Consider the following 72,089-nt stretch of genomic DNA (forward strand, 5'->3'; position numbering starts at 1 on the left):
TTGGGGAAGAAAGTGTATATGTGTGTGACTTGTACACACCAATATTGAATAACTGTTAAAATCTGAAGTTGAAAAATATTTGTTGTTTTTTTGAATATATGTTTGTACATGTGTATGTTTCAGGCCATGATTGCAAAGCTAAAATCTCAGTTGGAGGCAGCGCAGAAAGCCAAAGAGAACCACGATGCTCAAAGGAAACTACAAGAAACGGCTAAATCAAAACAGGTCAGTAAATACTATGTTTAAGTCATTGTCATTGTCAATCATTGTCTTACAAATGCATATTTTTGGAGTTGTTTTCCACCGTACTGATATCTACACAGTGCTGCTTCAACATTATAATATATATCCATAACAAACGCAGATCTACATTTATGTAAGGTTTTGCTTTAGTTACTTGTATACATTTCCAGACAAGGGGTGGCTGTAGCTCGGTGGGTAAGGCAGTCGTTCACAGTCGTTCAGTGGTTCGATGCCTGGTTCCAGCTATAGTTCGAAGTGTCTCTGGGTAAGACACTGAACCCCTAACAGCCCATTCCCCTCCCCAGCTGTGCAGTGCCGATCCAAGCCCGATAGAATTTGGGGAGGGCTGTGTCAGGAAGGGGCCCCTGGCGTAAAAACTGTGACAAATCAACATGCGGACAATGATCCGCTGTGGCGACCCTGAACTCACTGGATAACCTGAAAGAACAAAAAAATTCCAGACACATGCACACCTGTTGAATATGGATTCATGAAAGCTCAAAACCTACATAGATGTAAGCACATGGAAAGACACGGAGCTTTGCACACAGCCTTTAAACTAACAAAGTTGTGTGCACAAACAAACACACACCCTTAATCTTCCTGTGACACATGTCTCTCCCGCAGTGTAAATGCTAATCTAAACACTCATGCCTCTGTCTTCTCTAAACTTCACACATACACAATGCATTTCTGCAGCATCCATCTCTCTCAGCATGCAGCAGCCAAGAAGAATGCCTCAGAAACAATCATCTGCAGATGAATTGAAACTCTCTCCTGTTATGTTTGTTTGCTTTTAAAAGGAATTTGTTTGAAGTCTTTTTATAGCTCCAGTCTCATGTCTTGCTGTATGGAAACTGCTTCTGTTTGGCGTTTTAGCAAACCCTAATGGGTAACAAATGTCCTTTAGTGTTCTGGTGGCATTCTCCTACCAGAGGTCATTCAGAGTATGCTTCCGTGATTGTGTATGTATTTTGAAAAAGAGAGCAACAGCTCGAGAGGGAGACAGAGAGAATATTTGTGCCATCTTGTCTGTGTCTGTAGTACGAGCAATTAACAAAGAGCGATGACTGTGCCCTGACATCTCAGCACTGTGTTGTCTCTTCTTACTGGCATTGCTTGTGTCTTTCCTGACTTTGCACAAACATGTCCATAAAACTGGCAGCATATTTCCGACATGAGCAGTCTCCAGACAACTTTATAAACACATATAAAGCAGGTTGCGATTATTTATGTAACCTGTATATCATTATTTGTAAGTTAGGCCAGATTCATCCCTAGTAAGGTTATCCTGTCCACATTAAAAGATTAAGGTGAAATCCTCAGTAAGGTTTGGGAGAAAATGTCATAATTCTTACTACTGCACTTATATGCTGAAAGGTACTTCAGTCCTCTTAGAGACAGAGTGCTGTTGATTTGCACTCATTTGAGATCCTTCCAGTTTGTCTTGTTATGGAAGACTTCTGGCTTTCCTTCACTATTCACTGTTTTGACACTTGTTGGTTGCCTTGCTGCTCTCAGAGCCTTGAAGGACCTAACTATGCTGACTGGAGCAAAAGAAATATTCTCTTCTATTGTATTATTTTGACAGTCCATCTTACTTAGTGTCTCTTGTGTTTTCGGCGGCTTTATCCTCGTGCTTGTTTCTTCCGACCGTCTTTTCAAAGTCTACTTTTTTTTTTCTATAGGCTACCAGTCAGCTAAAGGCTCAATCTAGTCAATCTCCCGAGAAATATTCTAAGTGAATGCTACATAAAGTCATGAAATGAAGTGTCCTGATTTCATTTTCTGCAAAAATAAAGAACAGTTTAAACACATGCAAGTCAGATTTTAATCTTGGGAAAACATGGAGTTGGTGAATTAAAGTTGCAGTTTCATCCAAATATTTTACTAGTGGGGTTTTTCAACAGGCTGCAAGATTTCTGGTTGATCATTTAATCAAAGGTTCCTTAATAAGACAGGACATTTTGTTAAAATACAAAGTACATTTTTGAGGAATTCTTTACCAACACAAACAAAACTGATGATGGATTTGCTGTGTTTTGTTTTTCAGTTCCAAAGTCTCTCCACTGAAGACCAGGAAGTCCTTCTGTTCAGAACAGACGAATCAGGCAGGGCCTGGCCAGTCAAAGCCGCCTCTGGACCTCAAGAACCACATGGAGGACGACAGAAGAAGAAACCAGTAAAGAAGGGATGGGGGTGGTAGTAAATTTAAAAATAAAGTAAAAATGGAGGAGAGGTTTATACAAGGGAATAAAAATTTTAATATACTGCTCCAGATGTAGTAAAAAAAAACCTTGAACTAGCTACAAATTTGGACAAAGACTGGAACGGTCCTGCACACTGTTCATAAGACACTCTCTAATGTCTCATCCTCTGTTCTCTGTTTGCCCACTTCTGTCTGTCAGCACTCATCTGTCCTTGTTGTCCATGTTTCATCTTCACCCTCTCTTTCCTATATTGCCACAAAGGTCTCTCTCTTTATCATCTCTCTATAATATGATATGAATAGATTTTAAGATTGTGTCCTTTTCATGCTACAAGTTTCCATTCTCTTTAAATTTATTTTATTTTTTTCCCCCGTTCATGACCTTTCCTTGCCTCATATTTGTTTTCCCCTCACATTCCTCTCTTTTTAGATTGAGACCCATTCTGATGGACAGCGTGTGCGCTACTTCCAGGATGATGACAGTGTCAGTCTGCGTGAGATGGTGAGGCGGGAGAAGATGAGCTCTGCACAGGATCAGAATGCTCTTTATTCCCGCATGGCTGCCAAGGTAAGCTGATGGTAGTTTTACCCCAACTTTGCCCTGAACACAGTTTGGTAACAACAGCAACAACCAAGGGTTTTGGTAATAATTCCTATTATTTTACCAAAAGTTAAATTATTTGTTAAATTCTTTATTACCCAACCTTAGAGCACAAATATGAGTCTTACTATTGTGAAACAGAAGAAATGGAATTTGTGAATTTTCAAACTTTTGTCTGTCTCTACATTTATGTTTGTCCATTTGAAGTAGATTTCATCTTCTGCTCTTTACTGTGGGACAGGCTATAGTCACAACACAAACACGTCAATGAATGAATGAATGAATGATTGAAGACCATTTTGAGCTGAAATTAGGTATGTGTGACCAATACAAAAACAACTAGCCTGCTTTGTTCTTCTTTATCATAAACATCATTTAACAATAATCACGAGTACAACAAACAGATATCCAGAGACTGCCCTTTATATGCAATCAAAACATTTGGCCTTGTGGATTTTTTTCTAATCATGTTTCTACTTTTCTATAACGGCACAAAACAAAGACACGTGCTAAAAAATCCTTCATTAAATATGACACTGCAAAAAAAACAAAAAACAGTGCACTGAATAATAAATTTTGTATGGCCTTTTAAAGGGTTAAAGACCCAAAAATGTAATTAATATTTTAATGTATATTTCAGGCTGATGTAGTTATAAAAGATTGACTTGTTTAAAGTGGAAAGAAATATTAATATATGACATTTTTACAGCAGTTTTTGGGAAAGTGACTTTTTTTAAAAGGACCTCTTAAGGGTTAAACTGATGTCACTGTCAGTTACAAAAGGGTAAAACAAAGGATACTTTAAATGTTTGAAAGCACTGTAGGGTGTTGACTGACAGCAGCATAATCAGTGGCCTGTGCTTTTTAAGATGAGAAAAAGAAGTGCTTGAACTATTTCTTGTTGAGTTACAATGTGGCCAGCGAACTAGATTCTTTACAAGTTAGTTGTGGGTTTTACAGTCACTAATGTCAGTACTGCTCAAGTTAGTACCAGCATCATAATATCTACTTAACATGACCTTAGGGAAACCTTTACTTAATGTATATTTTTTAGTTTTACTTTGGTTTGATCGATACTGAAAGCAAGGCTTGCTTCCATGGAGCTATCAAGTGGTCCATTTTTATCACTTAGAGATATGAATATAAAATAAAGTAGAAGCATTTAATTAGCTTTGTTTTACAAATGTTTTGTAAAGTAAAAGTACCAGGTGTCTTTCTAACATAATTACTGTGCATTTGTTTATAGCATTTGGTTTATTATAATATTATAATGCAATTAAGTAGAAACCGGTTGTTTTATGTATTTTCCAGTTGCTTCCTGTGTTAATACATAAAAATGACCACGTTACTGGAATATAATCACCTATGGCCTTGTTATAACCAAAATGTGACACTTTGCCCCTCATTAAACTCTTACCACTGTGCTGTAATTCCATTTCCAGTTGACATTTGTCTGGTGATAATTAATTTTTCTTTTGTATCTCCCCGTATTCAGCTCTTCAAAGACTGAGAACAAATAAAAACATATATGCAGTAGGTAGCCGGCTTTCCTATGTAGCAACCAGCCACGCCCAGGATCAGATCAATTCATATTTAAATTAACACTTCGGGGAAATTACAGTGTGGTCAGTGCCCCACACACAGGGTGGTTTGTTGTCTGTTTGATCAATCAGATTTGATAAATAACAGACATACTGCATGGTGAAGAGTCTTTATAGATTTTATGCGTGTTTATGTAAAAATTAATCTGTCTGCTCTGACATCGGGTCATCTCTCATTGTGGCTCTCTGTCCTCCACTGCATGCTTGAAATAAACGTACACCAACAGATGGGTAGTTGCAGGTAGTCTCTCTCTCTCTCTCTCTCTCTCTCTCTCTCTCTCTCTGTCTCTGTCTCTGTCTCTGTCTCTGTCTCTGTCTCTGTCTCTGTCTCTCTGTCTGTAGGTTAAAATGTCACAGCAGGTAGTGTCCTGACAATTGTGTGTGTGTGTGTAGGAACATTAATAAACAAAGGGATGGAGGAGTTGCCATGCCTATTTAAAAAAAATAATTAACAAAAAGTAGCTCTTTCTCTGTCCTCACTCACAGACACGAAAATCTCACGCCTTCACTTGTATATGTGTGCATGTCTTGCATGTGTATAAAAATACACACTCACATTTTCTGCACCTACTAAGAGTGACACTAAAAATAATTCTACAGTTACTATGGCAGGACATCTATAAATACCATTTCTAATCACAGCTATAGATTTACATTATGATCTGCAAGGAAGAGGGAAAACTTATTTTACCCATCTCTACATCACACTACTCTTCTCCTCCTATCTCTCCTTTGATAATTATGTGTAAAACCCTTTTATCTATTGTCTAAACTTTTCTCTGTTTTGTTCATTGTCCTGCTTTTGTCTCGCTCTTTTATCCTTGTAAACCTTCTCTCACCCAGAGTATAGCATCTTTAAAAATAAACATCTACACAAAAACTGCTCAGTCATTTGGCAAGAAAGGTTATTACAGTTAGAGAGTTGACATTTTTCTATAAAAACTCATCTGTTGGTTGGAGCTTTTAAAAAATGTAAAGAGGAGCTTTATTTGGACAATTGTGTTTTTTTAAGTGGTAGGGCTATAAGATGTCAGATTGTTCCTGTGTCTGTCCCACCAACTGTCCACACAAAGATAAATTCACAACTACTGGCCCGCTGCTGACCAGGGTACTATAATATTCAGGTAAACAAATAAATAATTAGCCACAGCCACGTTCAACCCAACAGTCTAATGCAATCCAATACAGCAGCGCTGCCATGAATTCTACTTTTACAACAATATAATTTCTCAGGTTGAGAAAGGTTATAATGCGTTAATTTAAGCATGTGTTTATTATTGAGGTCATAGTGGGTAGTGGGGTCATACTGGAGTGCATTAGAAGAAGAGGTGGTTCAAATGTTTTGGCCCCCTCATTAGTTTTAAATAGAGTGGCTGCTAAGACACTGCTGGAATATTACCCACATTTTTACACATTTATTTTTCTTTTTACTCAACCTGATGTGTTGTTCAAGGGTGTTAACCAATTGGATGCTGTGTTCTGCGCTGAAGTTAGCTAAACAAAGGTTGTTTAATTTTTAGACTTTTTTTAGCTGGATGTAGTTATTCATCAATAATTGTTACATATATTAGGTTTGTTCATTTTTATTTGTTTTTATTGACATGCATGCTTTCTCTTAACATTTGCTTTATTCTCCAGCACCCCAGCTTCCTCCTCTTTACTCAACTCTTAATTATCCTAGAAACATGTCCTTTCTTCAATGCTTGTTTTTGTTATTTCACCGAGATTTGATGTTTTGTTGCCTTCCTTCTCTCTCCCAGTGTTCTCTCTTCCTTTCTGTTTTTTCTTTCATCCTTAATGATATCACAGTTTTATTCTAAAGCTCTACTTGCTCTCTTCTCTTCCTTTTTCATTAGGCTTTCTCTTATTCTTACAACTCTGTCCCGTTCCATTTCTTCAGCCAGCAACAAACCTCTTGTCATTATTTTTCTTTTGTACATCTTTTCATCGCAGTTGTCACTAGATAAGATTTAATGGTGTTTCACCAGTGCACAGTGTGGGAATGTGAGGCTGCACTGACATTTTGACACAGGTGTGCTTAGACAAATCCGACACTGAAGTAGAATAAAATAAGTAGATCCTGATTTTGTGCTGTTTACGTAATGCATAAGCATATTACAGGCAAGTCAGGATCCATAACTCTCAATTTTTTATTGGGGTGGCCAAAAACAACAAGTTCCTCTAATAGGACCAAGATGGCCACAAAGAACACAGTATATTATTAGCTGAGACCTATGTAAATAAAAATCATCTATATTGAATCCGAGTACTAACCACCTGTGTTAATCAACATTTAAGTACATTTACTCAACTACCACAGTGAAAAACAACTTTTATTTTAATGGAGCATTTCCATATTGTTTTTTCCTAAACTTTACTGTGAAAAAATATACTTTCTATTCCACAATTTTATTTGACAGCTTTACTTATTAGTTATTTTACAGAGTCCCCTATTATTTATTATTTACTAGATACTTTCTTTTCCATATTATGTAATTATTACTTTAATTTGAGTAAATAATTAAGTAAAGGATTTGAAGTAATACTTGTGGTAAAGTACTTTTTTTAGACACTTGCACTCACTATAGTATACCATCATATACTCTAAAAGTATAGTATACCACCATAGTATCTATACTATAAAAAGTATAGATAGATAAGAGGTATAATTGTTTGTGTACTTCTGGCATCTCTTCTCTTGTATTACTATCATATTAAACCTAATGTATTTAATTAGTCTACAGTGTGATTGGGCATTTGTTTACAAAAATATTAAACTGTGTGCTCTCGGACAAAAGGCGCTGCTGCACACTCCTACACACACACACACACACACACACACACACACACACACACACACACACACACACACACACACACACACACACTCTCACTCTCTCTCTTCCTCCCACACTGTAACTAAACTAATCCAATTTTCACTCACACACTCACTCCTACACTGCAAGTCATGCACACACACTTCATCCATGCTTGCCTCTCACTCTCACACACAGATCCAACTTGTTGCCTGGTAGCCATGGCGACAAGACTCGGATGTAGAAACACCAGAGCTTATTTTCAATGTCCTGCTTCATACTGTTAACACACAGCAACCATGTTACAGGGTTGTATAATTACACAGCACAGTATGAATTATTTATACTTATTCCCTTATAATTTTTTGTTGGATAAAGATGCATCAGACTTTACTGGGACTGCTCACACTTCTGTATCATAGAGCCTCACTATCTCCACCTCTTCTCCTGCTTTCCCTCTAAATCTCATCACCACCACTTGTACTCCACTTGACTCCCCAGATGATGGGGAAGACTGATGGTGACAACTACACGCTGGATGACATGTTTGTGTCGAGTGCAGCACAGCGGGAGGGTGACGGGAGGGAAGAGGAGAGGATGAGGAACAGAGCCATCGGGGAAAGCAGGAGGCTGGCTGCTTCCATGGATAAATGCCATCACTGCTTCAGCAGCCAAGAGCTAAAGAAGCACCTGATAGTTGCAATAGGCAGCAAGGTAAGGCATTATGAATGCAAGGTTGTGCTCCTCTGTTGCCTATTTAATAAATTTAATAAACAGATGATTTGATTAATCAATAAATAAATTATTCCCTGATGGTGTTCCTTTTCCGTACCTGAAAAATATAAAATACAGCAAATACAAACTAAAATTGTTGGCAATAAATATTGTGTCAGTTGGCAGATATATTAATTGACAAATCATTGCACCAGTAATTGGAAGACTACAGATTTCAGGTTTTTGGAAAAAATAGGATATAAAAAAATGTTTTCATCTACTTGTGTCCAGGTGTACTTGAGCCTTCCTGCAGGCGTGTCAATGACAGAGGGCCATTGTGTCATCTGTCCTCTCCAGCATCATTGCTCTGGCACTGGATTGGATGAGGATGTTTGGTCAGAAATGAAGGTTAGCCAGTCAGTGCTGTCTAACCATGCTATTGTAATCTGAATGATATTCTGCTTGAATGTACAAAAGCTTCTTTTTTGCTGCCAATAAAATGTCCAATTTTACTTCTTGCTGATCCTGTTGTCCTCAGCTTTTCCGGCAAACCTTGGTGCGCATGTTTGAGTCCCAGGAGCTGGACTGTGTGTTCATGGAAACACACATGAACCTGCGCAGAAAACAACACATGGTCTTAGAGTGCATCCCACTACCCCGAGAGCTGGGCGATATGGCACCCATATACTTTAAGGTCTGTGTGTGCCATTGGGTGTCTTGCCATTCTTATTTTTCATTTTGTAAAGTCTTGTATAAAAATCAGATGAAAGTCTCAAATGTAGTAATCCAGCTGTTTTGCGTGTCTTCAGAAAGCTATCATGGAGTGTGATGAAGAATGGGCCATGAACAAGAAGATTGTTGATCTCTCTTCCAAAGACATCCGCCAAGCAGTATGGACTTTTCATCTTTCTGTCTTTCTTTCTTGCCTGTTTTCTATAATATTTCCTTTTAGTAATTCTCTCATGTCCACTGTTTCCCATTTTCTGTCATTGTATTCTTTAATCCTAAACAATTAACAAATTGTAAAAAATGTTTTAATTTCCCTTCTAGGTTCCACGAGGTCTACCTTACTTTGCTGTAGACTTTGGACTCCAAGGAGGATTTGCTCATGTTATTGAGAATGAACAGAAGTTCCCCCATTACTTTGGCAAGGTGCGTTCTTATATGAGGCTTTGAGAGTATGTTTTTTTTTTTTTTTTTTTTTAGCCCGTAGAAGCCAGTGTGAATTGGTTTGAGGAATATCACAAAACTTTACTGTCCATGTGTGACCATGCATGGTTCACAGCCTAGACTGCTTTAGACCAATAGTCAGGAATTTGAGGCTGTTCACAGTGTAAGTTTATGGAATAAGAAATAATGTTGAAAATTATTACAGGAATATTTGGATATGATCAATTCCTCTGTCTATCACAGGAAGTAGTTGGAGGTATGATGGACTTGGAGCCACGACGTTGGAGAAAGTTGATAAAAGAGAACTTTGATGATCAGAGGAAAAAAGTCCTGCAGTTCGCACAGTGGTGGAAACCGTTTGACTGTACTAAGAGTGGGGCCTAGCTGGACACACTCAGAAAGCCACAAACTTTTCGTTTTTTTTTTTTTTTTGCTGTAGACACAAACACACACACACATACACTCTTGAGGTTCCCAGTGACGTCAACACATTGATAAATGGTAAATGACAGCTTATATAGCAATTTTAGCCAAAGCGCTTTAAAATGTTGATCCCATTCTCTCTCTCTCACACACACACATACACACTCCGATGGTGGTGGCTGCCATGCAAGGTGTTCACTTGGCCCACAGGGAGCAACTTGGGGTTCGTTGTCTTGCCCAAGGATACTTTGACACATAGCTGGGACTGGGCATTGGATGCAAGCGATCCAGGCACTAATACTCTTACAATTTAGATGTTAATGTAACATTTCAACTAAAATGTGGGGATATTTTACCTTATATAATAAAATGTGATTTTTGTACTTATTTGTGTGTTACAAAGGTAATAGTTTCATTTTACCCTCTGTCTACATAAAAAAAAAAAAAGCCACCAAGGCCTAAATCTCATCTGCCAGTATTAAAATAAAATCTAATCAGCCTAGCTTATGTGTATGTATTATTGGCATGTAAATCACAAATTATACTTTGTGTGTTAAGATTTACAAAAAATGTTCTTACACTGTTACATGCAATTTAAAAGTTTAAAAAACATATTTCACTCTATAAAAAAATCCTCAAAAAAATGGCAACATAACGGCCCTTCATCTCTGCTTTATTGGTGCAACTGAAATATAGGTGCAAGAGAGTGTTTTGTTTGTTTTCTAGAGTATGCATTCAAAAATATGCTATAATGTTTCACCATTACTTTTATGCTGCATTTAGCTGGGCTGGTGTATAGTGGAAAAGCTGCCAGTTTTTAGTGGCCTATGCATGAGACTGTCTTATGTCCTTATGTTTCACCAATACCACTGTCCTACTCACCACCATTGGGATTTAATTTCTTACTCTGTGGCCTCATGATCTTTTGCTGCTGTCACTTAACTCTAAGAGGTTTCAGTATCACCACAGCCAGATGAGCAAGTGTATACACATGCAGATATGTTGTAGAATCACAACCCTCACACTAACGCTGACACACATCCACTTCTCTTATGAGCAATCAGCCATCTTTCCACAGCATGGAACCTCCTGCGTCCTTCTGGATCCCAATCTACCCATTGAGTCACCAGGCCCCTCTCCACCTCTATTTGTCACTCCTTAAATGTAATTTGCAGTAGATACAGAAAAAAATCGCCCCACTTCAATCTTTTAATTTTTTAAGTGTGGAGTCTGTTTAATAATTTAATTTAACTTTGGTGTATGAGAAGTGTTCACAAATAGCTTTGGCACAAGTGTAAAATGCTGCATGTGCATTCTTGCACATTATAAATCTAATGTAATTTATAACAATATGTTAGTCGCAGGGACTATTAAACTGTGGAACAATCACCAGATAATAATTTTCATCCTTTTTTTCTGAATTCAACAGGTAGGTCAATGGATCTCTAAAAAGTCTCAAAAAAATTTGGATTACACTGTTTTACTTCCTTTTTTTTTTATCAGTTATCAGTTTATCGGCTGCCCAATCTTTAAATATGATCCTTAAACATGTAAAGGACTCTTACTTTATTCTGAAAGGTGCTGTAAAAAAGTTATGTATTTTTCTGTAGTTGTCATTTTAATAACTGGCTAATTAAATAAACTAAACAATTTTGGTCAGTCGATCCAGACTAGTGTTTTATGTAGTTAATACATTATGTAGCCTGTTGTTTTAGACTGTAGATATGTAAAAAAAAATTCTTTTGTTAGACATTATTATTTTGTGGAACTGCTATATCAAAGTGTCCATATATTTCAGAATAAAGAAACACATCACCCAGTGACACCACATTTTGGATTCAGAGGTGTTCTGGTGAATAAACCCCATTTTTTGCTGGTTTTAGTCTTTTTATAGAATTAGTTGATGATAACAGTCTCATAAGTAAAAAGTTTTACAATAAAACAGTCTCATCCTATAAACGTGTCAGTCATTTGACTGGTGAATATCACATTGGAAAAGGAACAGTCTGCAAAGATGTCATTTGTATATTTTAACTGGTAATCTCATGTTATATTTTGATAAGTCTTAGAGTATTTTGTTTTATCTTGTTTGTTTTAAATGCTTCACTGCAGTTGTTATAATCAAATTAACAAATATTATAAATAATATACTTGTTACTCCACTACATTTCCAATCAAAGTTGCGTCACACGTTACAGTCACATTACTTTACACATTTCATAATAAACTACTTTTTCTTTTTTTAATGACAACAATCCACTAGCCGGACAGAAACTGGCTTCACTAAACTAGGCACAGGTGGGCAAACTCATGTTTTGGTCAAACAATGTGATGACCAGCTCCAAATGTTTCCTGAACTTGAACCTGGTGTTACCTACCTCTCCTTTTCTCTGTCAGAGAGGTGATATGTAAACAGTGCTAAGTGAATGTTGGGTGTTACTGCGCTGAGGCCTGGGACAGAGCGAATTGATTGATGGGATTTTTTTCCCTTTCCTTATGATGGTAGGTGGCCGCGTGCGCTAGTGCGCAGTGGGATTACTTTGGACCATTCACTGTGTTTACTTTGAATAACTTAGGTATAAATAATAAAATAATGCTACAAGATAACCAAAGAGCTTTACACTCACATTTTCTTCTTGGTAAGGGTTTTATGTGATTGATAATAATAGTACTATTAGTACCATTAATTAGTTAACCCCCCCAAAAAAAACACAAAGTACGCTGGTCCAAAGAAAGGGACAGGGAGCAAAAAAATTATACAAGTAAATTTACTTTTAATACTTTTAAAAGTAAAGGTAAAAAAAATATAAATTATGTGCTTACTTACATTTACTACTACTACTCCTAGTCAGTAGGTACTTTCACTGGGGTACATTTTTGGCTATTTGTACTTATACTTAAGTACAAATGAGAAGTTTATCTTAGAGTACTTTATCAACCACTACCTAACTGTAGCTTACTTAACCCTGAGAGGGGAATGAAGGTTACCAAGCTGGTGTCCAGGAAGTCCGGCAATCCACAGGTTGTCTCTTAGCTTACAAACCTGATGGATTTTGAATTGCATTTCATAGTACAAGTACATTTTATCTCGTTTCATTTTCAATATTTCTGTTCCGTAGGCAATTGTTTGTAAATGTTGCTTTTACATTATATTATTTGTGTTTAATTTAATTGTTAATGCAGCAATTACGTCCCATATAATTAAGGCCATGTTTGAGTTAATAGACTTTCAGACTATAATTCATCATACACTGCTGCCTTTTAATATATGGTTTCATTCCTAAAAATAACACTTGCCTTATCTTGCCTATTTCCTCTACTACTAAGTACCTCAAAGTTATACCTAAGTATAGTTCTTACAGTTTTCTTAAATGCAGAAATTATAATGGGTATTTTTATACTGACCTAATTACCTGAGGATCTGACTCTTTCTTCTACTATTACCTCTGAATTTTGTTTAAGTTTAAATCTTCAATTAAAAGAGCTTAAATGCATTCAAATGCTGACTGAAATTAGGAATAATCAAGTGGGCTGAGAATAGGTAAGGTCACACCAGGCTACACCAATCAACCACAAAAATAAATTAAGTCTTTAAAATCAGCCTGACTTTTACAAACAGACCCAAAAAGACCTCGTGGCCAGATGATGCAGCCTCTTTAATTGTCTCTTCTTTGTTTGTGTCTCAAGTTCAACACTTCACCAGTGACCATGACCATGGACCAGAACCTGGTTCCTCTACAACTTCTGTAAGTGACACATTCCTAAATGCAAACGAGTATAATCAAACTTGAGCTGCTGTTTGTATCTTCAAACACACTCCATCTTCTATCTAATGTATCTCTGAGTTGATTTATGTAGAAATCCGCAGGTGGTTTGTGGGATTCCAGTGGACTTAATCAATCCCAGCTCTGCTGCACTTCCACTGGAAAAGTGAGCTCAAAATGGCAACACCAATATCACTATAATGAGCCTCTTGTAATGGGTTGTAATGTACAATAAAGCACAGACACAAACGAATGAATGAAACCCATGTACTGAACTACACACTTTTACACACAGCGGTTATGTGTGATGAAGGTGAGTTTGAGAAACATGCAGCACAGCATGAACAAACCTGGTTGGTCAGCTAAGGATAACTATGTATGTAGACTCTGCCAACACACACCTCAAACATGTTTCCATCCTACAGCAGATAGAGGAAACACAGTCGACGCATAGTGTGTTGTTTTAATCAGCTGGAATTAAACTTTTGTTTAATTAGGCGTTTTAAATGTGTTGGCTTTGTGTAAGGCAAAAAGAGAAAGAGACAGAGACAAAAACCTCCCACCACTGCTGAAGGTGAGCACATCTGACTGTGGAGCACAGTGTTTCCATGAAAATGTGATTTAAAAAACTGTAAATAACATTACAGTACATTTCATAACTTTCACTATAGAGTATATATAGTAACATGTGAAATAGACTGAATTCTGTATTTAATTACATGACGTTATGACAGACCTGATTTTCACAGCAGTTTTTGGGGTTTACACTATAAATTATTTGTTCAACAGTGTTTTTTTGCTGAGAAAGACTTATTGTACAGGATCTATTGTACATTTATTATACATACATCTTTAAAAAAATTAAAACAAGAGCGTGGAATGAAGGGGGAAACTGAAATGTTATACTGGTGTGGTCAGACTGGGGCGCAAGCTCAAAATATGGTGGTACATTTGGAAAATGACTTCAAAGGTTTTAAACTCAAATTTAAAAATTCTCTTCGGATAAACTGTTTAGTAATAGCCTAATTGTGTGTTTAGTATCAGAATACAATTCAATAAACTATAATAAAATAACAAATAGTAAATAAAATAATAAATAGTGCTACAAAATTCTATTATATCAGAACATATAAACCCTGCTTAAATATACATAATAAATATTTTTTTCATTTATAATGATATACCCACCTTGTCCCACCTTGACTCCAGGCCACCCCACTGCTCAGACTCCTGACTCGGAAGATGTGTATTCACTAGGAAATGTTCTTGTATCTATCCTCTGACTTCTGCTGCTCAATAATCCTTTTTTGTAAAGATCTGTTTCCACTTTGACATGAAAGTGATTTCTTCATTTCTTTATTTTTGTCCAAAAAAGACAGATAGAATTGATCATTATTTAGTGTTAGGGAGAAAAAAGGTAAAAACCTTTCTATACCCAGAATGTCAAAAAAGCACAAGTGCCAGAATCAAAATATGTTTAAAGATCAAATCATATTGTGACCATTTTCAGTAAATTCACCTGAATCTGTAATGCAACTTTCAGTGTCACACAACTTTGCTAATCATTGCTCTTATACCTGTTTGTTCTTTTGAAACACTTCCTTGTGACTGAACATAAGGTTATTTATGTTGAGCATTGACAGAAAGTAATAGCAGCACAGTGGCATGAAGTGATTTATAGTTATGGCCAATTACATTGACTGCGAGCAGATATATGACTGAGACAGTAATTTCTCTTTCTGTACCTCTTCCTCACACACACATACACTATGTCCTTTTGTGGTGTAATTTTGCAACCACTCACACTAAGCTCCTTCATTCTCTGTACCCTCATTCATTTCTGTCTTACACAGTCATTCTGCTTCAGTAGCAGCAGGAGACACATTTTTGACAAATTTTGGACATGACCAACCTGCTAAAGCATAAATACCTTTCACAGGCCTTGACAGGAAACCTAAAATACGCAAACACTGGTCAGTGTTAGGAAGCAATGTGTGTGTCTGTGTGGAGTAGCAGGCTCATTAATAAATGATCCTAGTTGATGAGAGGTCACCTGGTTTGACTTACAGAGTTTAACAATTTCTTATCTTCCTCCATTCAGCAACTACTCGTATTTCAGCTTTTGATTAACTGAACTCTGTTTAATGTAGTTTTGTGTCTGTCCCTAATTTTCAGGCTTGTACCTGAAATGACAATGTAAATCTGTCTGTTAAACACTAATTAGTTTGTCCCTCACACTGGGGGTTTCAATAGTGTCATGGAGGAGAAGGGGCAGCATGGTTGCTCTGAGCAGTCTGCAGCTACACAGCCCCATACACTGTAAAATGTGATACTCTGTTTAATTCTCAGTATTTTACTCAAGTAAAAGTACTAAGCAGATCATCAACTCCACCAAGAAAACAATGTATTTTATCATTACAGCATAAGATAAGGCCTGTTTACTACAATAAGGTAAACATTTTCACCTGAGCTCTAAATTAGTAATACATCTGACTTAAAGTGAATTAGTAGAATGAGACTATTTTCTTTGTTGTACATTAATTTTCATTTCAAAAACCCAAAATAGAAGACAATTTAAAAAATGCTCAATACTGTATGTGTAAAGGCTTAGTTGCAATACTGTTATACTATTATTATAATACTGTAATATCGAAGCATGCCTGTCTACAGTGTCTTATCATGGAAAGGTTGGCAGTGCATGCAAGACTGCACTGACATTTGAACTTGACTGACTGACTCTCATATTCAAAAATGATGAATTAGTCAGTTGTGTAATAATAATAAATATAAAAATCCACATCACATGGTCGACCACGCTAAGCTTACCATTTTACACGATAGCACAGTTAGTGAGCTATTGCCCTGTCTGCACTCAGCTATTTGTCAGCTCAAGACAGTCCCTCAGCTACTGTTCTTATCTTCTGTGGAACATTATTTATTCTATTGTAACTTTGGCTTTATTAAATGTTCACATTATTACTGATGGATGGCATACCGATTGCAAGGAGCAAGTGACCAGATAAGAAAAGAGAAAGGGAGACAGACACTGTGTGTTGGAGTGTGTTTGTGTGTGTGTGTGTGTGTGTGTGTGTGTGTGTGTGTGTGTGTGTGTGTGTGTGTGTGTGTGTGTGTGTGTGTGTGTGTGTGTGTGTGTGTGTGGGCGCGCACACGTGTGTTATGTCAGTACAGACTATGTGTGAGAGAGCTAGAGGGGGAGAACAAGCCAAATTCTATGCAATGTATTGGGGTCATGCTGCTCCAGAAAGTCAAATGAATTAGTAGACACCTTCAGGAAACCACACTGTGATGTGTGTGTGAGCACATGCATACACTTACACGATGCATCATGACTGTTTCAGTGTCTCTTTGCTTGTCCCTTTGGGGCCCGAAATGAACAGACATGCTCTGCCAATCAAGGTCAAGGTCATGGCTGTGATTAGTGCCAGACATGAGCATCATCCTGTCCTGTGATGGCAGGCCACAAGCGTGTATCCCTGCTGCCAGCTCTGGTATCTGCCTGTGAGGCCATATTTGTCCTCATATACCCATGCTGAACACATCTGGTGTATTTCCATGAACTTGGCTCACAGGCCATGTGATTACAGTCAGATGTTGCTTGATTGTCCTTTCCAGGTAATTAATTCAAGAACAATTATCTAAATTTAGCCTGCCAACAGTTGTAGGAAACTTCGAATGGCACTGTATAGAAATAAAGAGCAATATTTACCCAACATTTTCCAAATAGACAAATTTTTTTCCATCAACAAATAAAACAATCCTGATCTATCCTGACAAGTGCAAACAGGAAACTGCATGTAAATACTGCGTGCAAATAGTATGGTCAACGAGTCTAACTAGGAAAATTATTGATTTTCTTGATCTACACATAGTGTATATTTTTTAGGATGTTTTTGGGGCAGAAATCGGGTAACAATAGCTTTAAAACACTGTGAGTGGGCAGTAGCATACATGATCTTCCAAGCAACAATTTATTAGAATTAGGTCAAATTTTGCAGTTAGTGATCCACACATAACCTACTTCCTTTCTGTCAACTCCTCTCATCTCTTTTTTCAACATTACATTCTTTCTGTTAATGTCTTTCTCCTTCTGTTTTCACGGTTGGTCCATTTCTACGTGACTCTTCACTTTTCTTACTTGTCAAAGTGAGAAAGTCTACATTTAGAGCATCAGTCAGGTCAGTGAGGGATTTGACAGGGATTTGATATTAAACCTGCTATTCCTCTCTCATCTTCATAACCTTCTAACCATTGACCATTAGAAAAGCTTTCTGGCCTCCACAGGATAATCATTCAATGAAAATAAAATAGGGTGGGCCTACCTCCTCTTGCTTCACCCCTTTACACAAACTGAAAGAATGCAAAGACGCTTTTGACATTTGCTAAAAAGGTTTGCAGTGTGACATAGGATAGATGGGATTTTTTATTTATTTAAGTGGAACTAATTAATGGGTGTAATACCAAAAACCGATTGTCTGCAACACAGGCATCACGATGAACAGCCAGTGTTAAACACAGCACGACCACAAAAAGCTGATAATGTCTGAGGATGAAGATAATACACCCATAGGTATGAATGGCCCTAAAATTAGACTTTTATTATATGTATCTCAGAAAAAATACTAAGGTCGTGAACAGCTGCCTGACACGGTGAGATCAGGACACCAACTAATAAAAAATTTTCGACTGAACAATCCCACTTGGCTTCTTCCTCAAGCTTTTAAGCGTATAACACGGTCTTAGTAAGCTGATAGTGTTTACCCAGTTGTTATGGAGACTAATAACATGGCTGCTGTTGTGACTGGCTAAAGTGGTGGATTAACCTTACCCTCATCAAACTTTACTTCAATAAAAAGCAATTTGCATGCAATGGCTGTAGGACTTTTGGGGCAGCTGAAGTTCAGAGAACTGTAAAGTTAACCTGGGCTGTAGGGAAAGGGAATGCAGAATGTCTCTTCAAGGTACAGTGAAGAAAAGGTTTTAAACAGTGGTGGACCAAATGTTAGAGGGGTGAGCTTGTGGCGGAGAGGTTGCAGCTTCTGTCCCCATCCAGGGTAAAACCCCAAAGCAGTGTTTGTTCCCTCCTTCACTAACACCGCTTTGGTGCCCTTCAGCAAGGCCCTCAACCCCCAATTACTCCAGTGGGGCTGCTCAATGGCCACAACTGTGGTTGTGCTGGAGAGTGTCCAGGTGTTTGTGAGTTTGTGTATGTGAGTGTTCCTGAGAAGGAATGGAGACCTGTCATGTATAAAAGTATATACAGAACTAAAATGTGTACTTAAGATGTTTTAAACAAGCACATAACACCATAAGCGTTGGTTTTTAAGGTTTATGTCAAATGTTTATAGGCAGGTGGGGTGACTGGGAGTCATGACCTCTGTACTTTTAAAACCCTGTGCAGAAAGCACATTGAATACATTTTTTTAAACTTGCGAATCGGGACAGAACATGTTGTCATGATGCAGACTGCCTACACGTGCTGATTATTGCTGCGCTCCTTTTAATGTCGCAATGTAGCTCAATCCTTTAAAATACATCGTCACTTTTTGTATCTCCATCCACGGTCATGTGTTACCGGTCAACCACCGCGCAGAGCAGCGCGAGCTCGCTCTGATCCGCACACCCGGCGCGTGCTGTTGTTGACTGCCCGCGCGAGCTTCTCTCTCTCTCTCTCTCTCTCTCTCTCTCTCTCTCTTTCTCTCTGTCTCTCTCTCTCTCTCTCTCTCTCGCTTCTGCCACCACAGTCCGAGCAGTGACCACGGGAGACGTGATTGAAGCCGAGTTGCAGCGGTGCGAAGTCTCGGCGAAGGATGGATGACTGATGAGAGGACTGCTGCTTGGCGGACACACAGGAGAAGCGCTGCCGCAGAGGACGGGAGAGGGAAGCGCACACATCTGCCGCCACTTTGGGGATTTCTCTCCGGAAAAGTCGGGAGAAAAAGAGAAGACGCCACATTCCTCGGATGCCAAGATTCACGGTTTGCGGGAGGAATAAAACATGTGTCGGAATTACCGCGGTGGACGACATTTGTCATTTTTCTCTTTTGCAGTTTTGACAGTTACGGCTTTAAAATAAAACCCTCATCTGAAGCATTCTTTTCAGGGTGTCTGGCCTCCCATGGACGTGTTTTAGGAGGCGATACCCCCAACTCTTCTTACTCCCCTTACATAAATGTTTGCGTGCCATTAGTGCTCTCGTGGTTGACCCCCCCGCCCCCCGCCTCTGAATACGTTGCTTAGTCTCAGACGCATCTCATCTGCACATAGACACGCACAGAGCTGGATGTTGTCGCACGCATATGCATTCATAATTCTATACAGACAGACCTCACCCCCTCACCCACCCGAACCCTTCAGCACCCCTTTCACCCCCCCCACAATCTGATGACTCCCCGGTGTAGAGGTGGACGTGGTACGGAACCGGCTGTAGCATCATCATCGTCACCATCATCCTCAACACTACCATTGTCATCATCAACATCCTCCTCCTCTTCCTCACTACCATCACCACAACCACCACTACCATGTCCTCGTCGCGCAAGATCTCCTCCGAGTCCTTCAGCAGCTCAGTGGGCTCGGACTGCGGGCTCGAAAGCCCCGGGGGAGACGGAGGGGACGGCGGATTGGAGCCGGCAGAAGAGACCCGAGGCTGCCCGTTTTCCTCCTTCTCCTCCTCTCAAAGAGCGTTGCTCTGGAACGGCCGCAGTACCGCCGAGAGGTCGGCGTGCCCGGCGGGCGAGGACCAGCAAGGACCAGGTGGACCCCACAAGAGGGTCACCAGGAGAAGACGGGTGAACCTGGACTCGCTTGGCGAGAGCCTGAGGCGGCTGACCTCACCCACGGTAGGAGTCCAGTTCAGTATGAAGAGCTCACAAATATCATAAAAATAGACCTACAGAAAGTTGCAGCTTATCTTGTTTACAACATGCTCATTTTGTTAAATAGATGCATAACAAGTGCTGAATTGTAAACGCAGTATCTTATAATATAGGCCTGGAGTCTAAATGTTACCTTCTGGTTTACCATTCATTTGTTGTGAATTCGAATAAAATACCTATGATAAGGTACAGTCAGTCATTATCGATCTAATCAATGTCTGCTGGTACACCGTACAGATTTTTTGAGAAACAGTCAATAAGATCCCCCAAAAGCAATAGGCATCTATTCCACTTAACACAGCTGTCCCCAAAGCCGTTTTAAGACCAGGAAAAGACAGCATTTGTCCACCATAGCAGGATTCACCATAATCCCAGGCAATGTCTTTCCTCATAGCCTATCATGATATGATGTGCACTGTGCTGTCTATGAAAAAGCCTCTGTTTCATCCTTCACCTCTGAATCATGCCTGATTATATAATAAATATGTTGTTGTGAGGGATAGAGAGAGAAATGAAGCTCATGTCGTGTCATTGTACGTAATGATGTGCAGAGTGTGCACAAAGGGGCCGTGTCTGTGTGTTTCAGTTCTTCCTGCTTTTCAGTTGTACTACAGGCTGAAATTTAATAATGCAGCTACTATAACTTAGCAAAATTGTGATGAATGGTGTGTGATTAGTCATATTTTGTTGTATGGGCCTTTGTGATGGTATACCATGTTGAAGTTAAGTACATCAGAGGCGGCCAAGGGCCACCTTGGTGCCGGTCCCGAGCCCAGATTAAAGGGGAGTGTTGCGGCAGGAAGGGGGTCTGGGATAAAGCTCATGCCAAATCAACGTGGGGAACACCGCTGTGGGAAAGCTGCTGATCTTTTTTGTTTATGTATACATCAAAACAGCAACACTAGCATCTCAATGTAACTGTCTTGCTTAACCACCTGTAGAATGTAATTCTGATGATATACATATCTGGTCTCATTTGCTTGTTCAGTGTTTCAAACTTTCTTTTCTGTATTAATTTGCACTGTTGTTATTTTCATGCTGTGCATGTAGACCAGAGTCAATGGCTTTAGGCTTGTCCCTTCAGGGGCCACCAGAGCGGGTGATATAGTGTTAAAATATTTTGCTAAATTCACTTCTTATCTGTATAGAATTTAAAATTTCCAGTTGTGATTTCATTAAAAAGTTATTAAGTTTAAAAGAGGTGATTTATATGTCACCAGATTGAGTGTATAAAGGCCTATCGGATGTAAAGCCATTTTTGTCCCTTGCTCATTGCACCTAAACTCCACCAAGATACCTAAATATGTTTTTGTGGCTCCAGTAATGACCAAAATGGGACTGAATGTTGAACAAATAATGCTTGGTTGACACTTTGTCCATGTATTTCTTAAACTCCATTAAAACAAACAGCTAAAGCTGTGGTCCATGTGATGGAAAGAAAACATTTATTCACAAAACTGAAGGAGTCAATGTGAATGCAGACAGATAGGGCTCTTGATGGATAGATAGATAGATAAGCAAGTTTTCTTGTGCTGTAGTCATCGCCTCTAATCGGTGAATATTGAGCTCACATGCACCACATCTATTTATGTTGGTTCCCGACATTCCCCAGTGCTGTGAGTTCATCAGACTACAGGGGGTTGTGGGAAAACAGTGTGTTTTTGCAGATTACAAATTCTAAAACCCTGTGGTCCCATTCCTGTGAGAAATACACGTAGCAAAGAATTTGGTGTAGGAGAACAGTATTTGCCAATGTTTTTGATGCTGAGGCACAAAATGCGCAAATTATGAAATTCAGCAGCACAGCTAAAAATCTGAAGTTGGTACATATGAGAGTGGGTCACTGAGAGCCAACTTTAGCTTGCGAGCTTTAGTAGATCTGTTAAAAAAGATTAGAGGAAATGCATATAGAGTATATTGGGATATACGGCATTTATACTGTATGTAGCTAACATTGTGGAAAAGTGTGTATTTATGTGTTTGCACGGAAGCAAGTGTTTCTTTCCGCAGATACAAGGGTCATTGTTGTGATTTGCTGTAGTCACACACAGACAGGAAAAGGGTGAATTATCTAAGGTCTTTGAATATTGTATGAGGGGTGTTTGTGTGAGTATTTTAAGCTGGACCGTGATAGAGCTGTTAAGTTTGCACACTTTAATTTTAACTGTACTTGGAAAAATTTTAATTTATGTCGTAAATAGGAATATATTAGGATGTAATTGTGCATTGATGGATTTTAACTTCCCTTTGACTTCCATATATTAAAATATTTCTCTGCTTCTAGCTGAAAAACTCCTCCAACGTTTTTCATCCTTAGGAGTTCAGATGATGTCATTTGTTGGAGCCCTGGAAAAGCAGGCCTACCCTGTTTACAAAATACATAGTGTGAGCAATGAGATGACATCATCTGAACTGAAGTATTCCTTTAAAGCGATGTCATTTGGAGGCGTTTCTTAAATAGAAGCAGAGAGATATTTTGATATAGTGAAAACTGAGGGAAGTTTAATAGCATTTTTTAACACATATTACTCAAAGTAGAACCAAAAGAAGAAAGTTCAATATGAATGAAGACGTCCTTTAAATGTGCGCAAACATTTACGTTCTGCTTTTTTCATCAGAATACTTTATGCTGTATGTCTACACATTTTCCCTATTTTTGCAGAAATTTCTCCACTCGTCTATAAGTTTACCAGGTCTTTGATGTTTTCAGCTTGTATGCCTTTTATGAATTTGGTTATTTGGCTTGGAACTGGCGTTTTTAAAATGTAATGGAAGAAACTGATCTGCACAACTTTCAGTGTTTTAATTCCTACCTGAGAATACTTCAAATTCATAATCTATTAGTCAATATTTGTGAAAACAACATACCAGTATACCACATGTAATCAGAGATTTGTAAGACAAACTATAACTTACTCAAGGCAAATTCTGTATGTTAATGAGCTAAAACACCAATTTTCCCTCCACTCCAGCTTCACTCTAACCTCTCTATAACAACCTCAGTACGAATCATAAAAAACCCTACGTGATATAATTATTTTTTTAAGCTATCATGCTTTAAACTATTGATTTGTTGAATGTGTAGCTGTCATTGTTACATGCTACAGTATTTTGAATGTATTCCTATAATAACTACTTCAAACTGTGACCTACCTAGATAGTAACGCTAACAAATGCACTGTAATAAACGTAATCTTCTGAATCCTTTACTGTTTTCATTCTGGCCCCCAATTGCTTAACTTGTTACAGTGATGCCGACATGTTTAGGTCATGCATCTATTTCACCTTACTTTACACTGGTTTAACACACATTTGTCTTAAGGGATTTAGTGTAAGTGCATTTGGCTTTTTTTTTTAGGGAAAACAGCTTGATATAGTCAATAATTTTGCCTAGTCAAGGAAAATATTCACACTGCACGTACAATGCACTGCTGCGTTATACTCCAAACACTGCAATGCTTCATAGCCACATTAAATGCTGTTTATGCTCAGAGACAGCCTAAAAAAACCTGTCGTAAAGGAGATTGCAACAGAATTGCTTTCTTTGTACCTGCTTTATTATTGCCTCCTCCCTGACAGAGAGGCCTGATGTGTCTCATGCTGGGATTTATCTTGCAGGGTCTCATCTGGTGCATGAGTTTCTGTTTTCTTTAATAATTGTGGTAGCTTTCCAACTGTGCTAAAGCACCAGTACCTATAACTCTGTGATCATAGACCCCACCAGTTCATGCTAATGGAAATTTGGAGGACGGTGAAATAAAAGGAGGTCAGGAGGAGCTGGTCCACTGTGCTGTGTGCGTGTGTTGGAGGAATCAGTCAGTCAGATAGACAGGGAGAAAACAAAGCTAAGGATGTGACGAAACCTCACATGGAAAGTTAGGCATAGAAGCAGACGAAGAGAAACTGAGAAAGTTTTGGGTAGATTTTTGCTCGCCTCCCGAGGCAAAGAAACGGAGCAAAAAGACCCAAACAGAACAGTGAGGGTTTGGATAAAGAAGATGTGGACAAGAGAAAAGCAGGACAGAAACAAAGAAAAGTTTGGTTCTTAAAAGAAAACTTTAATTTTGGCTGGACACCATATAATTTGAATCCAAGAAATTGTCACCACCATGTTTCCCTGCTTTCGTCATTGCCATGATTACATAATATTTTTTAAAATCTGCAGTCAGCTAAACCCATTGAAGTTATTAAAATGATTCTGTTGTTCTCAGAAAAGACGCTGTGTCTTTAACAACTCACCCTAACAAGATTAGATTGGTCTACTGGCTAAAAACCAAACGTACCATCTAAGCACATTGTGTATGTGACTGAGTGAGATTAATGTGTGGTGTGGTATCATGGTGTGTGTGTACAGTAAACATGCCGGTAATTGCAACAATGTAGACTAATGATGATGTATGTGTATGGTATGTTTGCACATGTGTGTGTATGTGTGTGTGCGACTGATAACAGTTTTCGCCTGTGTGTTTGGTCATGTTGTAGAATCCAGTGTACACACATTGTAATGTGCATGTTCTGTGGTAAATGAGTAGCTGAATCAAGGACGCAGTAAGAGGAGATTTTCATGAGAAGCACCAATTCTGTTTTGTATAAGAACACACTTAAATACTCGAGACATTCACACAAATGTGTAAGTGGGGAATAGAGAGGTGGCTGGGAGTAAAGGCATGTTTTTTTCTCAGAAAAAGTCTGTGAAAATATTCCACACTGGGCATTTTTACCTGTCAGGTCTGCATAGTTGTTTCTATGAAGTGCCCGTTCCTCTGCTGTTGTTGTAAAAGTGACATGCAGCTTGCTGTACGGTTGCTAAAGGTGAAAATAGTTTTGTCTAAACAGCCACTGTTTCATGCAGCTCTGGCTGCTAAAATATTCTCAGTTGTTAGTGGTGTTCAGGATATGGAAGCAAATGCAACAACAAGCCAACATCACAATGTTAACCAACTATTTTAGTGCCTAAATTAACAAAACATTTACCATAAATTGTCGCATAAAATCCAAAAATTAAATCAAATGGTCCTGTGGGTTATGTCCGTGTTGGAACAAATAAACTATATGGCCCTTGGAGGACACATTGCGCTGACCAAACACTCACCATCTCACCATTTTTTCACATCATTTTGCCCTACAATCACACAATTCAGTAGCCTCTATTTCTCTGCATGATAAATATATTTAGACATAACTACAGAAACAACACCATGAATGGACATAGAAATATACATACTAATTTTTACTCATACTCATACATATTAATCTATATCAATACTCGTCTAATATTTTTACCTCTGCTTACAGACACAGACTGTTCAGGAGGCTTTACAGCGAACGCTGCAATACTACAGACAACAAGAGATCAGGTATGATCACATGCTGCTTCTTTATATGACTACTGTCCTATTTTATTCATTTCCATACTCAGTCTCTCTCTCTCTCTCTCTCTCTCTCTCTAACACTTGCTGTCTACCTGCTGCCTTATCCTAGCACGCCCGTCACTCATTTTCTTCCCTTTGCCTCTATTTTTCTCACTTCTCAGTCTGTCAATCGGTCTGTCACACATGTACACCTGTTCAGCCTGTGAGCCTTTCACAGCCTGTGCTGCCTCCCAGTCTTCTCCCTCTCTTTTCCCTTCAAATAGGCAGACACACACACAGTAGACACACTCTCTCACCTCTTGTCTGTGCCTCTCTTTCACTGTCCCTCTATGTCAAAACAGTCCAACTCATTCATCCGGACACAACAGGTACTAACATTGTCCATGAGGCACATACTGCATACAAACACAGACACTGGACTGGGATTTCTGTTTGGATTTTATTTTCCTCATGCTTTTTGTCAAGTAAGTTTTCTCTGCTTGAATGATGTACAATGGAACAGACACTTGGTTTACCTTAGTCAATTCCCACACTGTAACAAATTAGTCTCTTTTGCGATGAAGAAATTAAAATTTTGTTACACTGGCCTCTACACTGGTTTGTGTCTCTTTGGCCCAGTGGGTGGCTTTGGACTAAATTATTGAGCATTACCAAAAATAATTTTAATAATACTTTATTCTAGGTCTGTGTACATGTTGATATTCAATTCATAGTAGTATTTTCTTGGCAAACTTTATTGTTATATACAGTAAGTATCCGAAACCTTTCTCAGAAGCTCCCAGCATGAAATGGTAGCTTCTGATCGTGTTTTTATGCAGACTAACCCAAATGACTGGTAACAGCACTGGTGTCAGGTTGTAAACAGTCAGATTTTTTCTGACACCCAAAACATCCTGTTATGAGCAAATTAGTGATGATCTCATGGATAATCATGGCTCATCCTAGTCTGTTCGGTTTGTGTTCTTTGACAGGTGTCAGGAAGTTGGCCCTGAAGAAAGGCGAAAAGAGAGGAGAGAGGAAAAATGCTCATTTCTAGAAAATTCTGGTTCAGAGGAAGATGTCCTACAAATCCTACAGTACATGGCCACCATACTGGGTAAGTACAGTATGTGAAGTAAAGTATGACATTTATACAGTAAATTACTGTGTTTGATAGTGAGAAGGGTGAAATGTGTGGGTGTTCTCTATATTGAGTTGATTTGGTAGTGAATGTGTGTATCTTTCCTTCAGTATTGGTATTTTTTTGTGTGTGTGTGTGCATGTGTGACACACACACATGAATCCATCCTCCAGAGGGTAGACCTCTAACACACAGAGACTTTTAAAGAAAAAGGGAAATACAAAATCATAACCTAGGTAGCAGGCATGTACACACAAATATGCAAATATTGACACATGCAAACGCATACACACACACACAACCCCCCCCCCCCCCCCCCCCCCACACACACACACACACACACACACATACTCTGTATGACTCATTCTCAAGGCTTTTACTGTCTTTACGGTCTAACAAAAACACACACTCACACACACACACACACACACACACACACACACACACACACACACACACACAAGTTGTCCTGTTGAGTCACTAAGCAAAGCTTTGTTCTTCCTCTGTACAATCAACATCTCCTTCTGCCTCTATATACAGTAGTGTCTTTTACCACCATCTTGTCGTGCATCAACACTGCAACTGTATTTGTTCAATTCTTTTGAATTTTTTCAAAAATCTTAAGACCACATACTCCAAAACACAGACCAAATTTGCTCTTCGCCATCCATTCAATTTGTGCTCGGACTCTATGTTTAATTATAGAAGGTGTTTTAGAAGAGCAGCAGCTTTTTGCACAACCAAAACTTGGGACTGTTTTTCATCAGTAAAGAAGGACTCACCTGGTGCAGTTGATTGTTCATCCACGAGTGATGCTAAGCATGTAGCCCAGGAATTTGCATCCCTACTGTCATCTTCCAGCTCTTTCTGGGGAATCCCAAGGTGTTCCCTGGCCAGATGGGATGTATAATCCCTGCAGCATGTTCTCGATCTGCCCTGGGATCTCGTCCCACTCCAACTCCCATGTATATGGAATATGTCCAGAGAAAGACATCCAAGAGACTTTACTCCCAGTGACCGTGTCTGTCCCCAAATCCCCTCAATTGTGTCATTTCAACTGGATTCATAGTTTAACTCCAAGTTCCTTTGAGCTCAACCTTCCTGCAGTGTCTTCAATTTCATTTTTTAGTCATTACCCAAATCTCGTGGCCATGAGATCGAACATGATGTACATCAGCACCAATAAACTGACACCAGTAGTTGTCAGATTCACGCTCCCTTTCACCTGTACTGCTCTAACTATTTTGTGTTAAATTATTTCAGTTTTGGCAGGCTTAGGCAGTTTGTGTGGTTGTGCAAATCTACAAGAAGGCCTCCCAAATTCTTTATCATCGTGTACAGATTAGAATTTTTGTGGTTCCCTTCTATTTTTTGGTGCAAGCTTTTATTTATATTAAAATGTTAATTTTCATTTGTCGGTAATCCTTTAATCCAATTTTTTCTTCAGTTTATATTTAGTCAGTGGGCATGTGGCATGATTATATTAACTTATCAATATTCATTATTTTAGGAAAGCTTTGATGTGCCTAAAATTACTCTTTCTGAATTTAAATCTGGCCCAAAATATATCTAGAGCTAGGTTTTATGTAGAAGATGATTCTAACAGGAAATCATTATGCACACTTTCTGCATTGAGAAATAACACTGAAAGGCAGCAAAGTAAGATGCAAGTCTGTTCAATATTTGATAATGCATTTCTTCATTGTGTTTTTGACTATACTCATATGGGTTGGTTGGGTGTCAGTATCACTGATTATGACTTTTAGAATTTGTGTGTTTTGCATCACCTTTCTTCTAGGAGTACCCTTCTGTGAGCTGCGAGAGCATTTTGGGGAGGAATTCTTTGGACTCTGCTTTGAAGAAAATGAACGAGTACTTCGGGCTGTAGGTGGCAACCTCCAGGACTTTTTCAATGGCTTTGATGCCATTTTGGAACACATTCGCACCTCCACAGGGCGCCGTGCCTCATCAGAGAGTCCCTCCTTCCAGTGCAAGGATCCCCACGAGGAAGAGAAAGGAAGAAGAAATTTTGACAAAGTTGGAGAGCGAGGAAAAAGAGATGGAAGAGGGAAGGTGTTGCTCCTTCATTGTTTTAACCCTGCCCCTGTTGTGGGATTGGTCATGCCAGGGTTGATCAGAGCAGTTGCCAAGCGGATCTTTCATTCAGAAGTTGAGGTGGAAGAAGTGCCCCCTCTTACACCGTTGCTGCCCAATGAAGATACAGAAAACACAGACGGTGACTCCACAACCCCCACCCCAACTGCATCCCCCACTGCCTCACCCTCCTCATCTCCATCCCCTCCCTCTCCTTTCCCAACCTCTGTTCCATCAGTTTGCATGTCCTTCCAAATCCAGGAGACATGCCCTCCTTCCCTCTCCTCACTCCCAAATGCAGCCTCTGTAAGCACTAAACGCCCCCCCCCCTCACTCTCCACCAACCCCAGTGATCTACGCATTGGTCTGGCCACATTTTGCCGTGCCTTTCCCTTTCACCTTGTCCTGGGGCCTCGGATGGAGCTTCTGCAGCTAGGAGAGGGATTGAGACGGCAGGCACGCATTGAGCCTCACCGGAGCCTCTCATTCAGGGACTGTTTTGAGATTGTCTCACCCAAGATTGAACCTTCCTTCCATGGCATCCTGCTGAAGCTCGCATCTCCATTTACCATCCGTACCAGACCTGATATCACACAGGGTGGCACCAAAGAGAAGGTAAAACTATCATACCTTGACACACTGTGGCTAAAATTCTTTTTTTCAAAGCACATGTTACCAAAATTATTCTAATAGCCACCGTCACACAGTTTCTGTTCAGACTGCCATATATTGAACCCTTAACTGCTCTGTAAACTGAAACAGTAATACATTTATCGAAAAGAAGCAAGTCATAATTGTTTAGCCCCATTGAAGTTGATCAACGATAAATGCTGGGGTATGGAGTTCTTTTGTGTGTTTAACATAGTTGGACAACAACAAGTGGTAGATGTACTTGGGAGAGACAATTTATGGTTCTGCTTGATAATTGTATTGCAAACACAATGAAATCCACCAGTTTTATTGCAAAGGTAATTAATTCATAGTTTGTTTCTCACTTTTCGCAGTCACAGTCAAAATAGAGACCTTAAGAATTTACTAATCTCTGTGCTGCTATATTGTCAATCATGAATTTGGAGTGTTTTATTTAAAGATGCAGTACATCCCAACTTACACGGGTGTACAGCATGTTGTACCCTATTTTTGGTCTTTGAGTAGCAGTGTTTCCTACCTACTGGTAAAATTTGAATGCACCAAATTAAAAAACAATAAGGAAAAATCGAACTGAAAACTATTCCACTAAATGTTGCTCCACACCCCCAAGCCTGTGATGTTTTAGCATGGGAGCTCTAAGTCTTTATTGACTGGATAGTCTCCACAGCCTGTCAGCTACAACACCAAACACCCTGATGCTGAATAGAACTCACATAGAAGAGATTGATCCGTCTAGTCACAACACATTGCTGTGTGTTTGTGTACTGTACTTATGAGTAAAGCACTGTATGTCCTTGGCTTTAACAAACACATTAAACACAATAATATATTTGAAGAAAAAAGTTGTGATACATTTTTATTTAATCAGACTAAATTAAGTGTACAGTTACTGAGTGGATGTGGACTGGTGGAGACAAGTTGTATTGAGGGGAAGCCGATAAAGGAGCCAACTGTCTTTCAAACTAACATGATCTACACACTCCTCATGGAAATTGTATAAATTAAAAAGAAACAACAAACAACCCTTCAACATTAAGTATCATTTAATCTCTGGTATTTTAACATCACAGTTGGAAAGGACACTTAAATGGACTTTCTGCAAAGATACTGATGCTGATTCTCTGAGCCCTTTATTTATTCCTCCTGGTTGTAGTGAGTGGTTGTTTTTGCACTGTTGTTTTTTTCTTCCCAGATTTAAGCATACTGTTGTGCGCTGACTTTGTGCTTTCAACTTAGGGCTAATTCTGGTGAGATTCTTGTGTATTTGAGAATGACCACCAAACAGTGCTACTGTATGGTGTAAATGTGAATGTGAATGGTTGTATGTATGTGTATGAATTTCTTTGTTGGCCTTGAGATAGACTGGAGACCTGTCCAGGGATTACCCTGCCTCTTGCATATTCACAGCTGGGATAGGCTCCAGACTTCCTTGACCCAGGACAAAGAAAATGAATGGATGGATGGATATGAATGTTAATGTATGCAATATATGAAGATCATTATGATTTAAGCATTGTTTTACTTGTGTCATGCTAGTAAACAGCTGTGCCAATTACAGCAGTGTCTTACAAAAATGGCTTACCTAACAGTGATAGCTTACACTGACAGGAAAATTACATCATTTTATGTATTATACACAGTGGCAAGACATGAATTAACAGCACCACAGGTCTACAGCCAAAGACAGATGGTGTGGTTAAAGGTCCTGTCATGTTTTCCTTTCCTTTCTTATAAGGGGCCAAGTAAGAACAACAATCAGCAAATAAATACAAGGCATATACATTTTCAAATACCATCCTACAGATACCACAACAATTACACACCTTTCAAGACTTTTGAAATATGAAAACAATTTATTGTTCAAGTAACCAGTATGATTTTGATAAAAATTATATCAATTTTTATATGGTTCTGCAATGGGATTTAGTATAGCTTGAATTTATGCCAATTTTATTCTAGCTAAATTTAAGATGGATTGTATTGGTCTATACAATACATTTAGGGTCAGATACATTGATGATATTTTCTGTGGTTTTAAGGACATCTAGCAAATGTGGAGGACTTCAGACTTAATTTAAACAGTTTGCAACATACTTTTATTCCTATGCAAATTATAGTTTTGAATAAATCCAGTTATAGGCATTGCATTACTCAAAGATTTTAGTCTCTGCAGATGTCTCTTAAAAGTCACGTAAAGAGTCAGAAGATATAAACTAACTTTTGTATTTTTTTTGCTGATTTTCGTCTTGCTTTGGTGAAATAATCCAAATTCAGATTTTAGCATTAATTTAAAAAGATGACAACAACGTGCATGCAGATGGGCACGATAACACCCTACAATGTCCACATTCCTCGTGCTCCCAGGAGTAGCAGCAGGATTCCCCTCTTCACAGTCAATCCTCAAGTACCACTTCAGGACATCTCCTCTTTTACTTCTATCTTCTCTCGGTCAGTGTCCCTTGTAAATTCAGCATCATCCCCTCTACCACCTAGTCTTCCCCTTTGTCTTGTTTTCACTTGCATATCAAAATTCTTTGGTATGGAAGTGGAAACTGCATCTTACAGTAACTGCTTGTATTTCAGCTCAGGATTAGCCTAAGTGTTGGTGTTGTCATTCTTTCGGGCCTCTCTCTTCCTCACAGTCCTTGGTTTGAAAAAGTAATCTAGCACAGTCATGCTGGATTCACTGGGTCAGTGTAGCTGCCTTTTGTGTTCCCTTTTGTGTGTGTCACTAGTAATCAGAACTAGCAGCACTGTAGTCAGTTAGACAGTCCCTCCATTCTCCAAGCTCCATCAACTAGACATTTAAATGATTTGTGTTGTACCTTATAATTATATTTGTGGTGTAAAGTGGGCAGACATGCTTTTTCTTTATTTTGGTTAAATGCAACTTGTGCAACCTGGGCAGAGAAGCAGAACAAGAGAAGAGAGAAAGGATGGGTGGACATTTTCATTAGAAAGGGCAATGAGAAAAGGCGACAGACCAAGGTAAAGAGGCCACAATCCCCTGTGCTACACGATGTGTGTTTGTGTATGACATGTATGGCGTGTAGTGAATTTTCAGTTTGACTTCTTTGCTTTCCTTACCTGAGGACATGGGCTGTGCAAGAGACATTCAAACATTCAAAGGTCAAATCTCATCTTTCTCTCTGTCTGTGTGCTTTGTGTGAGCACTGTAGTCAGCACACAGGGGAATGTACCCAAGGTACACTGTCAAAACCTCTTCTTTAACCAGTACATCATCTTGTTCATTGTATTTCCTTCACACCACATTCCTATATTTTTACAATAATCCTCCTTTTCGAATCTTGCTGTCTCTGTGAAACTGAAATGTAGCAGATTTAGAGGCACAATGTTACACTGGCTAGTCTTCATGCTACGTTGTTATTCAACACCCAGCAGATTTAAGCATATTAAAAAAAATGAGCCAAAACTTTCTTTTTGACACATTTGACTGTTTGACTGCTAATAAATTAATTAATGCCTGAAACAGTGATACAATAACTTCACCATATATTCAGCTCTTGTGTTTTATTGGCTGTCGGACATAATACACAAGTTAACACCTTCAAATTTCATGTACAATGTAAAAATGGTGGAATATTTTGTGTGTTATAAGGGAAATATAAATATCCATGTCTTTTTGGGGAGCAAGCTGTGGATGAAGGTTTGCTTAGACCATGATATATTCTGTCTCATAAAAATAACCCTTTGAATATGACAGAGAATCCATGAATCACAACACCTGCCTCCAAAAGTTCCCAGACTCTTTGGGTCGAAGAGTCAAAATTCTGGTTAGGATGAGTCAGTGCTTTTTTATGATCCTAAACTACAACAGAAATACCAAAGGTATATTTGGAGCATTAGATGGGAGAACAAAGTGAAGAATTAATCTGGAGCCTGAACCACCATTTGTCTTAGATGACAAAATACAGTAGTGATGTTTTAAGTATTCTGACACAAATCCAAATGTTTCATATGACATTTTTACACCAGTTAATATGTATAAGGTTTGTTCTTATGTACATGCTTGCACCTGCGTGTCTGAGTACAGAGAGAATTTTGACATTAGTGACACCTTTGATCTGTTTCTAGATAAATCACGGCTGTGTTTGTTCAGTAGAGGGTGCTTTGAAAATCACTGCCCTCTCTGTCTGCTGTTGATACATTTACAACAGAACAGATGAGTGAATAGACAGGAGAGGAGGAAAGAGAGGTGTGGAGGGAACAAGTAAGGTGGAACCAAAAATAATGACCATAGCAAAGACCTTTTTGTGTGAAACATAAATGTAGCAGGTTTAGAGGCACTTTTTCAATGCCCAGCAGATTTAAGCATACTGCTTCAGTTTACAACAAAATGAGCTATAACTTTCATTTTGGTACGTTTGACTGGTTTAAGTTGCCCTGGGTTATAAAAACAAGTCCACTTGAGTTAGTGTAGAGTTGTTTTTGCAGTTGCAGTCACATTGATCAGCATGCACTGTTCCTGACAACGTGTATGAGATGACATAATAATGGATACTACACCATTAGACATTATGCATCTAAAGTAATTCAATTTTATGTTTTTCTTTACCTTACTGTGTTTTACTACAGTATCTTTTGAGGATGTTAAGATCTTTAATTTGGTTCACATTGAGAAGAGAGACTCGTTTTCTGGAGAATACCTTGAGGTCAGTTTCAACAATTCATGTGAAAAAAGCAAATGAACAGTAACACATTACGTAGTAGCCTTCTTCCAGCTTCCTCCTTCTTTCTCTTATAACTAGAGCTACGTTGTCCAGTATGTAAATCGGGTGGCTCAAGGTGCGCTAGTGTAAGTGTGTGTTCATGTGTTAATACACTCAGTATATTTATTTCTTCTACTGTATGTAGATATTTCTCACATGAAATACAGTAAGTGCAATATCTTTATGTCTTTATCAGGTTGTAACTGCAGGTTGTGAACATTATCTGACCAGTCAAAAGGTTTTTTCATCCTAAAGATTTTTCAGTTCCTCTCAGAATTTTATTACATCAAATTTATCAATTCACAGACACATGCCAACAAAAATAAATATTACATTAGAGATCTCATTTTAGTAACTTAGCTCTGAATAACTTTTGTCTATAGCTAGTGTCTCACCAGGGTGCCATGCCCGAATTATTTTTACTTTCAGACAAGAACATTTTTTTGGGACTCTCACAAGTTTGCACCTTTTTCCAATTCAGGAATAAAATTAATTTAAATTACAGGGGGATTTTTATTTTATATGAAATCAGCATTTTGAAGAATCTGCTGACTTTTGCTTTCAAAACAGCAGGGTACAAAGACATCCCAAGCAAATGTGTGTATGTGTGTTGCGTGTATTTTTGTAATGTATTTATCTAGACTATATGTTATGTGAGTGTGTGATTTTGGTTGTGAACATGTTTTATTGTGGGAGTAGAAGGTACTATCACAATATAACCAGGGTCTGACAAGATAAGAGCATTGCAGCATTTTGTATGTGTGAGAGAGAGAGAGTGCTGAGAGAGACTGACTCACTGACTCTTTTCTGCCCAGTGCTTGTTCATGCAAATGAGAGTATGTTGACATGCCAGAGTCTGCTCAGAAAGGCAATCCAGCTGTCCAGACATTAGCTGTCCCTTCCACCTCCTGCTAGCCTTCTCTCCATTGCTTTCTTTTCTACATCTTTTCCATTTTTCAAGTCCTTGCTGCCTTGGCATTTCTATTTTAGAGAACAACCCCAATTACATAGACTAGCGCAGCATAACACTAACCTCTGTTGGTCTGACTGCAAAGACTCAGCTGGGAGAAAGGAAATTCTCAATGACAAAATTCATCAGCCACTTAAATTTTTTCTGATTGGAAAACAAATTTGCTCCAGTTTAGCTCTGTGTTCTGAAGAAACTAAAGTTAATTCCTTGCTGTTCTGTCAAGGTTTGGAAAAACCTGCTGCCTGCTAATCTAGTCAGTTACTAAGGACTTGGAAGTACCTACAGCGATGGTAGCTTTGACCTCTGACTGGGGGTCTCTTTTATATTACATTCATGTAGGTAACTTGTGTAACACTGGGAACATAATTTGGATCTTAAATTTTCACTGACGATTTGATCTGATGTGATTATTTTGATCTAAAAAAAGCTTTATTATTGCAGAGCTTTAATGCCATGTAGTGGTGTATCCAGTGGTTATATGCAGAAAACATGCTGACATTTTGATATTTTTAACCAGGCAGCCCAGAACATAAATAATGTAATGGAGGTCTTTTACTACACAAGCCCTACACACATACTACTTTTATGCCGTGGTATAGAGTGTGTCATTATACACTGTAACATGCAATAAAGAGTTATGCACTTACTGCTGCAGAACTCCCTTAAAAATTAGATTTTCTTGCGGTAACAATGCAGTGAGATTGAACAAGAGCTCTTTGTAAACATCTAACAATGTGCTACAAAGAAGTTTCACTGTTACATTATGTACTACTGTAGACATAACCTACTGACCTCTTCTTACAGTGTGCTCTGATTTATAAAAATACATTGTATGTTTCTTCTCTGCTTCTTCCCTTTGTAAAGTTCAGTCATGGCTTCTTTTTGCTTCCTTGTGACTGTTTACTTGGAGTGTACTGTCTTATCAGGCTGTTATTATTTGATTGTTTTTTCTCAGTACTGCTATTTCTCAGAATTGTTCCCATTCTCTTGAATGTTTTTTCTTCACCTTCCACCTAACCACCTCTGTCATCCCACCCCACATTCTTAGCTGTTCTAATTTCCTCAGCACTAACTTACTGTTGCCCTCCATTCTTCCTTCAATCACTCTCCTCTTTCCCTGTGCTATGATACAGTGACACAGGGAGAGAAACAGCTTGAAGTTTAACAGACACAGGACTAGGTCAACATAACTGCTTCCAGGGATGTGTGGTTCCATGTATGTTTATATTTATGCATGTGTGTGTTTAGTTTGTGACAGACACAAACACTGAGAGTAAGCAGGTGAGGCACTGGCATAATTATACCTACTATACTGTATATGATTAAAAATGCAGCTGTTATAAGGATGATGCTTCATTGCAACCCAGGTTTAATGCAATAAAGGGATCGCAAGAAAATGACTAAGTCTGCACAAGAGTGTTGTGACCTTAATTTCACCTTGTTTTATTTTGGGCCACTGTGGCAGTCTATGTGAGTGGCACGTTGCAGGGCCCATATACAGTACACAATATTATGCTTTTAGGTAATGGACATTTGACAAATAATTAAAGGTAACTTTAATGTCTATCTCATGTGTCTTTCTATACAAAATGTCAGAAAAATGTTTCTAGTACTCACTACATATACAAATCATTGTACGAGAAAACCTCCTGATTAAGCTGTATCCCATATTTTTAATCCACATGTAAAGTGAATCAAAGCATAATTCTTTTTTTAACCAATCATTTTTTTTAAATAATTTCCTTCTTTGTAAGTATTGAAAGATAAGTCCTCCTTATAGAAACATCTTATTTTTCTTTTTTATACTCTCCAAGTTAATTGCTGAGAACTTCAGAAATGGTGAACCATGCGCAGTGAAATTGTTACTTGCATTTTGCCCTCTTGTTGACTTTCCACGTCCCAGGAATTACTTGTGAGTACATTGTTGCTTAAAATGATTTGCGTGGTTTTTATTTATTTTGAGAGATGAATTTGTTATTTTAACTTTGCTTGAAATTACTTTATATTTGAAGTGCAAGGATCTCAAACACTAATGTCTAATAAAAGTATTATTAGAGTAGTGTATTTATTTCCTTCTACCTTTTCTAATTTTGTTGTTTCCATGTAGATGGTTGTTCAAATGACAGGCATGTCCTCTTATATACAGTAGGTGTTACAGCATGAGATATTAGGCATACAGGCATACACTTCTAACCTACTAAGTGTGTGTTTGTGTGTGTATTCTCAGTCTGTCAGTCAGTAGTTTAAACTGGGTTGTCGACTGTATGTGCGTTTGCATGTATGTATTTTAGTGTTTCTGAGAAGCAGATATAGTTGCTATGTGTGTCTGTGTTAGATGTTTTTTGTGTTTGTGTGCAGTGAAATACTTTGTGTTAGCGTTTGTATGTGTAGATGTGGACTGTATGTATTATGCAGACCTAGGAGAGCCTTGTGCTATAAATAAAATAGGGCTGCAGTGTGTTCATTTGAGGAATAATCTATCTGACGTTATGGAAAAGATGCAGAGGGAGAGGAGACTATGAGAATAGAGATTCTATAGAACTGAAAAATAGGTAAAAATTGAGCAAGAAGGGAAAAGAGAAAATAAATAGATAAAAACAGCAACAGAGGGGCCAGAAACTGTCCAGATGTGAAGAAGAACAGTGGCTTTAGCACTATGAAACAGCTAAGAGTCATCTCCAAAGGGTCAGTAATATCTTTTCCCAACATCTTCTTGGGAAATGTGACACCCAGACCTGTTTCAATCTCTCTCTTCTGTGTCTGCAGCAAATAAGGAGCGTGTTTTGTTTGTGCTCCTTGTTAGGGCACTTAGCAGGTCATGCACTTATTTGTCACCAGGTAGAAATGGGAGCAAAATGTTAAGAAGCTGAAATCAGTTCTTATTTATACTTTTTATAATACTGTTGGCAACAATGCTACTGTTGTTGCTGCTTTTAATGTTAGTTAAAAATGATGTTTTCTGGCCAACTTTATGCTCTGTCTTTAGTAACACTAATACTGTTTCTTTTCCATTGGATTTTTCTATATGCTAGGTCATGGAGTTAAAGGGTCAGATGATCCATGTACCCGAGTCCTGCTCCCTGATGTTTCTGGGCTCACCACGTGTTGATAAGCTGGAGGAACTGATGGGCAGGGGCCTTCACCTGTCAGATATTCCCATCCACGATGCTACCAGGGATGTTATCCTAGTGGGAGAGCAGGCCAAAGCACAGGATGGTCTAAAGAAGAGAATGGACAAGCTGAAGGTAGAAAGGTTGCTGGTTAAGACCTATTTACAGAGCAAGAATCCTTTTAATAATTCATTCCCGATGTTGGACCTGCTTGACCAGCATATATTCATTTATGCTGTGGGGATCGCTTACTATATTTGATAAAAGGCACTAGTTCAACCTGTTTTTAAAATTTTAACCAGATTTTTTCAAATATAGAGGCAGCAGATGGAAATTGAATAACGTTCCCTGTATCACAACTTAGACACTGTACTCCCCAAACTAGAACTCCCCAGACCACTAACCAGTTTCCTAACCTGCCACTACATTAATACCTCTAATTGCCAACAAATAGGGAGGTCTTACCCAAACTCCAATGAGCTTGACTTGCTTTTAGCAAGCATATTCATTTAGAAATTAGAGAATGATGTTCATTGTTTATAATTCAAATATGTTAAATCCACTAGTACAATCTTAGTGTTGACTGTTTCAATTCATACTAGCTGGAATGTGGCTCCTGGGACTTGCTCTTATAATTTTTCTTTAAAGGACTTTTTCAGGAAATCACTGAGTTTTGACCCAATCTTATGCATCTGCACACTGCATCACTCCCCCAGGCCACTGTAGCTGTATCTATAAATAGCCAAGCGTTAGTCGACTTGACTGCTTGAACGATGGTACAGTATAGCACTGCATTAGACAGACTTGGCATTAACAAGCCACCCACAGACAGAAATAAACACATGCGGATACACACAATCAAAATCAAATTAAACTAATATAGAAATATTTACACTCAACTGCAGTTTTCTTTTGGTGCAGTACTGGTGCATCATACACTAGTTGTAGGCATTCATTTCTTTCCCCTAGGTGATTTAAGATTCAAGATTCAATAAAATAGTTTGAATCTTGAATCTTGGACCATCATGCACTCTTAGAAAAAGGTGTAGGTGTCCATTTCTGTACCCATAGGTACAATCTACGCTACCCACTGGGGCTAATTATTGGACCTCAAGGTAACTAGGTGTAGCTTCTGAGGACCAAAAAGACACGCACACACACACACACATATATATATATATATATATATATATATATATATACACACACACACAGTATGTGCTATTTATTCAGTGAAGTACAGCTATTACCACAAGGGTACAAGTAAGTGCCCAATGTTCAAAAGTGCCTTCATAAAAGCAAAGCGCACAGAACAAAACCTCCACATTTCCTTTCCGTCTTTCTTCTCCCAGGCCACATTAGAGCGGACTCATCAGGCACTGGAGGAGGAAAAGAGAAGAACTGTAGATCTCCTTTATTCCATATTTCCAGGAGATGTGGCACAGAAACTGTGGCAGGGTCAGCCAGTTCCCGCTCGCAAATTTGATGATGTCACCATGCTGTTCTCGGACATCGTAGGCTTTACTGCTGTGTGTGCCCATTGCACTCCTATGCAGGTCATCTCCATGCTGAATGAGCTGTACACACGCTTCGACTACCAGTGTGGCATTCTGGATGTTTATAAGGTTAGTAGACAGAAAGTACAGTACATTTGGGGCATTTCTAAGGGAGAAGAAAGAAATTGTAACATATTTCTTGGTTAATGTGTCCACCTGTGCATTGAATCTCTTTTTTCTTTGGGTCACCAGTGCAGTTAGATCATCAAAGCCTTTAGTATGTATCACTGTTACTGGAAATACAGTACATGTGTGTGTCTGTATACATTTACTGGCTACTCAGGTGTATTAGGTACACCTGTACAATCTGATGTAATCCACTACTGCAGCTCTGCCATAAATTCTACTGTTACAATGTTGTAATTTCTCTGTTTTTAGATCTAACTGTCAGAAAGGGGAAACTTCTACTCTGTTTATTATTGAGGTTACTGTATAGATTATATGACAGAGCTGCTGTATTGAATTGCATTAGATTGTACAGGTGTCCCTTATGAAGTGCCCAGTTAGTGTACTCTGTGTGTGCACTTGTTTTGTGGAAAAAGTAACTGATTAATGGCCAGTCTGTAGGAGCTTAACAAAGATGTGTCAATATTGTCCATCTGACAGTGTGGCTTCGGGCCTAGTTACAGTCATCACTGTAGTCTGCCATCTTTTCTATTTTCATCCCTACTCTCTATCATCCGATCAGATTTTTTCATTTCATTTTTGCTCTTTCCCCCGTGGCTTCTCAAAATCATTACTACTGTCATCACCTTTCCTTTCTATCTTATTACCTTAACCCTTGGCCCTTGGCACAGTAAAATATATTCACCACATCCCTATAAAAACATACTTTTCATTTCTGTTATCTCTCAGAAATGTCATATATCACATGTCTGGAGAAATGGAAGAAGATATATAGGGAGGAAGGCAGAGAGATTCACTTTATGTAAGAGGGTTTATGTGTGTAGCAGTAGAAGAGTGAGTGTGTGTGAGATAGAGAAAACATGAACAGGGGGACATGATGGGGAGATTGAGGAACCCATATGTTGTCATTGTCATGGTTACTGTCAGCTAGTGACAGGCCTAAATGAGAGCAGTTTGTGTCCTAAATTCTTTGGTTTCCTCGTTTTTCTCCGCCTCTGCCACCTACGGTATTTTTGGAGTAGTGTGTCATGTGTCATGTGTCATGTCCTCAACTCATGTGCCATTTCTTATCTCCATGGATTCTCACTTCATTTGTATATGCAAATTTTGAATGAGATCAAAACGACCAATAAATAAATAAATAAAAAAGCAAAAAAAACCCCACAATTTTAAAGGTAATTTGGTATCATTATATTTTCAAATTTTTGCATCAAATTTCTTACTATTAAAGTCAAGCTCAGTTGGTAAAGGCAGTCGTCAACGGACCACAGGGTGAGGGTTCGATCCCTGGCCCTGGCTATATGTCGAAGTGTCCCTGGGCAAGACACTGAACCCCATTCCCAGCCCATTCCCCTCCCCAGCTGTGCAGTGTCGGTCCAAGCCCGGTAGAAATTGGGGAGGTTTGCGTCAGGAATGGCATCCGGCGTGAAAAATGTGGCAAATCAACATGCAAACAATGATCCGCTGTGGCGACCCTGAACTCACGGGATAAGCCGAAAGGACAAAATAAAAAAAAAAAGTCAACCAAGCAGGTGCCAGGAATATGTTTCAAAGGTACAAATATATTTGGGTAAATACACAAATTAGTTGCTTCTTGTATGTAGGACACATTGTATAATTGTTCAAATGATCTAATGAGACATTTTCTCATCAGTAATACAAGAAAGCTGATAAAGCAAGCTGCCATTCTATAAGTGGCTTTATTGAGATCCTCTCCAAATACTCATTTTACTCTTATTGTGAAGGGGGTAGGACAAGAGAGAGAAAGAGACTAAAAATGTAGTTCTCATGTTACAAGAGGAATGAAGGACGGTATTTAGATTCTACTTCTCTGTGGATGTTGTGTGCTCTATGGAATAACTACTTAGATTGACACAGGCGTATATACGTTTCAATTTTCTCTCTGTCTTCCTCCCATTTTTCGCACAGATTGAAACAATAGGAGATGCCTACTGTGTGGCAGGAGGGCTTCACAAGAAGGTTGATAGTCATGCGAAGCCAATTGCTCACATGGCTCTAAAGATGATGGAACTTTCTGAGGAAGTGCTGACACCAGATGGGAAACCTATCAAGGTGAGTTTTTCGGTATTGGCTACCATGTGCTGTAACATGACTACTGAGACAAGTGTAGAGGGAGGGACGCCGGGCCATCCTGATCTTTAAACATAAGTAAAGTGCCAAAACATTTTAAAGCACAAACAAGGATCAGGCCTAAGAAGTCATTTCAGCTGCTAGAACACAGAAACTGCATCTGTGCATTTATCACAATCTGTCCTTGTTCATTCTGATTTTTACATCACCTGTCTGCAGGTCATGTAGCTCAGTATTTTTACTTGTTTATACTGTATACTTTTACTACATCCATACTGTGGCTGTGTACCTTTCACATTTAGACTTATTGTTTATTTGCTTGTGTGGATGTGGGAATCTTGCAACATCTTGGAACGTGGAAACTCCACATTCCACGGTTGGTTGCAATGTGAACCTAGAACCTTTTATCTGTGAGGCGGCATTGCTAACCACTTTACCACGACCCCTACCCAATTTTAGTATTTCTCACAAAAAATATCTATTCAGTGTAAAAACAGTGATATCTGGTGAATCATGTCACCGTGACTGTCTCTTTATTTTCCAACTTAAAACAATAATATAAAAACAATTGTTTAACATTATGGAATAACCTTATCAAATGCTGAATCCACAGAGGTATGCAACTTGTTTTTTAAGAGGTGTGGCCAAGATGACAACTTCACAAGCTACACATTGACATACAACATGAAGCACACAAAAAATATATGTATTTGGAAATTCGAATTGGGGTTCTAGCTGTGAGGTGGCAGCACTAACCACTCTTCCACCATTCTGCCACCTAATATTTTCTATAATTATGTACTATTTTCCACCATGGTTCATGTGCAGCATTCACTGAGCTGTCACCGCATTATAACCATGTATTCTTCATTTTTAATAATAGCTTGTAAGTAAGAACAGCATCATTGAAATTGTTGACCTCTTGAGATTTAATATAACATAGTATATGAATAACATCAGTTATTCTCTAGGATCGCCAACATCATTTCCACCTGACGACAGTTTCCTTCAGTTTTATATTATTATTGTGATCTCAAGTGTATGAATGAAAGGATTATGCATTTGTGTCATTGTTTTTACTTGCATGTTCAAGTATGTAGGTTTCTGACTTTGAATATGTATGTTTTAGAAATATGTTGCTGCTGGATATATGTTACAGTGCATACCATTGGACAACTGCAGACTGGGTCATGTACAGTTGGCATGGTGACGACGAGTATGTTATTGACCAGAAGTGTTGTGATTGACATTTTTTGTATATTTTAGTGTTGGCTGGATGGTTTTTGGAAGATGTGAAGAATAGATTAACTTTAGAAGAATAGATTAAGTTTTTCTCCAATCATAAAAGGTGACATTGATAGAGAAGAATCTCACTTTTAAGGTTATAGCACAAAGCATCACAGTTAACAAAAAGCTTTGTGCTGATGTGGTCATTCAAGTCCACAATGCTTAGAAATGTCATTAACAATTTTCTGAGCATTTCAGTAGTATTTCTTTGAATTCTTCTTCAAGATCAGCTATTCTCACTCTATCTCTCTCAACTCCAGTTTGTTTTCATTATATAACTGTCTGGCTTTGCAAACAACATTCATCATTCTTCATATATATATATATATATATATATATATATATATATATAGTATATATATATATATATATATATATATATATATATATATATATATATATATATATATATATATATATATATATATAGTATATATATATATATAGTATATATATGTATATATATAGTATATATATGTATATGTATGTATGTATATGTATGTATGTATATATATATATATATATATATATATATACTATACAAGTATACAAGTATATATATATATATATATATATATATATATACTATACAAGTATACAAGTATATATATATACTTCATATATATATCAAGTATATATATATAGTACTTGTTTGTATTTGTGGGTGTACACTACTGTATGTGATATTTGGTTCTGTTATGCTTCACTGGTGTGTGGTGGAATTGAGCCTTGTCATCTCATTCTGCTCTTTTATACCATCTCGGTCTGCCTCAACTATCCCGATTTCTTCTTCTTTCCTAATTTACTTTTTTCTTTCCCCCCCCTTTTTTTGTTTTGTATCAAGGTGACATATGAAGAGATAGTTTAGTTGTGTATACAGCCTCTTAAGTTAAGATTGCTTCATTGATCTTGTTGTAAATTATTTTCATTTGGGTTTTTTATTAAGTATATTTTAGATGTTGCAAATAGATTTGCCATAGCTGTTATTTAAAAGAAACCGATTCCTTATTTTTTACCCTTATGATTTAATGTTGTTACATTGCTAAAGAGTACAGAAAATTAATGTTAAATCCCTGTCTGCTGTAGAACTGCAGTATTTCATGTATGCTTGATTGTACAGTGTCTATTTAAAAGCAACTGAATGCTATATGGAGAGTGATAGAGAAATGTAAGGTGCTCTTTTGCAGGAAAAAGATGATAATATTAGGTAGGGAGCAAATAAAAGATGCAGAATAGAAAGACCTGGATTTAAATGACTCATGTTAATTTACCGGAATGAAAAGGAAGCATAGGATATGATTTTTTTATATCCAGTTCAATCTCTATCAAGGTCACCCAGCACATGTAGGTGGCCTTCACAGGCCTGTGTGCTTACTTGCAATGCCATAAAAATAATTCAAAGTCATTAGCTCCTGTTTTATTTATTTATTTTTGGCATGGCACAATTCATACAGCCTTATCAGGCCAACTTACCCCTTTAATGTAACAATCATGTTGAACTTGATCACCTTATACAGTATGTGAAATTATTTTTTGCATTTTGTCATGGCTTGATAAAAAATATTCATAGAGAATGGTTCAGAGAGGAAAAAACATAACGTAAGAGAAAGGCTAAGACAGATAGCTGCTTAACAACGGACAGGACACTGCTCTGTGTACAGACGTCCTCCTAACATTGTCCATTTGTCTCAAAATAGAAATGCCTTGCCAAGCATTTTTGGCCCACTCTCTTGCTCTTCCACTTTATTTCTCATTCTCTCTTTCTTTCCTCTTGCCCTCTTTATCTTTCCCTCCCATATTTCCCTCACTCTCTCTTCTGCAGCTTCTGTGAAATCCAGTCCTTTCATCTCCCCTTCAGCTTCTTGTTTGATTTTTCTCTGATTTTGATTCTGGTCCTGCTTTTCTATATACTGCATTCTCTGTTATGTTCTCATCTTTCTTATCTCTCTTCACTTTATGTTGGTATAAAGAGGAGTTATAGAGATATTCAACACTTCAGCATGATAAATGCTGTTCAGTGAGTGCACTCAACTCCAGCCAGTGTTGCACTGTTATGCAAACTAGCATTAGAGCTGTGAAAGAGAACTGAGAAAAAAATGTTTAGCAAGAGAGAAACAGAGAGAAACAGAATGAATTGTCAAGAGAAAAAACACATATGGAACCCAAACATCCTTAGTTTTTTCATCATATAACTGCTTCAGTTTCAGACCTGTAGCATGATCTTTTTGGATTTTGCGTGGTTTTATGCACGAGCGGGTGTATGAGTAGGTGAGTGGGTGGGGATATGAAGGACGTAGTGCTTATATTTTTACCTGTGGTAGGAACTGTGTCCAGATTTTAAGGGTTTTCAAAACATAACTAGTAAGACTATAGTGTATCCTACACATGCTGAGGTCACACTCTGAATGCAGGCGCATATTCGATATATTATGAGACTATTATTGTTAAAGGTAACAAAGTATCATAATATCTGAATTGTGAACTATATGTTCAGCAAAACATCTTGTGATGTGATCTTGTCATGTTTAAAATAATTTTGTATAGGTGTTAATTCAACTGTGTGCTCAGTTTAGGGTGACGTTTGCTCTGCCCTTATACAACTTATAAGGGCTTATACAAATGTTTGTACTATTCTGTCCATCCCATTCATGACAGTAAGAATAGGTTACATAACAGTATTACCTTTTTATATATTATAATACAATACAAACATTAACCTACATGAATGGAGAATATTTTGCAGGGCTGATGCATTAGACTGCATTAGTTTTAGCTCCATGTACCTAATAAACTGGCAAATGAATGGACATGCAACAACACTGACCCTAAAATTAGTCCCTCCTTTCTGTGTCGTTCTCCTTCTCTGTATCCTTCTGTCAGCTTGGCCAGACGCTAAAATTTGATTGGCTTGTCTGTGCTGCTGCGCCATTTGCTCATTGGTTATCTGAGGGGCCATGTGCTGTGGCTGCTGACTCACAGTGAAAAGGAGGGGAACAGTGCAAGAGTGCGTCTGTGTTTTTTGAGACTAAGAAATAAAGAAGTGTATGTGCATGTGTGTGTGTTTGTGTGTGTTTGTCTGCTAGATGCAGATATGTTTGTGCATGTCTGTGAGTGTTTGTCTGTCATAGAAACAGAAAGACAAGTGCATGGCCATCTGTGAGCAGTTTAGCTGAAAAATAGGTCATACTACACCTACCAGCTTTTTCTCTCTAGCGTTTTGTATCCATCATCTTCTTTATCTTTCCTTTTGGTGTCATCAAGGTTTCGCCATCTAATTATAGGTTTATTTCTTGCCTCTTTCTCGCAACAATGCCTTTCTTTCACTCTTTTCGCCTGTCTTTGCTCCTTTCTACCTCACTACCCCCGTCGCCTGTTGTTGCCATGACGACCTCTCAGTGTGCTGGCATGCACATAGTAGCGTTGGTTGCCTAGGTGATGAGATGCTCAAGTAGATTATTATAAATCTACTGGGTTCCAATGGCTTTGTGTGTGTGTTGTGTGTCTATGTGTGTGTGTGTGTGTTTGTGAGTGTTTGTGAGTGTGTGTGTTTGCACATGGCTTTCTGTAATTTCATGGACACATTTTGGCTCCATGTCACCCTTGTAAGGGCATTTGGGCAAGCCCTCACAATTTTAAATGGCTGTTTGACGATTAAGACTTGATTTTAGGTTTAGGTTAGTGTGAGAAATTGGCATGTAGTTGTGATTGTTGAGGTTATGATCTATAGAATGCATTTTTTCAATGACTGTCTTTACAATTAAAAACAAAATGTATGTACTGTATGCATGATGACGTGTTCTCAAATGGATGTAAAAAAAAAAAAGGTTGGTCGAATGGCCATGAAGTGGGATGGTCAAATTGGAATGATGGCTGGATTGCTTCCACTCTGCCTCCAGCTATTAATAGATTCATACTTCAGCCAAATTATAACATGAGCACCATGTTGCTGCCCTATATCTGTTACCAAGAGGAGATGGAAGCAATTATTTATTTGATTAATTTTCCTCGCTCTCTCTATTTTAAGATTTTCATCACACTAATAATCAGATTAGAGAACAGATACACTACTGTTTCTGTACAATTTCCATTTAGTGACTCAATGAGCACACATTTCTTGTTAGCCTTTGTGCTGCAGGATAGGCAGAGCATGAAAAAAGCATTACTGTAGTTCAGTGGGAAGGTTTATTTTTCTAATTTATAATAATTCACAACAGTGTCAGGTTTTTGTAGCACAGGGTCAAAATCCCAAAAGCATGTTTGTGTTGTCCTTTAAATACCCAGGGGTGTATTATGAGCTTGTGGAAAGTTACATAGTGGAGTATGAGACAATTTAGGCAACTGTCCTGATGGCAGATTTAACTTACGATCAAAATTGTTTTGAAGTGTTTATTTTATTGTAAAAGTATTACATATTGGGGCTTTAATGTGGGAGATGACTTGATTGTTAAGCGATTAGCAGTCCAACACACAAAACCTCAAACTCTGTCTGCCACTCTGCCACTTGATAAGCAAATAAACCACATAATTGGTGTCAAAATATTTTATCAGTTAATTGATATCTTGTTTACTGCTCTGATTTCTTTCCTGTTTTTTTTGTTCTCTACAATCACCTCTCACCACCCTCTCCCTGCCTTATCACAGCTGAGGATAGGGATCCACACAGGTTCAGTGCTGGCTGGCGTGGTCGGGGTTAAAATGCCACGTTATTGCCTGTTTGGGAACAATGTCACACTGGCCAGCAAGTTTGAGTCGGGGAGTCAGCCGAGGTGCATCAATGTCAGTCCTACAACTTACCAGTGAGTATCATGTGATACAGACAGCATTAGGTCTTGTCATACAGCCGTCATTTTGTTTGTGGGAGGTGCTTATAAAAAGTCCTTCTGTATATAAACAACTATGTTACTCAACATTCTCTCTTTCCAACAGATTGCTGAAAGATGACCGTTCTTTTTCATTTGTTCCTCGTTCACGGCTGGACCTCCCTGAAAATTTTCCCAAAGAAATCCCAGGGACATGTTACTTCCTGGAGGCAGGGACATCTCACAGCCATGCCTCACTGACCAGCTCTCGCTCTGCTCCCCCAGCCTCTATGAGGAAAGTCTCCTACAGCATTGGGACCATGTTTCTAAGAGAAACAAGTTTGTAGGTCCCATTCATAGACTAGGATACACAGATGTTCATTACGTGAGAAGCTGGATTTGATCTTGTGGAACATGCAGGAATCTGATCACTCTGGTCTTTGGATATGCAAATGCATTACATGAAATCTTAAATTTAAAACTGTGGAGAAGTCCACATGAATGAAACTCATCATTGGTGAAAAAAATAACATGCCCTTATCTCCCCTGAGCAAATACATGGTTCAAATGACTTCAGGAATAGCACTTGTGCTAGTCTCACATGAACCATCTCCCACTGTCAGTCAAAGGATAAACCTTAATGTAAAAGTTAATGATTTAGTTGGGTGACTCAGCTCCATACCTGGTTACCGGCTCTCTCCAGTGGCCCTTTCTTGCGAATAGGCATAAAAGTCACAGTGCTTGGAAACATTCTGGAAGAGAGACCATTTGCACAAACCAGTGTTGCATATTAGCAATGGAATTGCGCAAATAGAACAAATCCACTTTCCATTCACAAAGTGGGTGCAGAAAATGAGAGAGTTTAGTGAACTTTTGGAAGGTGGTAATGGTGCCACAAATGTTTGCTGTGCATCATGGCCTCTTGTATAAAGAAGACCACTACTGAAAAACACTGCACCTCCTCTTGCTCCCCTCTTCAACTGTCCCAACATCATGTCATGCTTTACCGAACTTACCCTTAACATCTGCTGCTTGTTATATCCATCCATTAAGCTACACCAGGACGAGTTATCAGGCCTAAACATAAAGAGTAAGATTTGAAAAGGGGTCATCAAAGGACAAATGCCAAAAACACTAAGCTGATCCTAGAACCTTTTCTGCTTCTAAACCACAGCAAACTATAACCAACAGCAACCATTTCATTGCAGGTAATATGTTTAGGACTGAAGATTATTCCCAGCTCAGTGCCTTTTAACTGCTCAAATCAGGACAAATACAAGATGGAGGTATTTGAAATATTTGAAAAGGAAAAAAAGGAGCGCTTTGTTTATCTTACGGTAACAATTGTTTGAAGATATTATTGAGGGCAGCGATTTCATTGTCTCTGGCTGCACTTGAGAGTAAAGATATGAACGGAGGAATGACATATGCCAAAGTTTATGACCCACATTTGAACCTGTGGTGTATCCCACTGATCTTTGAGGAGTCCTGACTAGTTGTGTCTTTCATGTTGAGATGGTAATGAGTGGCTAGCAAGATAAATCAATCGTTCCTCAAAGAGTTCAAATATTTAAAATACAATTCATCTTTCTTTTGTTCAGATCAACCAATAATACACACAATATAGTATTATTATTTATAGTACTATAATAATTTGTATACATAGTCACAGTATGCATGCTTGACACGGTTCACATTTGCATACATAATCTTTTTTAATTAGATTGTTTTTTTACCACATGGATGTAACCCCGTGCAAACACACCCAACAGGATTTAAATTGAAGTCTGCTACATTACTGGTAGATTGAGTATGATTTACTCAGTGGAAATCTCAGGCCTTCCAAATGCTTCAGCGTAGCTTGGTAACCCCGGCATGGGGGGGGTCAACTTTTGTCTAAAATAATCTTCATCTGTGGTTTTTTAATGTAACTTACATTACACAGCTGCCATTGTTTTTCATCAGACCAATAGAAATCAAATATCAGGTTTATGTCACATTTAATAACTGGCAGTTAGAAGTCCACTGACATATAAAAAGTATTTGTAGGTACATCACAAGGTATATTTGATATATTACATTTTTCATGCTGATAGAAATGTCTTTATTGTAATAAGCGGTACACAGAGGTTTTTTCACGATCAGATCCTTATTTGATTATACTAAAAAAACAACTCTTTGTTCCAAATTAAAAAGTGATTGCACTGTGTGCTTAACCTTTCATGTACAAAAGGTGTTTTTTGCTAGTTGTAGAGCATCACAATATGGCTTCCATTACTGCCAAAAAATCCTTAATAACTAAACTGCTCTTCAAAAACATTAATAAACTTTTTGACAATGAACGCTTCTTATAATTGATGTATATATCACAAATCCTGTAATGGAAATGGAATAGAAGGTTGCGGTTTCTACAAAATGAAACACCGGTAACTGAATCTCTGAAAGATCAGATAATTGAGCCAAACTGGATTTCAAGATTCAAACAACTTTATTGATCCCATAGTAAAATTGTGTTGCCTTGTTACAGCTGCAGGTGCCTTGTTGAGCCAGCACAGGCCGAGCTTGGTTTTCAAGTATGGGATATTTACTAGTTTGTCTATGTACTGACCTTGGCAGGGATTCAACAGGAACATATGTGGACGTATGCTACTGCAGGTGAAACATCAAAGGACAACCTATGTTGGACATGAAAAATAATCTCCATCTGGCTGAAGGTTCCACCCACTAAAGGGCAGTGTGCCCTCTAAATTAAACTTCCACCCGCATTTAAATTTTCCATATTAAAGGAAATGAAAAGTCAAAAAGATTTCCTTTGGATATTTTGGTGTTTGAAATGGGTTGTAAGTTCCAGCTTTGATCATGGTTGATTATTTCCAGAAATAATCTTAAAAACACGAGTAGCATCAGAAAGCTTGAATCTCTTGCATATTTACAGCATGTTTTTGACAATATTTATTTCCCCATACAACACACAATCTGTATTCGCTGTAAACAAATGACAAATTTTTTTCTAGCTTAAAGTATACTATGCAGTAGAGAAGTAACAAATAGACCAGACAATAACACACAAAGATCAATTAAATCCAACAGACACAATGGAGCATAATGTAGGTTTTAGCTTAAAAATGTCAGAAGTGGTAACACAAAGAAAATATGTGTCTTATCTAGGTGCCATTGTTTAGTAGGTCAATCTTGTACTCTTATTCCTAGAGAACTGATCCACCGTATAATTTTATTTATACAACCCAGAATTTGTTTGAAAGCAGCATCTTGTTCACATTTTAATGCTTTGTGACAGCAAAGCCAGCACATTCATATTTTGGGATATTATAGAGAACCAGAATCTGCAATCCCAGCCTGGAACATAATACATTCAGTATATGTAAACATCTCTGGTACAGACCATTAACGTAAAGTATGAATTGTCAGATACCCCAGAGAATGGTTCACCAACTTCTCCAAGTGCACAAGACAGGTTTTCTGTGCCTTTAAGGACAGGGACATGGATTATGGCTGGTCTTAGTTTTCTACTAGACAATGCATAATTTTACACACAGGACATTTCATATATAACACCATCTTTCAGAGACATGTCAAAAGTGCTCTTTGGGGTCTATTTTAGTTTTATATGGACAAATGAACCTATAATCCAAGCCTTGTTCATAACCCTATTATTTTCAGTTAAACCAGAAACATGGACATGCAATAGTATGTTACCTATGGAAAATTACATTTAGCCTCATATGGTTCAATATTGACAGTACATTTCAGTCCAGGGACCAAGTAAACACAATTAGATAAATGTAATTAAAGAATGATGAGGAAGTGCCAATTAATATGTCAATTTCCGACCACGGTTGCTGTTTTTAGCTATTCGCCATTGCAAACTTATTGGCCTACAGAATTTAACTATAAAACTACATCAGCAAGTGTAACTGTTATATATACTATGTGGAAATGTGTGGATGGACTACTATTACATTGCATCCAGCAGTAAAAAAACAAACAAACTGAATTTCTTTAGGGGTCCTTGCAAGGTAGGTGAACCACTCTGAAGTGTATTTAACACTAGTGATATTTAGCCTGGGGTGAGGTTTTTCTGTGGTAGGCTTCACATATAGAGACACACAAGAGATTTTTCAATACATGCATTGATGTGTACTTAATAAATCTATTGTAGCATACATGTAGTGCGGGTGTTATTTATACTCATTTTGCGCTGTGCCTGAATTCTGCTTCTAGGCTTAATAAAAGATATTACACCAGAGCTACACCCACACAACTTGTGTCCCAGTACTCATGTCTCCAAGTCTGTAAAATCATGGCATAATAACATTTGGTCAGATTTTACAAGTCTTGCTGGTATAATGTGGAGTTGTTGCAGGTGCTGGTTCTCGACAGTGTCGCTGTCAGTCATGGATCATTACATACTGCAGTGCATACTATACAGTCAGTGACTTACTCACACAAAGGCACATGTCGCAGTTGCACTGGCAATACAACTGAGCTGTACTGTATAAGGTGTGTCAAACAATGAACGTTAACAAATGTTGTCATGAGCCGGAGGTAAGTGTTGAATGGTTTAGTATCCAGTGAGAAAAAACCAAATACATCCTTTACTCCAGCAACTGTTGTCTGTGCGCCTACAAGTGTGAGTCTATATGTGTGTGTTAAACAATATAAGGACATCCTGAGTTTGCCAGTGTACAAATGTAATAATTTATTAACAAAAGTCTTCTCTACCTGTAACAAATGTGTACAATGTAGATCAACTTAATATATATAAAAACTGAAACATTTTTAATTGTAATACAATTATACAGCAGACTTTTTGTTATTATTTGACAGATTATTTCATGTTTTCACATTTTCCACTGCTTTGTCCTTTTTCTATTTCAGCCAGATACTGTACATTATTTCTGTATATGTGCCATCCAAATCCAGGCTGGTTTCCTCAACATGCCTACAAACCCTGTCCGCTAAATGTCTTTTACTTAAAGAATAATGGTTGAACTGGTAGATTCCCATAGACAGTGTTAAATTTTTCAATTAAGCATAAGAATTTGAATGATTTTTTTTTAATGACAGATTTATGAAACATTTTCAACTCAAAAAGCAGGACACTATCATTTGTATTAAAAAAGGGGTGATTAACATTTGTTGTTTTTTTTCCAGGACGTGGTTAAAAACTGTTTCGTTGCCAACATTAATTTCATCCCCACTGACAGGTCTATACTGATGCGAAACTGGTCCTTATTTGTTAAACATTAGTCTGGTTTTAACAGTGGAAACAAACATGGTTGATGCTTGTCATCCAGGGTCAAAAAGCAAAAAAAACAAAAACAAATGCAGCTCCCTGAAGAAATGTGCATGTCTGTAAACTTCATCCACATGACAATAGTAGCTTCCATGACATTTATTCACTAGTTTAGCTTAAAACAAAATATTTGTGACATTTACCAGTTCATCATTTTACAGAGACCTCGCTCAGTCCTCACTTTGGGAATGTCTGGTTGATGTCACGTGTCAGAAATCTGGTTAGTGTTTTGTACCTGGATGTCATGTTGTAAAAATACAGAGCTGACCCTGGACATGAACCTAGTTTGACCCTGTTGTTGGAATCAGATGTGAGTGTGGAAGAGGGTTGCTGTTGGTTTCAGACTGACATTAAGGGCACATCTTCTGTCTTATATGATGTAAATAAAAAGCACCAAGTATCTTTAATAAGAAAGACAGACTGGCTGTTACTGTGTGTGCATGTGTATATACATGTTTTTTTTTTCAGGGGCTGTTAGGGGTTCAATGTATTGCCCAGAGACTCTTCAACATATAGCTAGGACTGGGGATCGAACCACTGACCCTGTCATCCGTGGATGACTGCCTTACCAGCTGAGCTACAGCCACGCCTTCATGTGTATATACATGTATATATCATTAATATGAAAGTGCAAAGTGAAAGTTTGTGATTATGCATTTGATTGGTTGTGTGACTAATGCAGAGACAAAATTATAATTAAACAAAAATGCAACATGGAGGATCTTATCAATGCATCTGCTGGAAACTGGATACTGGGCTGGTAGATGCACTAATCTGACTGACCAGGATACTTTAAGGTGAATGAAACTGGTTGCTATGTAAACTACAGTAACCAGACATGTTTACCCGTTGTTAGTCTTTCGCAGCTCTTTGAAAGAATCCTCTTAAAGAGTGCAAAGTCGTGGTAATTGGCAGCCAGACACCTGCAAAATGTTGAATGACAATTGAGGTCTTTTTCTTTCCAAATACTCCTCTCTATTCAGTTTTAGCTGTTGTCCCCTTAATTCACTAAGCCGCCAGGCCTTGTTTCTCCTTCCTTATCTGTTACCCTTTACCCTTTCTGTGTGCCATATGCAAATACACCTCCATTACTCTAATTGGCTTTGTAAGGTTTGGATATTTGACATGGAGCATGTTCACTGCTTAGGCTGGTGAGTATTCTACCAGTGCCATAGCACTACTCAAAATAATGCGCTAATGGGAATGCACACACATAAACCCACAGTGAAGGTGAATGAGTGAAAACAGGTCTGTGTTATTAGTGGTGATGACAGTAGTAAAGGTTCAACAAGGAGTTGTGAGGGTCGGTTGGATTACGGTACGGTATGTGTGTGTGTCAGACTACTCTGCATTGTACTGAGATATGAGTGATTGATGCATCTGTGGAGTAGGTGCTCTCTGATCTTTCAGTCTGCAGATGGGATTGAATTACAGAATGTGGTATCATACATGCTGTATATTTTTTTAGTTAAACCTCTAACTAGAAGAAAAATAATTAAATAATACCCTATCTTAGACCTTTATGTCTCTATGCTGCCAACAGATTTGGCTGGTGGCAAAACGATTTCAGGTTGTGTATACATGCGTCTGTCTGTCTAATGTGTTAATGTGCTGTCTTAGGAGCATCATGAGGGAATTTTTTTCAAAGTTTGAAAACATCCATTTCAACTTAAAGATAAGATTATGGTGGCCGCAGATCAAAGGTCGAGGTCACTGTAACCTCAGATCCATCCCATTCGCACGATCACAATAAAACTATTCCTTTAAATTTTCTAATTGTAAATAAAGCAAAGTCTGCTCCGAACAAACAGTTGACTTTTTTGACATTTTAAATACACTTTACTAAGAGAGCAATCGGCAAAATTATTTCTAATGAAAAGCCTTTACTTTACAGGAACATGGGGTGCAATTTGCAGAACAATACCCCCAACATTTACACAATCGTCATTGTGTGCAACCTCTATTCCAAAAGGAGACAGAACAGGGGATACAATGGAATCAAATTCAAGAAGAGACGAGGCACAAAACTAAAGAGCTGATCTAAAAAGTAAAGTAGTGTAAGATTTTACAAAAAGAACTATTGATCCACAAACATACAGCATTACGTCTTGGTCACGGTCGTGCAACCTTCATCAAGTCTACCTTCCAGCACACACCCCTCTCACGCACACTAGATGACCCTGCCAGTCAACAATAGCAAACAATAGCATCTGTATTTGAGTGTGTATCTCTCAGCTGTAGTTCAGCCAAAGGACGTGTTTCTTAATAATGATTCACTGCTGCCATCTCCCTTGTTTCCTTTTGTTATCTGTTCTCTCTCTCATCTTTCCCCTCATCCATAACTTTTAAGTCCAATCCACATCCCTTTCTCATCAGCCTGCCTGTGAATTTCTCTTATTGCTGTTTGTGCGTGTTCTTCTCACCCCTTCATTTAGATGGCATATGAGTTCTGCAGTGTTGATGCTGTTTGAGGAGGAAAAGAAGGGGGATGATTAAATAGCATGTAGACCAAGTCACCATATTGGTAAAATGCAATCTTTAGGAGTAAACCTAAAAAATATACAGCAAACTTAACTGACTCTGAGTGAAATAGGTAAGAGATAAAGTGAAAGCTCAGATACCTTCATGCCAAACAATAATCCACACATCCTGCCTTGATTTGATATTTTCCACCAGGGTCACCAGAGTGGAAAAGAGATGAGTGGGACAGGGGATTAGTGTTGATCCATGCAAATTAAAAGATCATAGAGGCTACCTCGCAAGGCCGTGTGAGTAGGCTGCCCTTTGCGTTAAATGAAAACTGCATGTGTTTTTATGTTGATACTTGCATGCGTCTGTTTATGAAGGCTTGCAACTGCCACCAACACCCAGCATGTATCCCTTTGCACTTACTTAGCTTTCACTAAGCTAGGATGCTTATTTTGTTGAGTGGAATGTGGATGTGTATTTTCCTAGAAAATTCTGTGAAAACTAAGAAATAAGACAGCATTTTTACACAGAATTACTAAAAAATACACGATTAGCACCAGTGTTGCTCTAAAGATGATGTAATGTCCTGTCTGCCCTGGGCTCTTTGAGTGCTATAAGTTGGAATGTTTTTTATTTTTAATTAACCATTTACCCTGGTGTGCAACCTTTATGCTGAGCTAAGCTAACCATTCTTCAGCCATATCACAGACACACAAACACTAAAACAAACTGTACGCACAAATCTCTGTGTGTGTTTTTGAGGTTGTGAATTAAGGATATGCTCTCTGTACCAGCCCACTTCCTGGAAGATCCTGTAACTTTATTACCATGCTCTCATTAGGTGCTCATTTAGGACAATCAGATTCCTATGTAATCTAATCATTCCGCATAAATTATAAGATAAATCCATTATAACTGCAAATATCCAGCTAATTAGAGCTGGGATGCACCACCCTGCAATGTATCTGTACACTTTGGGGGATTTACACTGTTCAAGAGTATGTAGACAGTCTTCACCTCTTTACTGAACTGATTTCAATTTGTATTTGGAAACTGATTGCAGGGAAAAATATTGCACTACATTTTATATGGACACAGAGTGACCGTGTGCATATGTGTGCTCTGCTTCATGCTCTTCCTGATAAATAACCAGCACTTGTAAAGTGTGAGCTGTAGATGGAGGAGCGAAGCGGTCACTCTGACCCATTACTAAGTCAGCACATGGTGGTCAGGTCATGTGGTGTGCTGGGAGTTTGCTTTTACTTAGATGTGATCACTGGTGACTCAGGAAGCCTGTGCATGTTCTCAGCTCACAACCAGTGAGTAGAAAAGTGTGTGCTTTTTGGCTTTTTAAGTTGTTGGGATTTTTTGGACATATTTGTCCTCATTCATTAGCTGACAGGCACTTGTGCCCGCCTCGATGAGATGACAAGTGAAAGACAGATGTGAAGAACAGAAATAATTTGGAAATATGGCATATGCTTGTTTGAGGAGGGACATGAAGGAATAGTAATTAAATTTGGAAAGATGGGAGGGAATGGACAAAGGAAAGAGAAAGGAGAAGCACATAAAAACAAAGTATAAAAGAAACATTTAAGAGAGAAAGGGAAGAATGAGAAACAATACATTTTCACACGAGTAGTCTGAGAAGAACCACTGGTAGTACATTACCATAGCTGGTTGTTATCTGTGACATAGGAAATGAAATACTGTAAAACCCTCAGACAACTGAGAAAAAAAGACGTTGGTGCATATCATCATTTGTTTTAGGCAAACCACAGAGTGATGCAACGATAGTGGGGAATAATGAAGAAATAAATATTTTAAGTGCATAGTTAAGGTCTGGTTATAGTTTTGGAGGATTTAATTTAATAATTATTATAAAAAAATAATTTTAATGGACCACACCTGCAGTTTTTGCCTATTAAATAAAGACAAAAGTAAAATTTAATTGCCTTAAAAAACATAAGCACAGTTTAGTCCAAGAAGACTTTAGCTAAGGGTATTTTCAAACCAGAGGTGTCAGCCACACCAGCGCTGTCAGTCTTAGAAGGATCAACCGTGAAAAAAACATGGAGGTAGCAGCTGTACTGTAGCAGCTTTTACGTCATCCACAGGTTTCGGCAAAGTTGTGGAGCTTTAGGCTTCTCATCAACTTGAGAGGTTCTTTGGAGCAAAACATCCATACCAAGTGACATGGTGGTGCTGAGGTGGAACGGACAACCTCTAGGATAAGTTGAGAGATCTCTCAATTACAGAGACGTGCGACCATCTTCTTCTTCTTTAGTTTCAAGTTCTTCCCTATAAAACAACCATTTTAGACGCTTGCATGCTTGTAAAACAATTTAAATAATTTAAACAACTAAAACAGACTAATTCACTCTCTCTTCTTTGTTTGCACTTAATGCTGTAAAATGGTACCTGGGAAAAGAAACACTACAGTTCCATACTGTGTAAAATATAAAAACATCCATTCACATGTATGTCACATGTATCCCTTCCTCAAAACTTTACAGTAAATATGTGTTTGTGCTATTAAAGTGTGTAGCTTGTATACTTTTCCTACACCACACAGGCTTCAGCAGCCATATACAGTGTAAAAATCTTACGTTACATTGACACATCTCCTTAGAGGTGAAACCCTGTTCTAATAAGGTTATTTGTTTCTTGCTCAGACAACTATGTAATGTGATAGTCCTTGGAAATAATTATTCATTTCATGGATAGTTTGATTCCAACATAAATTTACTAGGTAACAATAATAAAAAGACTTGTAAATCACAAGCAAATTAGTGAAAACACTGGATTGGAATGCTCCTTCTCCACAGTTTCCTCTTCATCCTTTTCCTCTCTGCTGCTTCTTTTCAAATTCAGAACACACAGATACAGTATATACACTCATGAATAAACACATACCATACGAAGTATGTAGTGTTATATGATTCATGTTTCTGAGCTTGCGAGTATGCAGAGAGTTTAAATACAGTCTAACAGTAAACATTCCCCTGGCCTGTTTGACATTTGACCTTTGTGACCTCTATCTATTTGTCTACTTTTCCTCAGCTGCAACAACAATTCAACGATCCGCACTGTGTTTGTGTTTGTGAGAATGAGTGTGTACCGTGTGTGTACGTGCCTTAAATCACACGCTGATAAATAAGATGGGAATTTATTTTTGTTTTGATAATTTTTCAACCTCTAGATGTCAGAAAGGTATGTGATGGTACTTGTGTGTATGTGTGTGTGTGTGTTTGTGTGAGACTGTGTGTATTGGCCGCAAAAAGTTTTGGCACATCTTATTCAAAGGTCTATGACCTGCTTGCAGTGATAAATTGTATTGTTTTTTTCTGAAAACAGTTTCCTTTTTGCTGTGTTTACTGTGACACTTAAAATTTCCAACCATGTTTCTGTTGGCTTTTGTTATGTCAACACCAAATGTCTAATAAACTTATAATTTCACTCATATGAGTCACAATGTTGGATCTAATGTGCGATCATCTTATATTTTACTATTAAAGGTAAAAAAATGTGGACAGTAGAATTTGTGTGTGTGTGTGTGAGTGTGTGTGTGTGTGCATGAGTGTTCTGGTGTGTTTTTACTGTCAAATATTTAACATCTGGTGGAGGCTGCTAAACATAAATTGTTGTTCTCCAGATCTGTTGCACAATAAAAGACATTGCATTAAAAGTATTAATGGAAAAGGCCTGCAAAGACTGAACCTATTGTATTTTGTCTTTTATTTTGCCTATAATTAACGTCGGAGATATGCTGTAAAGCATTTATTACAGCCAGAAGCAGGTTTGGCCAACCTGCAAGTTACAGGCGCCTATTGCTTTACAAAAAACATGTCAACATGCTACAGCAACATAGAGCTGTTTGGACATGGATAATCCATCACTTTAATTCAAGTGACTTGTAATTTTTTTTTAAATAACATAATTGCATAATAAATAACTTTGAGGAGATGTATTATTATATCTTCAGTTTCGGAGCACAAGACAACACGAGAAAATCTCATGTGCTAAATGAAATGGTGAAAATGTAAAGGAAAGTGTTCAAAGTTCAAAGACGTGGCCTAAAAGTAGTGAGTAAGGACAATATTTGTGATGTGTGGAGCCTAAACCTACTGATGACTTCAGCCACAACTACTCATAGTTATTCACACATTTATATAAATAGCTGGTGGATTAAGTTGATTGTCTAATGTGTATTTACAGTATGATAGTTTTACACACACACAAACACACAAGAGAGAAAAGAAAAGAGACAGCAGAACCTATCAGCATCTACTGTGGTTATTATATTATATTATATATATATTATATTATAGTACACACTACTGGCTTTTCAGACATGATGCTTTGGGTACCCTGCTAATCGACTATACCTAACCCTAAACCCAAGGCTTAACTCTTATGCCTATAGGTTTAGAGCAAAAGGTCCTCACAATGCCATTTCCTTATCACCATGGTAACCACATTTTTTCCATACAAACAAGTCATGTACACAAACAAATAATGTATGTGAAGCACGTAACTTCTTCCAAATCCCCACACACTGGCTGTGTGTGCACAAAACTCACTTGGTTGGGATCCGCATTTCAATGATTGTGTGTGTGTGTCAGACTTCCATACCCCGCCTGAGGAGTGAGCTTTTTTAAGATGATGTATCATGTTTTGCTCCCCCAGGACTCTTATTGTCAAAACAGTAAGAGTTCTGGCAGGCAGCTACACCAACGTGTCATGTAAATTTACTGTAATACAAACTTGCAATAACTTAACAAGTCAAGTCCTTTTAATGTGAATCAGCTAAAACATCCTGTAATGGCAGAAGGGGAGAAATACCACCTGACTGTTGCTCAGCACAGTCCACTGTCAGCTTTCAGTTACTTTCTCCTCACGGTTAGAATTTGTCTCTGTGCACTTTATTTATCAATTTAATCTGTATTTCACCAGGAAAATCTCATTGAAATTAAAAATGTTTTTCAAGAATGTCCTGGCCTGTAGTCATGGTCGACAAGTGCACATAAAAGTTACTGTTGGTACCTGCACAGCAAAGTAAATGGAGGAACATGATTTGAACATGTAGTGCATTGAGGAAACTTACAACACCTTAGTTTATATATAAAGCATCATCTCAGGGTCAAAGGACTAAGACTGAGGTCTGATCCCCAGTGACAGTTCTGACGACAATCTGACGGTAAAGCCGTGGTGTGTATGTGTGTCAGTGCCTTAAGGGTAATTGATTTGGTAAACCCCTGACCAATCACTGATCAGTTTCGTGGCCACGTGCGTGTGCATGTTCTGATTATTCATTTCAAAACACAACTATCAATAAATTTCATTAGCTCAACTAAAGATTGCTGCTGTTATTGGCAACATCATGTTTTAGTGTCCTCGGGTTTCTCAGTGCTTTTCATTCTTTTCGATTGGCTTCTCTCTTCACGCTTTCACTTTCAGTTGCTGCAACTGTCATTTCATCAATTTCCATCCATTTTCACTCTTCAATTATCCATTAGCTGCAGTTTTCCCCATTACATCTCTGCTTTATAAACATATTATTCCTATCTCTCCAAACCATCACTGATGAGTTTATCTGTGTTACTCTTGTCCTATGTGTATGTTACTGAGAACATTTGACCTTTTCCCCGTTTTTACATATGCAATCTGTGAGTACCATCCTGTCTATTAACTGACAAACATTAACAGATATGGGCATCCCATATCATCAGTACAGGAACTGAATAATTATTTATGCTTTTTACACATTTGTGCAGGCAAAATAAACATTTGTACCAATGAAACATGACATTTTAAAGCTCATGCCTAAGTGCCCCATTAATTTCCAATCACTCTAAGGTGATTACCCATTTGTTTACGCAGAATGTGTGCAAGCAAAACATACATTTTTGCTTCTTTAATCTTTTTTTAATTACTCAAAGGGAACTGACAAAGATAGTGGATGACAGACTTCATCAGGAAAAAGTTTATATTAGCTGGAAATCCTTAATCCCAGTAGAATAAGCTCAATGGTTTATAAAAAAATTAATGCTGCTACACAAGAGGCCTTAAACTATTGATCAGCTTAAATTAAAGCAAGAATGGTAAAAATATTTCCCTTCTAAACTAAGGCAGTTGGTCGTCTCTGTTCTCAAATGCTTGGAGGGTTTTTCAATGAAGAGGCAATGCAACATTGTACTAATGATGATTATTTGTATTGATGTCCCTGCTTCATTCAAACACATTGCTGGCATCAAATTCAAAATCAGCAAATTATTTTCTGAAAGAACAACCAAAATTTTTAACATTCCATCTTGTCTTTGTACTATTTACAATCAAAAATAGCTTACAAATAATTTGCAGATCACTGGCATCCTCTTTTATTTTGCATTTAACACATCACACCTTTTTTTGAAATGCTTGGAATCTTTTGCTTCATAACAATCCACTCAATTAGCGATTCCCTATTGCCTTCTTTGCTTCTCTCCAAAGAAAGTGGAGTCTCCATCATGCTCTTGTGAGTGATGCTAGAGTTCTGCCTGAAGCACTAGATTGCATGTGTGCAGATGGCTGAAACACACACACACGTGCACACACACATTTGTTTGCATTTATACAGCTGGCTGGATGTAGGTGCCCCAGTTACATTTGTAAAATAGGGCAGAGGTGGTGTTTTGATTAAGTTGGGCAAGTTGTATGTGTGTGTGTGTCCAGAGGTAGATGACAAGGATGAGAAAAATACATCTCCAAAAGTCAGCATTTTCCTTGCTGCTGTTTGCTGTGTTAGCAGCCAGCTGAAATTCTAATTCTCGCACAATGGTCAGCCAAAACATTAATACCACTGGATGGTTTTATTTTAATATGCTTTTTAATAAAAATGTAATGAACTAATAAAAACTGAAAAGATAGCTTAAAGTACATTGATTTCTTAGTGGGGTGCCTTTACTTTTGTACTTGTACCATACACCTTTACTCAAGTATTTATGCATTATTAAGACCGTAAGTCCTAATGTTGCGGCTGATCAGTGTATAAACAACCTTTAAAACATGCTTTAGTCATTCATATAGATTTAGCATTTACTTTTTTAAAAATCCCTTGTGCAAAATAAGGCCTCACTAATCTTCACTGGTTGGTTTCTGCTTTTAGCTGATACATTTGGTTTTTAGTGAGAATAAAGTTTTAAAGTGTGGGTACTAGATATTGACACTTAAAGGTAATTTAACAGTTACTGGGTCTATACAATGGCCATTAATAGACTAGTATACTGTAAAATTGATAAATATGATGCCTTTATACTTTACAGAGGACAACACAGCTAACCCACAGTAAATTACTTTAGCATGGCAATTTTAATATTTGCAGCAACAAAGACAGATTTTCACCATAATTTACTATAATCTATAGAAGCATCAGATGGGTTGCTGGATTCTAGTCATCTCTCGCCATTAGGGCACACAAACTATATTTTTTGCACAGTGCGCTAATACGCTGTGCTATTGAGAATCAGTGTAATTCTATCCGGGAGCTACAAAAGAAATCAAATTAGGTTACTGACTGATGGCACCCAGACAGGTGATGACAGAAGGATCTGCGCCTCCGTTACTCTCAATGCCACCCCATACGGTCTATATTATACAGTACAGCATTTCACATATTTATTCCACTACACAAATAAACTTTATGCCGTCGACACACTATGTAAAATATGATAAATTTGTTAGCGAATCTATGTTGAAGTAGAAAGAAATAGTAGGTGACGAAGCACCATCAATGTAAGTCAGAGCTAGCATACCCTATATGACTCTATATGAAATAATACACATTTGCATCCATTTATGTCTCCAACTATTTGTAATCGCTTGAATATTTGCATACGAAAACCCTCTGCAGGAGTTTAGGTGAGAGCAAGTGAAAGTGCAGGCAGCAGTTAGCCGGCGCTTGTTGTTTCCCAAGCAAACATGATGTCTGTGATGCCAAGGAAACATGAAGCACACACATATTCACTAAATAACTTGGATGCCAAGGTTTGATAAATGGAACAATTTCACAGCAGATCTGATTTGGAGAAGCTGGAAAATGTTTGTGTGGAAATCACACAAACATTTTCCAGCTTCTCCAAACCCACTATAAATCCACCCTGCTGTGTCTTAAAAGAATATCCATTTAAAACACTTTTTAGTTTTGGATTATTTTCATGATATAACGTCTACTCCAAATACCAATGGTGTGTCACAGTGGCCTTTGCTGCTGGCATTATAGACTTGGACATGAAAGACCACAAGCTGAACGTGTTTATGTGGGAGTAACAGGTGGTGGTGTATGTGTAGTGAGGGGTTGGTTACAAGACTGCGCAGAGTAAGAGAGAAAAATATCACCAGGAAATCCATACAACTAAATGAGACAAATGTGATAAATTGTTTCACTTTACAGTGACCTCTCATGGGCGTTGCAGTCATTCACAATCACGAATAATCATGTGTGTCACTGCTGTTAAGAGCACACACAGAGAGATGATCGGCTCGACCGACTGAACACCTGAAAGTAAGTGACTACATTATCACAGATGCATCCAATTGTATTTACAAGTTACACAACATGGTTAAAGGGAGCCAAGATAGACCTAGCTGGACGTAGTGTAGGTGCCCCAGTTACTTGAAAAATAGGCCAGCGAGAGTGGATGTGATTAAGGTGCGTAAATGTGTATGTGTGTCATTAGGCCACTTGTTCTGCCCATGTAAGAAATGGGTGAAGAGATTTAATTTCCCAGAAGCAGGGGTGTATGTCCAGAGGCACAGCACAAGGATGAGGAAAAATCTGCAAACGGCATATTCACTTAGTTGTTACTGCTCAAATGATCTGATTTATGGTATTGGGTTTAGGATTAGGGTAAGCTGTTGGATTATAAAGTTTAGTTTGGCTTAATACACAATTCAAACTGTCAGCACTTCACCTGCTGCTTCTTTCTGTCTTTAGTGAAATTGGGGAAAAGTTGCTGCAAACTGAAATCCTGAATCCTAAATATACAACCTTTAAAACAGACTTTTTGCCGCTCTGACTTGTCCTCACACCTTTAGAACAGACTAAGGACTAAAAATTTACACTTTCAGGGAGTCTTAGATTTACCAAATGTTTTACAATGTGCAGTGAAATATATCATCAAGTATTACAATACTTGTTATCCCTCACCCTTTAGGTACTTTTGTACTTCAATTTCATGCACAGTGGACTAATGCTCTGGGCTACTCAAAATTAGTGTTACTGCATCCTGTACCTACAACAAACATACTCACTGATGCCAACCAGACAGGTGGTTTACTTATTTTCTCTTTACATATATTTTTTATGGCAAACCACATGGTTTAGTTCCAGTAGTTAGTTGGGATGGAAAGTGGCAAAAGTATAACATCATGTTGCATACACACATTAAGTACACACAGGAAGTAGTTGGCAGTAGCTGGGCTCTGGTGAATCTGTTGTTCTGGGGTGTATTGTGCTGAGCGGGCAATTTACATCTGCTATTCTTTCAGGATGGTAGCTGTTGGAGAAAACACAAACAATAAAACATATAACACATCCACCACCACCACAGATATACACACACACACTACAGAACTCCAACATCAAGATCAAAGTGGAACATGATTGATTCAGTGACGCACGAAGGACAAAGCTCCGCTCAAAGCCTCTGCTTTGCTGACTCCAGGTTGCTGGCTACATTAGTGGCCCCCACACCATTGTGGGGATACACAGAGGCCTGGGCCATTCACACATTACATATCAATAGATTTCCGGCTTTGCAGCCATAAACTGGACAGCCTGCAGAGCCAGAGAGATTCAACAAGAACCCAGGTCCACAACAGGTAAAAGTTGAGCAGGGGTCAACGTTATGCATCTTCTGATGCAGAAAGGACAGAGTTAGAACAATATAACATATGCCATGTATCTGCTTAGCCAGTGAGCTTATTGCTAATTAATAAGGCTTTTTACTTTATAAGTCCTTTCAGCATAGTTTCTTTGTTAAATTAGTATTAAGAAAATATATTATTAAGTGATGAGTTACTTACTGGGCCCTCAGTACAAAATGTATATATGATACTGTATGCTTGAAAAGCAAAATCCTAAAAAAAGATGGATGCAACCTTAAATCATAATCACATTTTTAAGATGTTTTTACTTAAGAGTATTAATGTGACACAAAATGTTCTCCACCAGCAGAAACTTTTATCCTCAACAGCAGGCTGAGCTAGATCTCATGTCTCATCTCAGGCTAAACTCTCAGTTTGATGCCCCAAGCAATCGTCTCCATCCCATATATAAAATAAACTGTGGTCATATCTCTAACACTGCAGTAAACCTGAGCAACTAAAACTGGCCTCTCTGAGGAAAGACTGCATAACTCCAGTCTGACCTTGCTGTCTCCTCACGCCTTCTTCACTACTGCATAAAACCCAATATTTAAGACAATAAGAAGAAAAAACACTCCATCTGGAGGCAGTTCAGACTGCATGTGTCTGTTTTCTGGCTCTTTTTCTTTCACTCACTATCTATACAAGCCCATGCTCACCTACACACACGCGACTGAGTACGTTTTCTCTGTAATACTGTCCACACTTGGAAGAAAGCCATCCGGAGAACAGGTTGCACTCCATACCCAGTTTCCTCCATTGTCCTAAAAGGCTACACAATCCTAATAAAAGGTGAGAATTGAATAGGTTATATGCATTGCCACTGTGTGTGTTTCAGTCGCATCGCACAACCTGCATGATGGAAAATAATGAGGGTCATGTGTGCCGGTTCAACCAAATGCAGATAACTGAATGTTTATCTAATACATCTGATAATATGCTGTCAGGGTTTATAGTTTTAGATTTATATTGATTGTATTGATACTTCGACTGATTAAAATCTGATTATAAAATCTAGTCGGTGCATACCTGCCCTCAACATACTTTTACATTGTATTTGACCTCTACCTTTCTAGTCCAGTCATTTCCTTCTGTGTGTGTAGGAGAAGCTTATACTGTAATTACAGGTTGAAAATGAAGTCATGGGATGCAGAAATAAATGGTTAAATTCACAGGCCTGACACCACACCTACAAGCTTTCCCCAAGAGAAAGAGAGGATGTAGAGAAATTACCTGAAGAGGAGAGAGAGTAAAAAGGTCAACTAAAATAGATGTATTAGCAGATGGATAAACAACACAGAGACAAAAAAGAAAAAACAAAAAAGACAGAGATTATCTGGAGGAAGATAAGACTGAGGTTAAAAGGAAAAGCCAGGGTAAGATGTGTACATGCCCATATAGGGCTGGGAAACAACTAATTAGATTTAGCATCAAATTATAAACTCAAATTGAAAAGTTTTCTAAAATGTATAATCATATGATCCAGTACTACTGTAATGCAGTATTTACATGTGTTTGTGTTTAAAATGAGAATTACACAGGACAAAAAGAAGAATGAGAGCAAGAGGATTCAAATCTTCATGCGTAGAAGGTGTAGTTGTTTGTTGCTTTGCATTAAATTAAAGTAACTTGTAGATACAATTAACTTGAGAGGGACATTACTTTGTTACTGTAGGACAACCATCAACTTTCAGATAAACCAGTGAATATCCTACACACGATTGATATGGATATCTGACTAAAATAAATATGAATGTAGTCTATATAGGAGCAGATTTGTTGACTAAATCCAATTTGCATCTTGGAATTACATAATCTGTATAGCTTTGTATTTCAAGCACAGCTTCATTTTACTTTTAACAATCTAAAACTATCTTGTGTTTTGAGAAGTGTGTAAAAGTTTCTTTATTCAGCCTGAGGATCTAAATATAGATCTGAAATCCTCTGAGACAAACCTGCTTTTTTTTAGTAAATAAAACTGACAGAATTTGAGTGGACTTGTGTTGAATAACAAAGCAACTTTAATATCAGTGTAGTTGTGTCTTTTGGCACATATCTGAACAGAGTTTATACGTGTGTGTGTGTGTGTGTGTGTGTTCGTGTGTGTGGCAGGTGAGTGTCAGTGGGAGACAGGTAGTTATGTGGATGTGTGTGTCTCTCTCTGTCTCTGTGGAGCTTCATCCTTCAACTTAAAGTTCTCCCAGACAGCAGGGTCCTCCTCTGTCAGAGGTGAAGCTGAGGCAATGAGGTCACTGAATGTCAGCAGTGTGAATGTGGCAGGAGGAGGAAGAGATGGAGGCTGAGAAAGATCAAAAATTGCAATTTAAGAAGGTTTTGTTGTGTCTAATACCACGATATTAGTCAATGTTTACACTATTTGGCTGAAAATAGACATTTAGTGTTTCTAAAGTCAATGCACTTTAACATACAACCTGTTTATTTTTAATTATGAACCATAAAAAAAACCCTACATGTTTAAAAGACGGAACATGTTAAATGTTATGCTTCCTTACTGAAGGGCCTGGTATGTCAGCTAGTCCGAGAGCTACAGCGATGTGATGGTCAGCATCCAGCAGGCTCTCCTGTAGAATTACATACATATGCATCAGCACATGAAAACATTGTGTAGCCTGTACAGTATGCAACACAGAAAAAAGCAAATCACTGTAAGTCCGAGCTAGCATACACTATATGACACTATATGAAATAATGCACAGTCGCTTCCATGTATGCCTCCCACTATGTGCAATCTCTTGAATATTTGCATGTGAAAACCAGGCAAACATGACGTCTGTGATGCCAAGGAAACATGAAGCACACACATATTCACTAAATAACTGAGATGCCAAGGTTTGATAAATGAAACCATTTCACAGCAAATATGATTAAGACGGAGCAAAAACTGATTTATTTTCAGTTTTGTTGACTTATATAAAGACAGGCAGATTTTGTTTTCACTGTTGGCCTCATTTGAAAATAATTTGCATCCTATATTCACATTTTAAAACACACAAACGTTTTCCAGCTTCTCCAAACCCACTAAAAATCCACCCTGCAGTGTCTTAAAAGAATATCCTTTCACATCTTTTTAGTTTTTGAATTATGTTCATGATATAACGTCTACACCAAATACCAATGGTGTGTCACAGTGGCCTTTGATGCTGGCATTATAGACTTGGACATGAAAGACCACAAGCAAAACGTGTTTATGTGGGAGTAACAGGTGGTGGTGTATGTGTAGTGAGGGGTTGGTTACAAGACTGCACAGAGTAAGGGAGAAAAATATCACCAGGAAATCTATACAACTTTGCATATTTTGTCATTTGTAATTAGTTTGTGTTCCTCGGTGTGACTTTTATGTAGAAGCTGCGGATGTGACTTCATCAGAGGTCAACAGGAAGTAAAAAGTTGCATAGCGTCACTGAGGATTCTTGGTGTAGCCTGTGGAAAACCTGTGGATTATAAAGCTCATCTTTGTGTTATCAGATTTTTAGATAATTATTGTATAAAGCACCTAAAACATATTTACTCCTTCAGTACTGCTTTGTGAAACTAGCCTTTGTCTTTTTGTTTTATATTTCTAATATTTGGATTTGTCTGGTTAAGCCATTATTCACTCCAGTTCTATCATTATGTATACTGTTGTGTCAGTTTTTTCAGAAGAATGTACTAGTGCAGCAGCTATAAACTGTATTTGAAGTTTTTATGGGTTTGTTTTTCTTTTAGAATAACACTGACTTCTGGTCACTGTAATTCTTCAATTAATTTCTTTTTTAAAACATGTCCAAAAAAATGTGAAAAAAAGATTTATACCTAGTAATTTGAATGAAAGATGAATTGCATACAGTAGGCATTCACCCCATTTAAAGTAGCTCACCTAATTCATCACAGATGCAGCCAATTGGGTTTAGAGGGTATACAGCAGGTTCAATAGAGATCACCTGAGTACATTGAATGTGTTTAAAGTATTGACGTGGAGTACACCTCTATCTGGAAGGTCCAGTTACTGGTGAATCAATATCCTGACCAGACTCTACACCATGAAGACAAAACAAGGCAAAATTATTAACCCATTTATCTTGTGAATAAGGAAAATGGAAGTGCGTCCAAATCTGCCATCCTCAAAGACTGACTAGAAGACAAGTGAGTGAGGCCAACATGACACATATGATTCCTCTGATAGAGTTACTGTACATAGATGGAAGAGACTGTACATGCAGGCGTTGGCCAGGTTCTGCAGCAGTTAAAGCTTTATGGGATAGTGGCAATAGAATAAAAGGTCAAATTGATCTCAGCTAGTTTGTCCAAAGGTATATGAGAGACTCGAGTGCAAAAAGTTTTGGTTTGATGAAACCAAATCCGGTCTTTGTTACCATCAGACTAGACATTATGTCAGGTAAAAACTCTTTTTCATAGTGTCATAACATAACATCATTAAATGTTTTCTTCTGTCTGAGCAGCAGTCAAAGATATAACATTTACAATGACATAAAATGTAACAAAGAAGAAAATAAAAAAGCTTTTCACTAATGTTGGGCATTTTCACTTGAATGTGTGCAATATTACTGCTTCTAAAAATAGTTAACATTGAGTTTAGAAGCTTATTCATTAATTAACTAATTGTAAATTCTAAATCATAATCTGGGGACTGATTTGTTTTGTCAAAGTGTTTCGTTCAGAGGTTGACCTAATTTCCTCTACTTTAATTAGGGAATCTAGCTAAAATACCAAATACAACATGTATTATCATAGGACTGTTGTTTAAAGTCGTAAATAAAGCATTCTGTTTGTTGCTGTTACTTCACTGTGTCCAACACTGTGAAGAACTGATGAACAACCGTAAAAAAAAAAAACCCTGATCTACCTGTGATCAATAATTCCCTGACGTAAAAAACACAGACACGAAAACAGCATTAGACCTCTATGACTTCACCAGGGACACAGTGAGGAGAGAAGATGTACAGTAACATCAGGCTTTTCAAACCAGTGGTAACCTTTTAGCAGTCACTTGTTAATCCCTCTGCCACTGGGTATAAAGGAAAAAGTGAGAGGAGGGGGAGCAGAGAGGAAAAAATACAGGGTGAAAAAAGAAGGCAGCTATGACAAAAAGATCCTTCTACCTAGTGGCAGAGAGTGAATAGAGAGCAGAAAGAGAAAGAGGTACAACATCACAGGAAGAAGTGGACAGTGGGGGGGGGAAGAAGACAAGACATGAAAAGAGAAGACAAAATTGGAAATACAAGGGGAGAGGAGTGATGGCAACAGATGATTCTTCTGCTCTGACAGAGGTGCACTCCTGTAATCTCTTGTCGTGGCGTTAGAGTGGCTGGAGGGCCACTTGAGAACCACCCCCCCCTCCAACCACCTGTGATTCACTCTCCTAATGCTTTCAAAGGAGTAGCCACTGTGCGAGTTGTGCATGAAGGACCTCAGCCAAGTCCTTTGAACTACTACTTTTAAGCCCATTGGTTTCCTAAAGGCTACTTCCAACTGCTTCTATACATGTTGCTATTGTGCTATTCATTAATAAACTATGTAACGGATTAAAAACGAAACAACTTGGTGCTGAAAATATAAAAAAAGACATCACAAAACTGAAATACATTTTCTGTATTTATATTTAAAACCAACATATGAACTGCACGGGATGTATTTTGGAAAATGTGAATAAAGCTGCCTGCATCTGAAACAAACTGAGAATAAAAGAGTTTGGCAGAAGGCCTTTTTATAGGAAACTGATCAGTAGGAAAAAACACTGCAGACTGCTTCCTACGCAGTTTTTCTGTTTGAAATGTTGTCTTATAAAATTCTTTGAAAGCATGAGAAGTCGTAGGTAAACTCCATGCTGCTGTTTGTCTTTGGGACACGTTCTCCTAAATGACTGAGTAGGTCTTCAGTCAGGTTCATTTAGGGAATATGTGCAAGAAAGATAATCTTTTCTGGAATCTTGGTAGCTGTTTTTCTGTCTCTATACCCGTCTTCAAACAGACTCACTTCAAAGAGCCAGTTCTCTTCTTCTTCCTCATCTAGATGCATCTTGGTCTGGCGCAATAC

At 38.1% G+C, this 72,089-nt stretch overlaps 3 protein-coding genes across 6 annotated transcripts in view; 2 read left to right on the forward strand and 1 right to left on the reverse strand.

Moving 5' to 3' along the window:
* cwf19l2 (CWF19 like cell cycle control factor 2) overlaps positions 1–10,164 on the forward strand; it is a 17,827-nt gene extending 7,663 nt beyond the window's left edge. The window contains exons 11-19 of the mRNA XM_067507953.1: positions 124–225; positions 2,297–2,425; positions 2,883–3,020; positions 7,972–8,184; positions 8,476–8,592; positions 8,723–8,878; positions 8,994–9,074; positions 9,235–9,336; positions 9,598–10,164. Coding sequence (XP_067364054.1) covers positions 124–225; positions 2,297–2,425; positions 2,883–3,020; positions 7,972–8,184; positions 8,476–8,592; positions 8,723–8,878; positions 8,994–9,074; positions 9,235–9,336; positions 9,598–9,738 — 1,179 coding nt within the window. The 3' untranslated portion in view covers positions 9,739–10,164. The remainder of the gene's footprint in view (positions 1–123; positions 226–2,296; positions 2,426–2,882; positions 3,021–7,971; positions 8,185–8,475; positions 8,593–8,722; positions 8,879–8,993; positions 9,075–9,234; positions 9,337–9,597) is intronic.
* Positions 10,165–19,153: 8,989 nt separating this feature from the next.
* gucy1a2 (guanylate cyclase 1, soluble, alpha 2) lies at positions 19,154–50,685 on the forward strand. Its single transcript, XM_067508608.1, has 9 exons — positions 19,154–20,401; positions 25,733–25,794; positions 26,781–26,905; positions 28,728–29,638; positions 38,407–38,619; positions 39,837–40,109; positions 42,096–42,239; positions 48,186–48,340; positions 48,471–50,685. Exons 1-9 carry the CDS (start codon positions 20,084–20,086, stop codon positions 48,688–48,690), a joined length of 2,421 nt encoding a protein of 806 aa, XP_067364709.1. The 5' UTR covers positions 19,154–20,083; the 3' UTR covers positions 48,691–50,685.
* Positions 50,686–62,322: 11,637 nt separating this feature from the next.
* The window catches only part of aasdhppt (aminoadipate-semialdehyde dehydrogenase-phosphopantetheinyl transferase), a 13,858-nt gene continuing 4,091 nt past the window's right edge, over positions 62,323–72,089 (reverse strand). The window contains exons 5-9 of one of the 4 annotated variants that reach the window (XR_010914707.1): positions 72,030–72,089; positions 68,549–68,617; positions 67,104–68,334; positions 66,695–67,069; positions 62,323–65,665 (exon numbers count right to left, since the gene is read on the reverse strand). The exon at positions 72,030–72,089 is cut by the window's right edge and continues 102 nt beyond it. Coding sequence is in view for 2 of the 4 variants with exons in the window: in XM_067508610.1 (XP_067364711.1) it covers positions 68,173–68,334; positions 68,549–68,617; positions 72,030–72,089 (291 nt within the window). In the remaining 2 variants the exon portion in view is untranslated. Of the gene's footprint in view, positions 68,335–68,548; positions 68,618–72,029 lie in introns of all 4 variants that reach the window. The other 3 variants (XR_010914706.1, XM_067508611.1, XM_067508610.1) reach the window with 3 other exon arrangements.

This window comes from Channa argus, chromosome 6 (genome assembly GCF_033026475.1).
Source record: "Channa argus isolate prfri chromosome 6, Channa argus male v1.0, whole genome shotgun sequence".
Classification (NCBI taxonomy): domain Eukaryota; kingdom Metazoa; phylum Chordata; class Actinopteri; order Anabantiformes; family Channidae; genus Channa; species Channa argus.

What these genes read in the sequence shown, in the direction of transcription:
- gucy1a2 (XM_067508608.1), top strand. Translation starts at nt 20,084, where the DNA reads ATGTCCTCGTCGCGCAAGATCTCCTCCGAGTCCTTCAGCAGCTCAGTG. An exon ending in AGGGTGGCACCAAAGAGAAG is followed by an intron (nt 29,639 to 38,406) that starts GTAAAACTATCA and finishes TCTATATGCTAG; the next exon opens with GTCATGGAGTTAAAGGGTCA. An exon ending in CAGATGGGAAACCTATCAAG is followed by an intron (nt 42,240 to 48,185) that starts GTGAGTTTTTCG and finishes GCCTTATCACAG; the next exon opens with CTGAGGATAGGGATCCACAC.